The 54,226-nt window shown below is 35.2% G+C and overlaps 3 protein-coding genes across 8 annotated transcripts; 1 reads left to right on the forward strand and 2 right to left on the reverse strand.

Moving 5' to 3' along the window:
• Positions 1-16,471: 16,471 nt before the first annotated feature.
• Positions 16,472-19,184, forward strand: LOC110812760 (transthyretin-like protein). Of its 2 annotated transcripts, none has more exons than XM_088217723.1 (6): positions 16,472-16,732; positions 16,822-16,910; positions 17,368-17,425; positions 17,557-17,658; positions 18,093-18,252; positions 18,555-19,184. In XM_088217723.1, exons 1-6 carry the CDS (start codon positions 16,577-16,579, stop codon positions 19,010-19,012), a joined length of 1,023 nt encoding a protein of 340 aa, XP_088073849.1. In that variant the 5' UTR covers positions 16,472-16,576; the 3' UTR covers positions 19,013-19,184. The 2 variants fall into 2 exon arrangements, with proteins under 2 accessions (XP_088073849.1, XP_088073850.1); XM_088217724.1 differs by having other exon boundaries at positions 18,558-19,184.
• A 4,415-nt stretch (positions 19,185-23,599) lies between these two features.
• Positions 23,600-25,855, reverse strand: LOC110812803 (BAG family molecular chaperone regulator 1-like). 5 transcript variants are annotated; one of them, XM_088217726.1, is made up of 5 exons: positions 25,660-25,855; positions 24,961-25,153; positions 24,609-24,865; positions 24,346-24,492; positions 23,600-24,255 (listed from the first exon to the last, which is right to left on the reverse strand). In XM_088217726.1, the coding sequence occupies exons 2-5, from the start codon at positions 25,139-25,141 to the stop codon at positions 24,034-24,036; spliced, it is 807 nt and encodes a 268-aa protein (XP_088073852.1). In that variant the 5' UTR covers positions 25,142-25,153; positions 25,660-25,855; the 3' UTR covers positions 23,600-24,033. The 5 variants fall into 5 exon arrangements, with proteins under 5 accessions (XP_088073852.1, XP_021895348.1, XP_021895346.1 ...); XM_022039656.2 differs by having other exon boundaries at positions 24,961-25,179; positions 25,634-25,855; XM_022039654.2 differs by having other exon boundaries at positions 25,533-25,855.
• Positions 25,856-47,534: 21,679 nt separating this feature from the next.
• On the reverse strand, positions 47,535-49,270 carry LOC110812777 (MATE efflux family protein). Its single transcript, XM_022039621.2, has one exon. The coding sequence runs from the start codon at positions 49,159-49,161 to the stop codon at positions 47,614-47,616; it is 1,548 nt and encodes a 515-aa protein (XP_021895313.1). The 5' UTR covers positions 49,162-49,270; the 3' UTR covers positions 47,535-47,613.
• Positions 49,271-54,226: the final 4,956 nt, after the last annotated feature.

A 54,226-nucleotide genomic window follows, 5' to 3' on the forward strand; every position in this document is an offset into this window, starting at 1 on the left:
TTGATAATTGGCAAACATGTGAAACGTAACCATAATTAAATTAGTAACCCATCGGTAGGTTTTCGTTTTTTGATTTTTTCGGCCAATCAAGGCCCCCTAACATGTTTTTTTGCATGGACATATATAAAGCTGGCCAAAAACGGCTAGGCCGAGTCAAACTGCCATCACGGATGGTAGTGTCGTCGCCAGAGCACGGCGCTACCGCCGTGCCAGAATTCTAAAATTGGCCGGAAAAGATTTTTAACACCGATTTTGAGGTTTTGAGGTATTTTTAGGTAAGTGAAGCGTGTTTTAATTTTCGCATAAAAATTTAGAAAACTCGTAGACCACCAATAGGCGTAATAAAAAGTTCAGTGTTTCAGACACCGATTCGGGTAAGAATTCATTATCTTATTCTATGATATGGAATTGAAGTTTAATAATCAATAATATGGTATTTTGTGTAATTTAAAAAATTTTGAGAATAATTACAAGTTACTAATGAAGTCGGAACCGGTTAGTTATTTATTTGTTTGTTCTATTTAACTGATTGTTTGATTTTACAGCTTTAAATACATGATAATATACTAGAATAGTTAAATGATTCAATTGTGCTTCTTTAATACATATATTACTTATCTTGCGTGATTTACGGTTGATTTATGAAATTAAAAATTAATATGTAAATGAAAAATTACTTGGTTATGTGAATTAATGAATGGTTGTCTTACTGGATATCCTATGAGATGGTGGACGGACTGGGTACATAGGGAATCCTACTGTGAATGTTACATCATACTGGATGGCGAAGAATAATCAGTCGCCGGAGAAGGGAGCCGACCGCTGTTGTACCGAAATCACTTCCAACCGTCAAAAAAGGTAAAAATTCTCTTATCTACTCGGAATTCAATTCTGAGCACTTCTATGGCCATATCGGAGCAAAATGGATAGTGGTTGAGCCGAAAATTGCAGGTAAAATCTAGCATAGCCGTTGTTGGCAAAACCCGCAACCTCCTCTGATGAGCTCTTTTCCGTTTTCTATTTCGTACAATTTTTCTACAATTGTGTTCATCATTCTGTTTTCTACAAGTTGACCGAAAAAAAAAATCTAGCTGCGAAGGTGAGCTAGCGGAGTCGCCGCACCCGGAAAACTCTACCATCGGTAGGTTTTTGTTTTTTGATTTTTTCGGCCAACCGAGACCCACTAACGTGTTTTCACAGGGACATGTATAAAGTCGGCCAAAACTGACAAAAATCGACCAAAAACGGCCAGGCCGAGGCAAACCGCCGCTGTGGGCGGCGGTGCCATCGCCGGAACACGGCTGTGCCGCCATGTTGGAATCCCAAAATTTGCCAAAAAAGATTTTTAACACCAATTTTGGGGTTTTATGGTATTTTTAGGTACGTGAAATGTGTTTTAATTTCCGCATAAAAATTCAGGAAACCCAGAGACCACTAGTAGGTGCAATAGAAAGTTTGATGTTTCATACACCGATTCGGATAAGAATCCATCACCTTATTCTCTATTATGGAATTAAAGCTTAATAATCAATAATATGGTATTTTGTATAATTTAGAAAGCTTTGAGAATAATTACAAGTTACTAATAGAGTCGGAACTGGTTAGTTATTTATTTGTTTGTCATGTTTACCTGATTGTTTGATTTTACAGCTTTAAATACATGATAATATACTAGAATGGTTAAATGATTCAGTTGTACTTTCTTGATGCATATATTGCTTGTTTTGCGTGATTTACAGTTGATTTGCAAAATTAAAAATTAATATACAAACGAAAAATTATTTTGTTATGTGAATTAATGAATTGTTGTCTTACTGGATATCCTAGGAAATGGTCGACGGATCGGGTACATAGAAAATCCTACCATGAATGTTACCTCATACCTGACGGGGTATCGATAGATGGTATTTTTGGCGCTCATACTGGATGAGATATGGGGACGACCCGATTCACCCTCATACCGGACGGGGTATCGATGGATGGTATTTTTGGTACTCATACTAGACGGGGTATGGGGACGGCCAGTTAGTTGACAAGTTTAGATATTACTTCACGTGTAGTGGGACATCCCTATGGACCTCCAGGGATACCAATAAGCAAATAAAAAGGAAAAATTGTTAAATCTCGCAATGGTAGGTATGTAATAAATTGTTTTTCTTATGATAAATGAATTTACTTAAATTAAGAGCTCTATTGGTTATTTTTGTGATTTTTATCAGCTTTCAGTTTCTGTATCGGTGAGTAATATTCTTACTAGGGTAGTGTAGCTCATTTTTTTATTAATTATTTTAGATCAAGAGGACCAAGATCCAAATCACGATTAACCAAAGGGTTGTGAATAGTTTACCACCTAGGCTCCATTCAAAAGCTAGTGAAGGTCATCCTAAGATGCTCACTTATTTACTTTTCATTTATTTCTTTAATTTTCATTTATTCTTTTAGAATGGGCATTCTTGTATCCTTATTGGGCATTCTAAATTATTGTTAAGGAATGTAAACCCTAACTCTATTATTTCGTTTCTACATTTAATTTATGATTTTATTTCCTTTTAAGTCTCGGACCTCTACAGTTGGTATCAGAGACCTATTCTTCAGAACCATTCCTTACATAAAAACCTAAGGAAACACAAAAAAAAAATGAATTATCGCTCAACCATTCATTGTGAAATACAAGTACAGATAGATGAAGAGAGAAAGATCCCTACTAAACCGAACAGCCCAGGAGGGTTCGCTTCAAGATTATGTTGACCAACTATTTGAAATGCTAGAAAGACTCATCACTGCCCTGCAGGCCCCGGAGGAAAGGAGGGAGTTACCTGACCCTCCCCCGCTACCACAATTTGAGCCACTTCTGCAATGGGAAGATCCTAAGCCACCCCGGTATAACCCTGCTCCTCCATAGTAACATTCGGCATCACTATTGTATAGTCTGGTGCCCCCACTACATCACCTGGTGCCACTACAGTACAATATAATGCCTCCACTGTATCATCCAGTACCACCACAAGGCCACCAATCCCTCCCCAGTATAATCCAATCCCTCTTCCACAAGAACCAATTTTACCCATGATGGACCCAAGCTACATTGAGAGGTAGACTAAACTCATCTACTTTTGCAGGGGCATCCTCCTTTGAAGAGGTTGAGTACTAGTTAGCTGAGACAGAGAAGGTTTTCACGACTCTTGGGGTGGTTCCCGAATAGAGAGTTATACTTGTCACCTACATGCTAGTGAGAGAGGCAAGTTGCTGGTGGCAGCACAAGAAGGCCACCCTACACGTTCCAGTCACTTGGGAACAGTTTCTGATGGCCTTAAATTCAGAGTACCTCCTAGAGCATCTCAGACATCTGAAGGAAATGAAGTTTGCATACCTAATCCAGGGTGATATGATTGTATCTGAGTATGCCTGAAAGTTTCATGAGTTGGACCGGTATTCCCCTGAGAGCATGATGCATGAATGCAGAAAGGCAAGGAAGTTAGAGTCGGGCCTCTGCCCTGAGATTAGACAACAACTGTATGTGTTCAAGCTCAGTATTTACTAAGCCATTATGGCTAAGACATAACTAGTGGAGAGGAACCTTCACATTTTTTATCCAACAGTGGGGAACCTCAGGCCTCCAGTTTCACACCAAAGACCAGCATCCACTGCACCTATTCAGTAGAACAAGAGACCTAGGTTAGTGACTCAGGCTCCTCCTCAGATTCTGGTAACATGACGCGGTAGGACTTGCCAACACTGTGACAAAGATCATAAGGACCGACCCTACTATTACCTCAGCAATACTTAACATATATGTGGGAATGCCCATCACTACGCGAGAGAGTGCCCGAGGAATCATAATCAGGTCATACCTCCTATCTAGTCCAAAGCTTGCAACCTCACTTAGCAAGATGTAGAAGCCAACCCATACGTGATACAGGATACGTACACTATCTGCAATCATCTTGCACATATTTTGATTGATACTGGTTCCTCACATTCATATGTCTGACATGTTTTTACACCAAACTTGAATGTATTACCTGAAAGACTTGATTCTGTATTGTTTGTGTCTACTCCTAGGAGTAAAACACTATTATGGTAGGTTATATACAAAGCTTGTATCATAGATATAGCATATAGGAAATTGAGTGTGGACCTAATAGAGATTGACATGGGAGGCTTTGATATAATCCTAGGAATGAACTAGCTAGCGAAATATCACGCCATTGTAGATTATTTTCACAAAAAACTTATATTCAACCCTACTAATGAAGAGTCATTTACAAATTAATAAAATTTTTAAACATTGTTCTCTTATAGCAATTTTCTATTACAAAGTAATTTAACTTGACTGTTTTCTCTAACTAAGAAATCTAAGAAAGAAATTTATATTCGAGAGATTCTGGTAGTCTGAAACTTTCTGAATGTGTTTCCTGATGAACTACTCGGACTGTCAGTGAACATAGAAGTTAAATTCACTATAGATTTTTAGCCAGGTATCCAGCCTATCTCGGTTGTCCTTTACCGCATGAGCTGTGTTGAGATGAAAGAGTTAAGAAAACATATCAATGAATTGCAGGATAGTGGGTTCATCCAATATAGTGTCACCTTGGGGTGTTGAAGTCATATTTGCAAGGAAGGTTGATGAGACGTTAAGGTTATGTGTTGACTACAGGGGACTGAACAGGGTCACGATAAAAAACAAGTACCCCCTCCTAGGATTGATGACTTTTTTGATCAATTGCAGGATGCTTAGATCTTATCCAAAATAGACATGCGTTTTGGATACCATTAGGTAAAGATCAAGGCAGAGAACATTCTCAAAACAGCTTTCTGAACCAGGTACAGATACTATTAGTTCATGGTAATGCCATTTGAACTAACAGTGAGCTGAAAAAGGACATTATGATAGAGGCTCATAGATCAAAGTTTGTCATGCTTTTTGGAAGCACTAAAATGTATCAACGTATATGAACTCGATTTTAGTGGAACAAGATGAAAAAAGAGGTAGCCGACTTTATTTCTAAGTGTCTAGTATGTTAGCAGGTCAAGATAGAGCATCAACGCTTATGTGGCATACTTCATCCATTACTAATTTTGGAGTAGAAGTAGGAACACATCACAATGGATTTCGTGACAGGATTGCCTAGGGCACACTCGGGACATGATGTTATTTAGGTAATTGTCGATTAGCCATCAAGATGACCGACCCCTTAGACAAGATAGTAAAAATGTATATCCGGGAGATAGTCAGGTTACATTGAGTACCGGTGACAGTAGTATCCGACAGGGACCCCAGATTCACTTCTCGATTCTGGTCTAGTTTTTAGCAAGCTATGGGAACTAAAATATCTTTTAGTACCGTATTCCACCCTGAAACCGATGGACAATTAGAAAGGACAATCTGTACACTTGAGGATATGCTCCGAGCTTGTGTTCTTGACTTCGGAGGCTATTGGGATGATCATTTATTCTTAATAGAGTTTGCTTACAATAACAGCTACCAAACAAGTATCGGCATGACTCCATACAAGGCGTTATATGGCCGCCCATGTAGATCGTTGATTTGTTAGGAAGATGTGAGTGATAGGAAATTGTTCAGTCCAGAAATTATAGAGGAGATTACAGCCAAGATAGTTAAGATAAAAAAGAATATCCAAATGGCGCAGAGCAGACAAAAGAGTTATGCGGATACCCGGAGGAGGGATTTAGAATTTGAAAAAAGTGATCGAGTGTTCTTCAAGATCACTCCCTTTTAAGGAAATCAGTATGTTTAGTAATAGGAGGAAACTAAATTTTCAATTTATTGGGTCATTTGAAATCTTAGACAGAATTTATACCGTCACCTACAGACTGACACTACCTATAGAACTATCCAAAGTCCATAATGTATTTTATGTGTCTATGCTACGCAAGTATAACTCGTACCCCTTTCACATCTTGGTCTACGAGCCCTTTTTACTCCAGGAGGATCTGTCCTATGAGGAGGTACCGGTGGGCATTGTAGACCGAAAGAGCAGAGCAATCTGCAATCGGAAAATTTTTTTCATTAAGATCCAATGACAGAATCACACACAGAGAGAGGCCACATGGGAGCTAGAATCAAACTTCAGAACCCACTATCCACAACAATTTGATTAAGTGTGAGGGAGACAAATTTGCGGGGCTAAATTTTGTTTAATGGGGGGAGAGTTGTAACACCCGAACCCAGATTTTGGTATGGGATTAATTTTAACATTCTAAAAATGTACGAGAATCTATTTTTCAAATTAATAAATTTTAATTGAATGTGAAATTATGAAAAATAAATAAATTAGGGAAGAGATTGAAAATGATTTTGGGAAAAATTGGTGAAAATTTGGGTTCGGATGATGTTTTTGAAAGAAAAATTGAAACTGATGGTGAGAATGCAAATAAGAAAATTTTGGCCACGTAGGACTGCCTAGTCAGTAGCCTCGACAAATCAGAGCACGCCGCGTGGCAAGACACACTGACCCGGTGCCATGCAGGAGGCCACGTTGGCGATTCGCCTATCCCGCGATCAGACGACCCAGAAGCAATCCTGCATACGTGGACAGTCCAAATCCGTTCTCTCTTCAAGCGCGATCTGATGGTCGCCATCAAACATGATGAATGGTCCAGATTTGTTTTCTCTTTAGGTACGATCGGACGACCGAGATCAAACGCGATAAAGAGGCTCAGATTTGTTTTCTCCTTAGGCGCGATCGAACAGTCGAGATCAATCGCGATGAACGGTCCAGATTAACATGAGATGGGTATAAATATTTTTCATCACACTGAACCCGAACCCTAGCCGTCAGTCTCCCGTTAGAGAAGAAGAACCAGTCACTGGAGAAGGAAGCCGACCGCCGACCACCGTCGCACCGGAACCACCTCCGACCGCTAAAAAAGGAAAAAATTCTCCTACCCGCTTGAAATTTAATTTCGAGCACCCTTGTGACAATACCGGAGAAAAACTAATAACAGGTGAGCTAGAAACCACAGGTAAAACCTAACGAAGTCGTCACAAGCAAAACTTGCAACATCCTTCGATGAGCCCCTTCTCGTTTACAAATTAGACTATCGTAATAAAGTAAATAAGCAAAGATGTTTATATAAATTCTAACCAACCACAAAAAAAATATAATACATCATGCAACATAAATTTTTCAACATTCCTACATCTAAACTCGAGTCTTACACATCAATGAAACTTCTGTTTTCAAATACCTGCAAAAGAAAAGAAAATTAAAAAAAAAAAACAAAGATTACAAGTTAACAAGTTTTTATAAATGAACTTGAGTTTTAATATAAGTCATTACCTAGTGCTGGAAGCAAATTCTTTAGTAGATTCTTGCGACCTTCAGGAGGACAACTCAAGAAACCAAATGTTATGTTTGATTCTTTTAAAAGATAAATATAAGCTTGTGATTTTTTATCTTCAATGAGACTCAAACGACCACTCTTTTCGTATAGCTGAGTCGATGAAACATGTTTTGCTGATACCATAGTATTGAGTGCATCAGCAATCATTCCAATTTTTTTAACCAGATAATCATTCTCTGGGATAGTACCCAAATGTCTTGATTTGCTCGATCTTAAACAACTTAGAGTTTCACCTTCGGGTTATGAAAGAGGAGTTTGAGGCGTTGGATGATCATGGAAAGATTCCTTACTATCGACGTTGATATTAACACCGACATTTTCGAGACCCATATCCATCACATTCTCAACTCCCGTTGCATTTATATTAACATTCATATTCCTTTGTCTTTGAGAGGTACGTGATGTATCGTAACCAACTCTATTAGCTCTATCTCTTCTAAACATTTCCAACATATTGGCATAATTTCGAACTCATTTGTTCTTAAGTTCAGCTGCTTCTGGATGAGCCTATTATGAAATATTATATTAATATTTAAACTACATAAAGTATTGCAAATAACATATGATTCACTTTTTGATTTACCTCTATTAGTTGTTGTCAGACCTCCTCTTTAGCTTCAAAATTTTCAATTAACGAATTCCATGCAAAACCACTCAACCCATATTTGAATACATCATACAATTTCAAAAACTATCTTTTAAATTTTTTAATGTGATTGTGGACTCGTTCTTTTTTAATTAGCATGCTTGGGTAGGCACACCTCAACGTCGAAACGATACAATCAGTAGCTTATGTGGTGAGTGTTCCACCCTATCTGCGGCCCAAGCAATGTTAAGAGTAAAATGCTTCTACTAATGCATCATCCAAAACATAAGTCCAGTGGACAACGTTACCCATTCGATCTGCAGAATTGTTCCTACTACCCATATTATACAACACTACAATAAAAAACCTAGAAATATCAGTTTGGTGGACAAAGTTATCATTGTCAAGAAGTAGAACTTCATCGAAATATAAAGTGTGTACAATAGTAGAAAATCCAAAATATATTGTTACCATTAAAATGTTAATGTAATACAGTAATGTCATACAAAATACAACAGTTGTGAAGAACACAATTCTTAAGTAATACAAGTAATCTAATAAAACAATCAACCATTATAAGAAACCCACATATCAGCTGCTATCATATCCCTAATAGTTTATCCTCTTCTTGTTTCCTCATGGTTATCTCTAACACTAGATGGAATACATTCATCATGAGAAGTGTTTTTAAGTTCTTCATCAACCTCTCTTAGAAGTTTATTGTCTGGATCCTTTTTCCAGAAAAAGTTATGTAAAATACAACATGCAGATATAATGTGACTGATAGGCTTCAATCGATAATGCGGTTCATTAGTGCTTGAAATAATTGAAAAGCATTTTTTGAGAACTCGGATTGCACGTTTAATCACATTATGTAAAGAAGAATGACGAAGATTGAATAACTCACGAGCATTTTGTGGTGGATTCATGGAGTATTCACTCAAATGGTACCATTCTCCTCTATATGGAGTAATTAATCCATCATGCAACATAAAACCAGCATCTACTAGGTAGAACTTACTTGAAAACATTACATAAAGTTATAAATTTTTTTTTAAAACTTATACACTACATTTTGAAATTCAAACTTTTTAATCACCTTCCAGAATTATTAGAAGATCATCAAGTCTTGTTAATGCATGTTTCATTACTCTCGAATCTGATGCGGTCCCCTCCCACCCAGTAAGGACGTATGTAAAAGTAAAGTCAAATGTACAAGCTACAAAAACATTTTGTGTGGGGAAATCTTTTCTCCCACAGAATCTTGGAGCATCAACTTTAGACACTTTGACACGTATGTACATTCCGTCGATCGCATCAACACAATCCTAAAATTAATTGATTACTAATTAAATAAAATTATACTTATTTACAAAAAATTAATTAAGTAAAATGCATATTTACCTTAAAAAATGGAAAGAATATAGGATTATTGGCTATTTCTGATGGCACTCGCGATTCATCAGCCTGATTAAAGAATTTATCAGCCAGTTCTACTATACATTGTATGATATTACGAAAATGACAACTTATTGTCTATCCTGATCATAAAAAATGCCAAGACATGACTCGATTTCTCTGATTGTGTCCTAATAAATAAAGTGTCTTAACAACTTGTTCCTCCACAGTTACACGAATGGTAGGTTTAAGTCTATCTTTTATAACTAGCAAATGACATAACTTTGTAAATGATGGAGCTGTCATCCTAATAATGTATCGACAAAACTCACTTGATACCAAGCTTTCCACAAGCTTGTCTCGAACTTTCTCACCTTCAAGTCTTAATTCATGTCTAAGTCTAAGTTTTCTCTTTCTATGAATATAAATTCAAACAAGCATCACTAAAACCCCCGTTAACATTGTTATACATTCTATAAGATTCATCTGAAAATGGGGATAAAATATCAAATGGTTAACTAATGATGAGGTAACCTAGGAGTAAGCAGATCATTTAGATAGGAATGTGTGAAGAGACAAATAAACTAAAATAGGAGTTAAAAAGTCACCACAAGATGGCCTACCATGAAAACCTTGAATTGGAATTATGATCACCACTTCACAACCACCAAACTAATGAAAACCTTGATGAACCGAAAAACAGAGCAGAAAATAGATACCGGAAAGACTTGGTTTAGCTTCATATATATATATATATATATTAGTGAAAACTTTTATGCAGCTAAAAAATTACTTCAAAAATTGATATTTCTGAATGTTATCATAGTCTTCAACAACTAATATTTTAGAGTTTAACGCTCTCTTTCTCTGCCTCTCTCTCTATATGATGTACAAATATGAAAGTTTTAAAATTATTTTGCACTAAAAAAACACTTGTTTCTCTTTAACCTGGCAATATTATGAGTAAATGGATATTTCATAATGCTATCATAGCTTCAGCAACTATTAAATCATAATGCAAAAAATGTAGGGAAAAAAATACATATTTTATTTCAGATTTAACTTTTGCTAAATCAAAAATCATCCAAATAAACTGTATAAACTGTAAGCTTTATAAACCGTATAAATAAAAAACAAACTATATAAATCGAAAATTATTCAACTTTTACTACTCATCATCTGTTTCACATCAAACCCTTAGAAAATCATCCAAAAATAAACCAAAATCTAGTGTTCAGAGAAGAAATAACATACCTATATAAAGATGTGACACTTATTGCGACGAACATGGAAACTGAATTTAGAGATAGGTAAACGCGCGAAAAAGAGTATAGCAGCAACAATCTGTTAAAAAAACAAGTCAGATAAGTGAAATAGGAGAAAAGGAGAAAAAAAAAGGAGAAGAGAAGAAAAAAAAACGAGTCAAATTGTAGCCGATACAATCTGTTAAGAAGCTCCAGAGTGTAGTGTTGCAACTTCACAAACCTTATTTTGAGAAGAAGAAAAAGAATAAACCTAAAGTGTCGGGTAGAGGAAATTAAAAAGAGAAGGGTAATGCTATAAATAATAAAAAATATTGAGGGAATAAAGAAAAAAAAATTATCAAACCATCATAAAATTACCGAATCAGTGGTTTGAAAAAATTGAGAAAATTATGATTTTGAGAACCTTGACCTAACCACCACAAAACTATATCATGCGTCTGAAAATGCAAACAAACAGAAAAAAAAAATCATGAAAAAACAATATCATCATTATTGAACCATCATCTAAACAAGGCGTAAATGGCTCCTGTACAACCAAGTTCATCTTAGGTAATAGCAAAACATTGTTAATAAAAGCATTTACAACCTAACTATAATTTTTAGATTTAAATGAACAAGTAAATTAAGAACAAAAATAGAAAATATCTTCCAAAAACATGTCAAACTCATATAAAAAGTGTTTATTGACTAAGAACACTTTTATAAGAATTGTGAGTCACCTTCATCAATAGCGTTTTGGATACCCATTGTGAGTACCATCTCAAAGCCATATAACATGTAAAGGCTCAAAACTAGGAAAATGGAAGTATCGAATTTTATCGAATATAAGCGGAAACAATTTAGAATTTATGATTTATATTCCTTATATAGTAATTTAAGATACCCAATAGGGTTATGAAAATGTTCCTTTACAAAAGTTCAAAATAATAGAATAGATAATTAAAACAAAGCGAAATAGATCCTATCAATAGATAAACAATATCGACAAAAATGGTAATTTTGTACTGATAAGTTACCGGCTCCACTGGTGACCTATAATTAATTTTAAAATTTTTTAATTTTCACAAAATACGACATTATTGATTATTAAACTTCAATTTATCATAACGGAGAGAAGGGTGAGAAATTGTTACCCTGGATCGATTTCTAAAATATTGTACTTTTCACTATGCCTATTATCGATTCTTGGGTTTTCTAGATTTCTCATGCAAAAATAAAAAATACGCGTCACATATCCAAAAATACCCCAAAAAGACCAACATAAGTGTTTTAGAACTTTTCTGGCCAATTAGGGTTTCGGTACAGGGGCGCTGCCGTGCTCCAACGCTAGCTCTGCAGTCCACGGTGGCGGTTCTTCTCGGTCTAGCCGTTTAAGGCTGGTTTAGACTGATTTTGCATAAAAACCTGTAAAAACAAAGTTAAAGGGCCTCTATCGGTCAAAAAAAGAGAAAATCGAGACCCTACTAGAAGAAGGGTCTTCGGGTGCTGTGGCTTCGCCGTTCCTCCTTTGCAATTAGGATATTTCTTTGGCTAACCTCTTCCAGAAAGAAACGACGATCACAATAGTTAGAGAACCTAGGGAACAGGAAATAGGAAAGGGGTTATCGGAGAGATTTTTGGGTTGTGGCCACGGCGGCTCAGCTGACCTCCACTCACATTTTTTGGCTCATCTACTGCTCTTTTTGCTTCGATATGGGTGTGGGGAGGTTTATAATTTAATTTCGAGTGGAACATAAATTTTTTTACCTTTTTTGGCATCGACAATGGCTCCGATGCGGTGGCAGTGGCATCCTTCTGGCAGCTGATCTTCTCTTCGGCCACCCTCATCCTTCTTCTCTAGTCAAGGTTGTCGGTTAGGGTTTTGGAGTCGACTGAAGAGAGGTTTAAATACCTCTTTTCCCTTGATTCTGACCGTTCATTCACGTCGATGTGGAGTAAGGAGGACCGTCCGATTCAATACTTGTTTAGGCCGATATGTGTGTAAATCTGGGTCATCCATTGCGATCAAATTCAGCTGTCCGATAATGCCTGAAGAGGAAACATCTGGACCATTTGTCCGTGCGAGATACGATCTAGGCCGTTGGATTGCCCAGGAATGCATATCGCCCACGTGGCTCTCGAGTGAAACCAGTGTCAGCGTGTCCGTCACGCGGCACATTCGATTCGCTGCGCTACTAACATGGCCATCCCACATGGCAGTATTTTTGAAAATTATGTTTTTACCATAATTTTCATATTGTTTTTCAAATAGATCATCCCTTATTTCTATTTTAGCCTTGATTTTCGAAAATATTTTCAAATATATCCAAAATCTAATTTTCAACAAAATTTCATAAAAATTAAAATTAAAATATTTTTAATATATTTTTTCATTAATATTAAATTATCTCGGGCTAAATTTTTGGGCCCGAGTGTTACATAACAACACTAATATCTCACTGATTTCCACTTTCTAAGGGTTGGGCATCCATCCATTCATGTAGAAAGTAACCTTCTATCTCATATTCCCGAATGACGCCAATTTAAATTATAAAGTATTTTAAATTGTTGTATAGATGTTGACCACTCACAAATATTTAAAATGAAACTGATTCAAGTAGAAATTTTATTACCTTATTGTTGTGTTTGTTAATTTTAAGCATCAAAGTTATTACTTAGTCTCATAAGCAATTTTCCATAAATTTAAGGTTATAAGTTTTTAATGTTGTTGTATAATTCTCACTAAATTATATGGGTTCATAAGAAAAATCAATGCAAAGGTAGTCCCGGATTTGATTTTATCATATTTCAAAATACTGAATCAGTAAATCATTGACATTTTTCTATAAACTATAAAGTTGTGATTTTGATATTATATGTCAATATGTTTTTAATATATAAAATATAAAATCATGAAAAGCTTAGGCATACTCGGAATATAAATTAGAAGTTGCATATTCTCTCTATCTCTCTCTCGTAAGTGTACCTTCTCTACTTCTCAATATTTGCTCGTATCCTTTTAAGATTCTTGATTAATCAATCTTCTTCTGTAACACCCGGGCCCGAAAATTAGGCATGGGACAATTTAATAATAATAATAATAATAATAATGAATTAAAAAATTTCAATTTTAATTTTTTATGAATTTTTGGAGGAAAAATTTATTTTGGATGTATTTGAAAATATTTTCAAAAATCAGAGCCAAAGTAGAAATAGGGGGGGGGGGGGGAACCTATTTAAAAAGAAATCTGAAAAATTAGGGTAAAAATAAAATTAATGAAACTTGGGCCACGTGAACCGCCACGTAAGCAGCATAGCCGATCGACGTGCGCTGCGTGGCAGACACGTGGGCACGTGTCCATGCGGGAAGCCACGCGGACAATTCATATGCTAGTATATCCTACAACCTAAATCTTCTCCCACGCACACAGATGACCCAGATCCGTTTTCTCTTCAGATAAGATCAAATAACTAGATTTGATCCAGATCGTGTGACCCAGATTAATTTTTCAAATAAGAGCAATCAAACTATGGAGAGTTGGCCACGTGTCCTCGAATGGACGGTCCGGATTTAATGAAGATAAGTATTTAAATTTCTCTTCTACAGAAAACCCTAACCCTAGCCACTAGAGAGGAGATTGAAGAAGAAGAGCGGTCGAAAGCGAACCAGTCACAAGAGAAGAAGACCGGTCGCCGTCTCCATTGCATCGAAGCCACTGCTGACGCCAGAAAGGTACATTTTTTCCCCTATTCTCGTTGGGAATTCAATTCTAAACCTACCCACACCCATATAGGAACTAAAAGGTCGGGAGGTTAGCCAAAAACTATGAGCGAAGCTTAGCTGAGCCATCATGGTCGAGAGCCAAAAACCCCTCTGATGAGCTCTTTTCCATTTCCCGTTTTCTTCGGTTCTTTGACCTTTGTGTTCTTCATCTCTTTTTGATGTAAGTTAGCCGAAGAAAAGCCCTAACCGCAAGAGAGGAACAGCGGAGCCGCCGCACTGAAAAATTCTTCCGTTGATAAAGTCTTGATTTTTCTCTTTTTTAGCCGACAGAGGCTTCCTAACGCTATTTTTTGCAGGTTTCTATGCAAAATCGGCCAAAATCGACCAAAAATGGCTAGACCAAGAGGAAGTGCTGCTGTGGGCGGCGGAGTCGGCATTGAAGCATGGTAGTGCCGCTGTGCCGGAACCCTGAATCGGTCGAATAAATTTAAAAATGCTCATTTTAGCCTTTTTAGGTATTTTGGAATACGTAATTCGTGTTTTTGATTTCTGCAGAAAAAATTTAGGAAACTTGAGGATCGACAGGAGGTGCAGTAAAAAAAATAGTATTTCGAACACCGATCCGGGGTAAAAATCTCTCACCATTTTCTTTCGTTATGGTAAATTAAAGTTTAATACCTAGTAACGGTGTATTTTATAAAAAATTAAAAATTTCTAAATTAATTACAAGTCACCAGTTGAGTTGAAATCGGTCAGTGTATAATTGTCTTAGTTGTGTTGTTTATTTACTCCTATACTACTTAAATTGCTATTGTTTATTAATTTTAATCACTTTCTCGTTCATTGATTGTTTGACTGTTATTCTCACTTATTGACTGATTCGAAGTAAATACCCTAATCATATTTTTTTTTTTTATTTTCGTATTGCCTATTTGCATGCCTTACTATCGATATATAATTATGAAATGTTGGTATGTAATTGTTGACTAGTTGATGATCTAGACATGTGTATAAAAAGCTTATTGGGTACCTTAGGGAAAGGTGTATGGACCCGGTGCACAGGAAAAATCCTACCGCGGATATTACCTCAGTCGAATGGGGCTGAGAAGTCTCATACCAAAAGGAGTTGAAAGGTATAGTTCACTCTTATATCGAACGGGGTATTAAGGTGGTTGTATGTTTAACGCCTATTGCCGAACGGAGTATGGGGACGGCTAGTTCATTGATAAATTGGATATTGGGTCTACGCATAAGAAAAACTCCTATAGACCTCCAAAGGTACTGATAAGTAGGTAAGAATATAAGTTTACTGTTATTGTTTATTTAAATGTGTAATAAAGTATTATCCTAATTATTGTCTTCATTGGTCGGTTTGGAAAAATTAATAAAAGTGAGTATAAAAATGACGTTTTTTATGTTAAATGAATTCATTTAAAAAGGATAATGACTCAGTTGATTGTTTATGATTTTTACCAACATTTAATTTTCTATATCAGTATTGAGCGTGATATTTTTACTAAACTAGTGTAGCTCATCCCACTTATTTAGCAATTTCATATCAGGAAGACCAAGATCTAGATCCTGAACTACAAAAAAATTATGAATAAAAGCGGTCTCTCGCATCCTATCAAAGTTGCCTAGCAGAGGTTGACCGTATAAGATTTTTAGTTATTTTTTTTATTTATTATGTTATTAAAACTTTCTTAAAAAAACATTCTCGTAACTCTCTTGGGCATCCTGATTTATTGTATAAAAAATATAAATCTTAAACTCTTAATTGCTTATGTTATTACAATATATATTTATTTTTTTAAGTTTTTAGACTTTACATCTTCTACTTTTGTTTAGGTTTCTTGCAGCAGGCCAGACTAACCCATTTTCTTCAGTCTCTTGAAAACAATACATATGGTTTTTTTTTTTTTTTTTTTTTCCTTTAGACAAGTTAAAGGATGAACATGTTTTAAATTTTTTATCCGGATGCTTGCTGTGTTTTAAATTTTATGTTTAATTTCTCGTTTAGATTTTCCTGTTGTCTGAGCAGATTGGTTATGGATACTTAAAGTTGCTAAACACACATATATATCTTAACATAACTAAATAAAATATTAAAGATATTTTTAAAACATTTATTAGCAAATTACAGTAAAACCATTACGGGTTAAATCCTGGAGCAATAGACGGCTTAAAGCGGAGAGTGAGAGAGTGAGTGTTTGGAGGAAGCGAAAGGGAAAAGGAGATTGATCAATTAACGAGGAAATGGAATCAATGGCTAAAGTCAATTATTTGATCGGAGAAGATGAATTCTTGGCCTGCTGCGGCAGTACGGAGTTTGCCAAACAAATGGCAGCAGCCTCTCCTTTCCCATCCTTGGATCAGGCCATTGTCGCTGCTAGAGACCTCTGGTTCAACAAGGTTTTTTCATTTCTTTCTCTTTTCCTTCCCCTCACATTAAAAATGTTTAGTGAATTTTTTTTTGAGTATTTTAATCTTCTAATTTTCAGGTCGATGTTAATGAGTGGCTGCAAGCTTTCTCTGCGCATCCTCAAATCGGCGATTCACCTCCATCTTCACATCACTCCACCTCTGCTCAGTTTGCTTCCTCTCTCTCTCAGGATTTCTCTTTTCCTTCTTTTTCTTTTCTCAAGTGATTTGGTTATCTGGATACCCAAATTGGCCCCATAGTTCACGTCTCTCGGATAATCAATATGCGACGGAAGATTTTTTTCCCCTTTTGGATAAAGCGAACAAAATAAGAATGACTGCAAAGAAAAAAAATTAAATTTTCCGTGAATTACTGATTTTATGAGTGTTACAAATCATACCTGGACAGACCCAGAAAAAAAGTGCTTTCTAATTATTAGATCATAAGCTTGGTGTTTGAATTCTCTGAGCTTCATCCCCCATTAGTTACTTCATCAATATACACGTACACATATATATAGATATATGTTACTCCTGTTTTTCGTCCCCTAACCCAAATCTAGATTTCGTCATGATCTTTTTTTCCCTTAAGAACACAGTGATCTGTAGCTTCAGTTTTGTTGCAGGTGGAGCAAGGGGGAACAATCGACTGCTTTAGCAACTGCAACCAGTTCTAGTTTACAGGTTGGGATTCTGTTTAGTTTTCTGTCAAATCAAATATGGTATGATGCTACCAAAGAACCTGTCTTTGTTGACTAAATAAAGCTTTAAGCACTCTCCCTTGTAGAAATATGACTTTTGCTTGGCCTTCGCAGGAACTGGTTGAATGGAATTCTCGTTATAGACAAAAATTTGGATTTATATTTATTATATGCGCATCTGGAAGAAGCACCACTGAGATACTCTCTGAATTGAAGGTAAAACTTGACTTTACCTTTATAATCTCCCATTATCTAAAATGCATCAGACAAGGTTCATGAAGAAGAAGTTTAGTAATTTTTTCTTTTTCTATCAATTGCTGTATGAGAATGCAGGGGGTCGAACTCACATTTCAGTAAGAAGGGTAAAAGTATTAACCATCTATTTGGTTGGTTTGTGAAGACAAATTAATTATTTGAGACTAAAGATTGTTTACATCTAGATCAGTAATATGAGAAGATTGACGTTAGCTTATTTTTATCTATGAGTAACATAACTGGAAGACTACTATAGTGAGGCACCACTAGATGAGCCCAAAGTGCTCAAGTTGACTATTTTTAGGATTAGGGAAATGTTTCCATTTGGTTGTCTTTGCAGAGAATGTGATGGACATGTTGAGGGCAAAAAAAATGTTCTTCATTGTCTTTTGCAGAAACGGTACCCTAACAGGCCCATAGTAGAATTTGAAATTGCAGCACAGGAGCAGATGAAGATAACAGAATTACGTCTTGCAAACCTCTTTTCGACAAAAACAAATGCTAGCATGAGTAGTGACCAGTTTCCAGTAACGACTGCTGCGAAGAAAACAGAAGGTACTCTCGAGAAAACTTGGCCTTTTCCCTCATTGTAATGAAGCTGTTGGTACACTCTGCAATCTGTTAGAACAAAGAAATAAATAGCTTGAAAGTGGTGCAATGGTTCTTAATGTATATATTCTTAAAGCTCATTTTTGCAATCAATACTAAAAATTTTACTCATCATTGGATGTGTCTATTTTCCTTTTCCCTTCACAACTTCCATATCTTATTTCTCCTTTTGGTGGTTCAAGTTCCTGATTTCTTCCAATTCATTGCTACTCTTAATATGAGTTGTGTTTTTTTCTTTTCAACTTTAGAAGATCGTATGAGCATCATTGGAGGGCATTTAACTGCTGTATCCGAATCTTCAGATAGAAAAGCATCTCAAATTCCAGTTCGGACTCGTCCACCCATTACAACCCATGTCTTGGATGTTTCTCAGGGGTCTCCAGCAAGTGGTGTTGAGGTACGTCTGGAAGTGTGGAAAGGGACTGAATCCCACCCCTCGTTTAGTGCAACAGATATCGATGGTTGGTCATTTGTAGGGTGTTCAACTACAAATAAGGATGGAAGAAGCGGTCAGCTGATGAGTATGGTTGATGCTTTAAACCCTGGAACATATAGGATAAGTTTCAATACAGGTAAATATTGCCCAGGTGGGTTCTTTCCCTATGTTTCTATTGTGTTTGAAATCCAAGATTCTCAGAAATGGGAGCATTTTCACGTTCCTCTGCTGCTGTCTCCTTTCTCATTTACTACATATCGAGGAAGCTAGACACTTGTGGCAGTTTGGTCGATGTATAAGTGGTGATTAATGGATGAAGCCAAGGAAACTATTCTCTTGGAATGCTTGTAAAAAATTTTCTTTCATGTTCAATAAATGGTTTTCATGGTTTGTAAGGACCCCAAAAATTTCAAATAAAATAAATTATAAATTTAGTGCGGAAGCGAAAGAAATAGTTAGAATTTACATTTCTTACACAATAACTGAAAGTAGCAAATAGGATTTACGAGAATAAACATTCTAAAAAAATAATTAATAACTAAAAAAATAAATTGAAAATAAACAAACTGAACGTTTTATTTGCAATTCTTTTGTGGATCGAGATCTGGATTCTGATTCTTTTGATCTGAAATGGTTAATGAAATAGTGAGTCACACTAACTCAGTAAAAATATCACGCTACTCATCGACACAGAAATAAAAGTTGGTAGAAATCATAAAAACAACTAATGAATCTCTTAATTAAGCAAATTCATTTATCATAAATAAAATCAGTACTGTCTAATTATTGTAGCGAGATTTACAAAAATAATCTATAGAGTCAATAATATAACACATATCATAATTTCATATGCAGTCGATTGGAACAATAATATCCTCATTTATTAGCCTATTGGTATTCATAGGGATCCATCGGGATATCCCCATGACGCGTGAACCATTTCCTTTAACATTTTCAATTAACGGGTCGTCCCCAAATCCTGTTCGGTATGAGCACCAAATTACCAAACTTCGATACCCCATCTGCTATGAGGGTGAAACGAGTCGTCCCCATACCCCGTCTGATATGAGCATCAAATTACCAAATCTCAATACCCCGTCTGATATGAAGCAACGTTCACGGTAGGGTTCCCTATGTAATCGGTCTGTCCACTATCTTCCAACATATCCAATTAGGCTGCCATTTTATCAATCTACTTAATCAAACAATTTTTCATTTACCTTTAATTTTCAATTTTCCAATTCGACCGTAATCACATAAAGCAAGCAACAGATATATTCAAATTATAAAATCAATCAATCATGTATTATCATGCATTCAAACTGTAAAATCAATCAACAAGATCAAAAGTGAATAACTTCCGGTTCTGACTCCATTAGTAACCTGTAATTAATTATGGATATTTTTTAAATTACACAAAATACTATATTATTATTAGTTAGATTTCAATTCCATAACAGAGAATAACGTGAGAGATACTCAAATTGATGTCCGAAATGCTAAACTTTTGGTTACGCTTACTAGCAGTCCTCGGGTTCCCTGAATTTTCCTTCAGGGATTAAAACGTGCTTCAAATATCTAGAAATATCCCAAAAAATCCAAAATCAGTGTTAGAAACACTTTTTTGGCCAATTTTAAATTTTCGGCACGGCGGCTCCGTCGTGCTCTGGCGATGGCACCGCCGCCCGCGGTGGTGGTTTGACTCGGATTGGCTGTTTCGACCGATTTTGTATCAATCCCTGCGAGAAAATACGTTAAGGGACCTCAGTTAGCTGAAAAAAGTTAGAAAATCGAAACTTACCAGCGGCGGGGTTCTCCGGTGCGGCGGCTCCGCTGGCTCACCTTCGCGATTGGGTGTTTTGCTTCGGTCAACCTATAAAGAAGGAAATGGTGATTATAATGGTGAAAGAATTACGCAGAACAGGAATCAGGAAGGGCCTCATCAAAGGCATTTTTTGTATTTTTCTGTTGCGGCTCTGCTGGATTTTGCACGCGGTTTTCGGCTAATTCACCGATCTTTTTGCTCCGATTTGGCCATGAAGGTGTTTAAAATCGAATTTCGAACAAATGAGAAAATTGTTACCTCTTTTGACGGCCAGAAGTGGCTCTGGCGTGGCGGCAGCGGCGGTCGGCTTCCTTCCAGGTGACTGGGTCTTTTTTTTCGGCAGGAGGGGTCTGGCAGTTAGGATTAAGGTTTGGTGTGAAAAATGTTATTTATACCCATTTCCTTTTAATCTGGTCTGTCCATCGCGTTTAATCTGAACCGTCCGATTGCGTTTACATAGAAAGTGAATCTGAACCGTTCATCACGTTTAAATCTGACCGTTCGATCGCGTCTAGGGAGAGAACGGATCCGGACCGTCCATCCACGCAGAAACGAATCTGGACTGTCCGATCGCAGGCACACGAATCGCCTGCGTGACACTGCGTCAGCGTCCCTTGCCACGCAGTGCGTTTCGGTTCGTCGGGGCTGCTGACTGGACGTCCTACGTTGCATAATTTTTTTAAATTACGTTTTGACCTTCAGTTCTGAATTTTTTTTCAAAAATATTCCCAAAACTCAAATTTTCATTTATTTTTTTTAAATTATTTTTAATTTCATCATACATTTAATTTTTTTTATTTTTATATTAAATAAAAATTAAAAAATTAAAAAAGTATATTTATATACTAATTTTAATTACATTAAAATTAGTAAATCAAGGATATTACATGGTACTTGTTTCCTTCCATGGCTGAGGAAGGAACGAGAATGTCGAAGCGTTTTTCCCCTTTATCATAGTTTCCAACCCTATTTAAGCGAAGAAAATATTGTTGTGTTTTGAAGTAGGCCAATTTGATTGATGAATGTCACCCTTACATATCAAAGGGTGTGTTTTCATTTAATTTTGTCTGATTAAAAATTTCGATCTAGTTTGGTATGAGGATTTTAATCCTGGTTTGGTCCATGGTTCGAATCAAATAGCTTGAAATTTTTAGTTCTAAAATTTAAAATATGTATCCATTCAGTTGAAAATTTTAGAGGATATTATATAAATTATTTTTTAATTAATAAACTATTAATTATAAATTTGATGAATAATTTTGATTTTATGAATTTATTATTTATTTTAGTTTTTATTAGTTTTGTCTTTACTTAAAAAAATTTAAAAAAGAAAAAGAAAAATTGGTCTGTTCTATTCTTTTGATATATAAAATTTAGTTATATCTTCAGCATACTTAATTCTATACTCGTATAAATTATAATTATGACATATTTTATTTATATCTTTTTTTTTTTTACCTTCATTATATTCCCATTTTATATTTATTAAAATTAATAAAAAAAAAAATTAAATTAACAGCAATTAAGAGTTTAAAGTTATAAAAAAAAAGAACACCTGGAATTGCAGCAGCCAGTCTACCAGTACAACAGAAGGCAGTGTCAAAACAAAAACTTGGTGAATCAAATTCACAATTTTAAACTTGCAGGCAACAAGTGCAAAGGTTTCTTATAAATAGTTTGAATATAATACATTTTTTTCTCACTTCCTTTCAAATAGTTGTGTTGATCAAATTTCTACACACTAACCTTTTTTATCTATCTAATTCCATTGAAGACAACCATTTTTTTTTTAAATAAACATTTTGAAAAAATATATATATATATATAAATCAGTAATTACGAAAGTAAAAATCGACATACGATGATTATTACGATACTTATTTGAAGAAAATATTTATGTTTATTTATAAGGTATTTATAAATAATTTTAAAATGCTCACTATCTTATTTTTATGTTTAATAATATAAAAAAGTTGAATATTTATTATGTTTTTAAAAATAATTCTAAAGAGATATAAAAGAAAGGAAAAAAAAATGAATATTCCATTATTGTGATGCCTATTTAAAAAATATATTTAAGATTACTCATTTTATATTTATAAATAATTTAAATTACTCACGTTCTATATTAGTGTCTAACAATATAGAAAATTAAGAGTTTCGTATATTATTTAAAAAAAATAAAATAATTTTAGAAAAATATAAAAGAGGCAACATAAACCGTAATTCTTAATGTTCTTATATTCTTTAATCCAACTAATTTGATTTGATTTGATTTACTAATATTATATTTTCTTAAAATTCAATATAAAATAATGTCAAGTGCTTATTTTGTTTTTAAGTATATCCCACCCAATTCCAAAGGGCTTCAAATACCTAGGACCAGTTTGGACTTTTGGTGGTGCAAGCCAACTCTATCGGAATGTGACGTTACAAAATTACAGAAATCAGAATCACCCTACTCCATTAATTTCCCACCAATTTAGCTTTTCATAGATTTTTTCTGAGTACAAAATTTCGTATGAAAATAATTAGTAATTAACAATCCATAACTATACAGAAATCAGAATCAACCAACAAAACTACGTTGTTCCTTTCTATAACAAATATAAAACTAGGTATAGTTATAGATTTGGTCATTAACCTAAAGTTGGGTTTGATTGATTCTCATTTATATTCTAAATTTTAGTTATTTAATAAGTTAAAAGTAAATTATATAATTTATATTTTTGTTATAAAATTAAATTAAGTTCACTATAATCTTAAACTCTGTAATAAATAATGTTACGTTAAAGAAAATAAACTACATCAGTAAATCAAACCGGTAATACCATAAAGTTGTCGGTGCAAGAAGTTTCAGTGGTATAACCCTAATTTGTATCAATCCACCAAACCAATATAAACAATTAATAACAAAGCCATGAAGGACGAAAGTCAAACCTACTTTTCTATCATTCTGTTATCATTTGCTTTTTTCCCTCTTAATTTTTATATTAATCTTATCATATAATAATTAATTACTTATGCATGGATTATGAATATAATTAACAATCTCAATTAATTGGGAGATAATGTTCCCACGAAACACAGATTATTCATTTCACCACTGATGATCAGCCTCAATGGTCCCCCAATCGACACACACTGACAACAGAATGAATTCTAATAGCTGTACAACAAATTTCTCAACGACCCACAAATTTATTCATATCTTCTATAATAAATTTAGAATAAAATGACCCACCACCTGATTCTTCAGTTCTTTATGCATGATTATATTATATACAACTTGCTTTCTCCCACATGGACAAGAAAAATTGAAACCCACATCACAAGCATCAAATTTTATTTTTGAAGACCCTTTTCTACGATAAAATTAATCTAAAAATAAACAATCTTCTTCAATGTGACTAATCGAATTCTCGAAAGAAATTCCAGTTCAAATAGGAAGCAACCTACCTTTTTCTTACTCAAATGTTTCCCATCTTGTTGTTATCACAAACGAACCGGATTGCTTCAATGGCAAATTCCTCTGCTTCTCTTTTGCTTGCAGTTGGTTAACAGAATTCTCTTTCTCTTTCTCTTTCTCTTTCTTCTTCAGTGGGGAATGGTCTCCCTTGTTGGAGGTCACTGAATTGTTTAGCTTCAACTTGTCAAGATTCTCAATATACTTTTGAACCCTCTTTTCCTTCAAGAATCACAATATCAAGAACAACGCGGTCAATAATGTAGAAATTTCCAATATGTAACAACAATAAATATATAAATCCCTCTATACCTGTGTTCTCTTCTGCAATTTCAGATCTCCTTCAACAATAAGCTCATCAAGTTTGACTAATATAGTCATCAAAATTCCTGTCAAATTATCTACATCTACCTCAGAAACTTTCCGGCCTTTTGAAGCTGTTGCTTCCAAGGCTGTGACCTATACAATTGGAGCAACACGTACACATATATATCATATATATATATATATATATATCCTAATCGATATTACTAATCCCAGTACCTGTCGGTAGTTACAAAAGAAATTGAAGTTACCTGTTGAGCAAATTTATCTACTTCCGAGCTGATGTTAGTCAAGGATTTGGAGGTCTTTTCAATGTTCGCATTCTTGAGTTTCTCCAGGCAGCGTTTTTCTCTAATGGCAATGTCCTCAACCAACAACAATTTAGATCCATCTTTGACTCCTGCAACATCTAAATACGATTTGGAATCTCTCTCCTTTTTCTTATATATCAATTTCTGCTCCTCATGGTGTATCCCTGTATGTTCCGCAAGCATTTTCTTCAGTTCCCCTGCAACACAACTCAAAATCACATCAACAAAAACCTATATAAAATAATAAACCAAGTCAGATTCGTCAAACAAAGGGAAGATAGATAGGATTTACCGAAGCTGGCTTGAGAACTGATAGAAATGTGTCGAGACTGAGAGCCGTACTTGACTTTGACTTTAATGGTGGGAACTGGAAGACGAGAATCCGAACCCCTTTTCTGGACTAGCATGCCTCCAGGCCTAACCTCCAAATGCTCAGCATTCGAGTAGCCAACAGAACTCTTCTTCGCCTCCATTTCTGCGTTGATCTTATACGTACACGAGAAATCCAGAACTAGATTAGAAGAAATAGCCTCAGATCTCTCACTTCAGATTCGTCTTTTAATTGCATCGAAGATTAAAACGAAAGAAGTGGGAAAATTCTCCGACCGAGTTTAATTAATAAATAACTAGAAATTTAAGGCAGAGTTTTTGAAATGATTATCGACAACGAAGGAGAAATAAACGGAAGAGAAGAGAAAGAATCTATCGATATAAAGAAGAAGAAGAAGAAGACATATAAAATCATCTGGATTTTGGGATACGCGAAGAGAATTTTTCTCGACTGCTTTATATTATATATACTGCAAATATCAAAATTAAAAAACATATATTGAGAAGAAAAAGAAATAAATAATGAAATCTTACTTTGTTGCTTTCTGTAAGATTTGATGATAAACACACCATTACAGTGCTGTGCTATATAAAGAATATAATCATTGGCATCATGTAAGTATTGCTGTATTCACCTTTTCTTTTTCTTTTTCTCTTTTACCTGCAACTCTGCTGCTGCTGCTGCTGCTTCTGCCTGGATTTACTTGCTCTTTCTAACAAATTTATAGCTTGAATTTCTTTTTGAAATTGATTACAACATTTAAACAAATAATTATTAAGGAGTTCTTGAGTAATCATTTTCTTTCGGAAGATTCAATGAAAGGAAAATTTTACCAAGAAAAACGAAAGGAAAATAATGGAGAGATTGATGTTACTCTGTACTCGCGTTTTAAAAGTCAAACTTAAAATACATATTTACCAAAATAGTAAATGTACCCGTCTTAATCCTTGTCTTAACCTTAATTTTATATTTTTAGTAATTTTTATATACTTTAGTTAATTATTTTAAATTAAATTACTCCTCCATTATTTTAACTAATTTTTAATTTCGAATTATATTACTTATATTAAATTATTTTATAAATTAAACAATTAGTTTTCCATAATTTTGCCTTGTATTAAATTGATAATGCACTGCTAAGATTAACTTTTAATTTTGAAGTAAAGTTTTTAAATTATTTAAGAATAAATTGATTATCGACATTTTATCTGTTAAGTAAATTTAAAAACAAATTAAACTAACTAATATTTAAGAGGATGCAAAATTCTATAATATTATATTATTATTTATGTTAAATTAATTAATAATAATAATTTCTTAATTAAGGGTAATTATTAATTACCAAAAGAAAAGGAAGAAAGCAACAGAAACGCCAGCTTTGCACCAAAAAATCTTTGAGCCAGTTGGCACCTATCTGCTTCCCTCATGGTCGGTTGTCATTATATATATATATATATATATTTAGAAAAAAAAAAAAAAAAAGGTGATGCAAGTAGAGTAAATTTTTTTTATTTACAAAAAAGTAAAAATGAAGTCAGTAGTTTTTCTGAACTGACATTTCACTTTTCACCTGGACAAAATTTAGATTAATTATTTAATAAAATCATAATAAATCTGCAATTATTTTGGACAAGAAATGTTTTAAAGAATATTTGCCCACCAATAATGCTGTCATACAAAAAATAATTATTTTTATTTATTTTTAAATTAAAAATTTCAAGGATGATGAATTTGAATGCAATGTTATTTTTTGTATTATTTTATTTAAACAAAAACACAAAATATAAAATAGATTCTCTTTCCTTTTGTAAAAAGAAAAAAAAAACCGTAATAAAGTGAATAATCAAAAATAAAAATAATAAACAATGTCGTGACTGATCATAAATATTTAATAAGTAGAATAAAATCTAACAACATAATGCATGAATAGAATTTTATGTGACTGAAAAATGATAATCAATATAAGAATTTAAGGAGCATTTAGAACATTATTATAGAAAAAAATTTCACAAACAATCCCAAGAGATACTTTTTCACTTAAGAAGATGATTTCATCACAAGAAGTAAAAAAAAAATTATATTTTCTTTAGGATCTCGGAAATAACATTTTTAGTAATAAAAATACTAGTACATCAAAAGATGACATAATAAATGAACGTAAACATTAATCTATAGATGCTATCAGTGTATGTAAAGGCCTGAAACCTTAAGAAAAGAAATATATATTAAAATAGCGAAAGTAAATAATAAATAGGGTTTATATTTCTTACACAGTAGTAATTTAAGATGCCCAATAGGGATACGGAAATGTTCTTAAAAAGTATTAAAATAACAAAAATAGAAATAAAACTAAAATCCTATGGGGTTAACATTCACTAGTAATTTTAATGATGTTCGGGACGTAACCTTTACTCGCAACCCTTCTACTATTCAGGATCTGCATCTTGATCTGAAATGGTTAAATAGGGGGATGAGCTACACTGATCTAGTAAGAATATCATACTAATCACTGACATGAAAATCCGAAGGTTGGTAAAAAATTACAAAATAATTTATAGAGTCATTTGCTTTCTTAAATAATTCATTTAACATAAAACTATTTATTCTATACTTACTGTTACGAGTTCTCAAAATCGACCAATAAGAACAATAATTGTAACGACTTCAGAAATATCCAAAGAAAATGAAAGATAATTAAAATGCGGAAACGTAATAAATGTTCAGGGTTTATATTCCTTACACAAATGACTCAAAATACTAAACAGTGTTACAGAATTCACCATTTTGAAAGAAATACAAGAAGTAAAGAAATGAACAGAAAATAAAGAAATCCAGCATTTACTCGCAATCCTCTTTTGGATCAGGTTTTGGAATCTGGTCTTCTTAATCTGAAATAGTTAAATAAAGAATGAGCTACACTAACCCAATAAGGATATCACACTATATTACCGACACATTAGTAAATGTTGGTCTAAAATTAAAATAATTAATGGAGCACTTAATTTAAATCAATACATTTATTTAAAATAAAACCATTTACCATTTACTTACTAGAGTAGAATTTATAAAAACAATCTATACATATAACAATATTATACAGATCATGATTTCATGTACAATCAACAATCATAGAACACATTATAAATCTCTATCCATCATTAATAAATCCACAATAACTATCGCTCTTTTTACCAGTCTGCTGATATCCATGGGGGTTCATAGGGATGTCCCCGCTACATGTGAACCCTTTCATTTAACATTCTCAACTATGGACCGTCTCCATACCCCATCCGGTATGAGCACCAATTTACCAAATCTCAGTATCCCGTCCGATATGAGAGTGAAGCGGGTCGTCCCCATACCTCGTCCGGTATGAGCGCTAAATTATCAAGTCTTCATACCCCATCCGATATGAGACAACGTTCACGATGGGGTTCTCTATGTACCCGGTCTGTCCACCATATCTCAAGATATCCAGTAAGGCTGTCGTTTTATCTATTCATTTCATCACATAATTTTTTACCGTTTAACCTTCATTTTTTTCGATTTAGCAGTAAACCCATAGAATAAACCATACATGCATTCAAGACCATAAAATTAATTAATAAGATATCATCATGCATATAAACTGTAAAAACAATCAACAATCAATAGAGAATAATTTTCGGTTCCGGCTCCATTAGCAATCCGTAATTAATTATGCACATTTCCTAAATTTATACAAAATATCATATTATTATTTATTTAGATTTCAATTCTATGATAGGGTATAAGGTGAGGGATCCTTACTCGATTTGATGTCTGAAAAACTAAGCTATTCGACTGCGTCTACGGTCAATTATCGGGTTCTCTAAATTTTTCTTCAGAAATTAAAACGCATCAATAGTTCCTAAAAATGTCCCATATAAACCCAAAATCTGTCCCAGGGCCCACTTGGCTAATTTTGAAATTCTAACACGGCGGCCTCACGGTGCTCTGGCGACGGCGCCACCACCCGCGGTGGCGGTCCACATCGGATCGGCTGTTTTGGGGAGTTTTCATCTGAATTTGGCTGATTCTGCATCGATCCCTGTGAGAAAATACGTTAAAGAGCTTCGGTTGGCCGAAAAAATATAAAAAACTGAGACTCACCGATGGCGGGGCCCTCCGGTGCGGCGGCTCCTTCAGCTCACGTTGCGATTGGGTGTTTTACTCTAGTCAACCTGTAGAGAAGGACACGGTGATCACAACGGTAGAAAAATTACACAGAACGGGAATCGGGAAGGGCTTCATCGGAGGCATTTTGTGAAATTTTTCGCGATGGCGCCGCCGATATTTTTCGGCTAAGTGGTCGGTCTTTTTGCTCCAATTTGGTCATGAGTCTGCTTAAAATTGAATTTCGAGAAAAAAATTTTTTTTTACCTTTTTTTGCGGTCAGAAAAAACTCCGGTGCTACAGCGGGTGGCGGCGGTGTTCTTCCCGGCGGTCGAGTCTTCTTTTCCGGCAAGGGGTTCTGGCGACTAGGGTTAGGGTTTGGTGCGAATGGGGATTATTTATATTCCTCTTCTTTTGATCTGGGCCGTCCATCGCGTTTCATTTGGACAGTCCGATCGCGATTATATAGGGAGTGAATCTGTGTTGTTGATCGTGATCCAATCTAGACCGTCTATCGCTGTAACACCCAAGTATTTTAATTTTTATTCTCATTATTATTATTTTTATTTTCCTTTTTTTTTGTATTGTATTTGAATTTTTTAGATTTTTAATTAATTTAATTTGATTTAATTTAATTTAATTTAATGAAAATAAAAATAATAATAATGATAAAATTGGGTAAAAATAGTATTTGGATTTAATTGAAATTGATTTTGGAAAAAATGGGTGAAAATTTGGATTATGGGGGTGTTTTTGAAAAGAAAATCAGAAACCGAGGGTCAAAATGCAATTTAGAAAAGTTGTGTCACGTCAGCACCCACGTCAGCGGCCCGGTCAGCAGCCCCGGCCAACCAGGACACGCCGCGTGGCAAGGAAAGACTGACCAGGGGACGGGCCACGTGGGCGATCCGCGTGCGCGCGCACAGATGACCCAGATCAAACGTGCGCACAGACGGCCCAGATTCAATCAGACACGGACGGCCCAGATTGCATCGCGATGGACGGTCCAGATTTAATTCCAATTAAATCGCGATCGGACGATCCGGATTTAATCTTGATGGACGATTGAGACTAAAAGGCAAAGGGTATAAATAACACCACCCACACCTGACCACAAAACCCTAGCCGCCAGTGCCTCGCCGGAGAAGAAGAACCAGACGCTGGAGGAGCCGGCCGCCGCCACCTACCGCCGCACCGGGGAAGTTTCCGATCGCCGATCGAGGTAAATTTTCTCCCCTTGGCTCATTTTTCGATGTTGAGTCCACCTATGGCCAAACAGGAGCCAAACCACCGGCCAAACGGTCGAAAAACCCAACCGAAGTCCAGTGGCGCTGCCGCACCCCCGCCTCCGTTTTTGCCTCCGATGAGGCCCTTCCCGGCCTCCGTTCGATACAAATTTTATACTACTGTGATCACCATTCTTTTCTCTACAGGTTGATTGGAGCCAAACATCAAAACACAACTCAGGCCGAAGGAGCCGCTGCACCCGAGTGCACTGCCGCCGGTAAGTTTTAGTTTTTCGTGATTTTTGGGCCCACCGAGGGCCCTAGGGTTGTTTTATCGCAGGGACCGATGTAAGTGTGGCCGAATTCGGCCGAAAACGACCAACCCGAGGCGAGTCACCGGAATTTCGATATTGGCCGAAAGGGGCCCTAGGTCTGATTTGGGATTTTTTAGGACACATGCAAGTACCGGTAGTGCATTTCAGTTTTTCGAAAAAAATTTAGGAAAATTAGGGACAGCCTGTAGGCACACTGTAGAGTCGAATTCAGACCCCAAAACAAATAAGAACCCCTCACCCTATTTCCTATCACGGTATTAAAGCTAAATAAATAATTAAACTGTACTGTGTGACTTTATAGATGTATAATTGATTTAGGTTGCCAATGGGGCCCGAGTCTGATACAGTGTTGGTCTGTTATTGTTTGATCTAATTTTCAGTATTAAATGCAGCATGATGTTTGATGTAATTATGTTATGGTCTCGTATGCATGAACTATGATTTCTTTTATTATAGTTTGTATTATGGTGAACCCGGTACTGTATTATCTTGTTTGGTGTCGATGACTGGTTTACATGTTTGTGTATGATTGGATGAGTGAGACCAAGGAAAATGGCAAAAAAGTTATGTGAATTGATGAGTGGATAATGTGGATCGCTTGACTAGATATCTTGGGAGATGGTGGACGGACTGGATCCGTAGGGAACCCTACCGGGAACGTGGTCTCTCATACCGGACGGGATATGGAGACTTTATCTGTTTTGGCGCCCATACCGGACGGGGTATGGGGACGGCCCGTTTCACCCTCATACCGGACGGGGTATTGAGGTTCATGGTTTTAGCGCCCATACCGAATGGGGTATGGGGACAGCCCTAGAATCAGGTTGTAAATGTTAATGGTTCACGTGTAGCGGGATCCCCCTATGGATCCCCATAGATACTAGCAGCCTAGTAAAAGAAGAAATCTGTTTTCTGATGATTGAAATGTAAAGATATGATATGTGTTATGTTATAAAGTGTGTATGATTTCATGATATTATAAGGTTATTGTTTTCATAAATCTCACCGAGGTAAGTGGACAGTAAAGGTTTTTATGTTAATAAACGAGTTCGTTATAAATTATACTTCATTGGTCATTTTTGTTTTTTACTTACCTTTACTTCCGTGGTGGTGAAATAATGTGATGTCTTTACTGAGCTGGTGTAGCTCATCCCTTATTTAACTATTTTAGATCAGGAAGACGTTGTTCCCGAGCCCGTTCCGCAGGAAGACGGCGAAAGGGACGCCTAAAGACTTTATAGTTATATTTATAGTTTTTATTTCGAGTATCTCTTTTAGTTAGTTTGTTCCTTCATGTTTTGAGTACGTTTTGGTTATTGTGTAAGAGATGTTAATCAAAAATTTTATTACGCTTCCGCATTTGAGATTTTTAATACATATATTTCATTTAAATTTCCGGAGCCGTTACAATCGCGATCCACTTTGGGCCTTCTGATCACGTTCAAATCTGACCATCTGATCACGATCCACGCTAGACCGTCCAATCGCATTCAAATCTGACCATCCGATTGCGTTTGGGGAGGGAACACATCTAAGTCGTCTGTGCGCGCGGGAACAGATCTGGACCGTTCTATCGCAGGCACGCGGATCCCCCGCGTGGCCTCCCGCATGGCACCTCGTCAACGTCCACTGCCACGCAGCACATCCTGATTCGCCGAGCCTGTTGACCGGGTATCTTCTCTAAATTGCATTTTGACATATGTTTTCTAATTTTTCTTTCAAAAATACTCCCAAAACCCAAATTTTTACCCCTTTTCCCAAAATTGTTTTCAATTTAATCTTATATCAAATTTACTTATTTTTTACTCTAAATTAAAATTAAAAAATTTTAAAAACTAAGAATTTACATTTATAATTAAACACTAAATTACAAAAAAATTAATTTAGGGTGTTACAACTCTCCCCCCCTTAAAAGAAAGTTTGTTCTCTCAAATTTGTCTCTCCCACTCTCAATCAAACAGTTGGGGATATTGGACTGTAAAGTCTGATTCTAGCTCCCATGTAGCCTCCCTGGGTGTGTGATTCTGTCATATGACCTTTACAAAGGAAATTTTTTAGTTGCGGAGTAATCTGCTCTTTCGATCCACAATGTCGACGGTACTTCCTTGTAGGACAGATCCTCTTGGAGTGGAAGAGGCTAGTGGGCCAAGACATGAGAGGGGTCCGAGTTGTACTTGCGTAGTATGGACACATGAAACACATTATAGACATTTGAAAGTTCTGGAGGCAATGCTAGTCTGTAAGCGGCAGTATCAATTCTATTTAAGATTTCAAATGGTCCAATAAATCAGGGGTTCACTTTTCCCCTTTTGTCGAACCTACTAATTCCTTTGAAAGGAGGGACCTTAAGGAACACTCAGTCGCCTTTCTCAAATTCCAAATTCCTTCTCCGGGTGTCCGTATAACTCTTCTGTCTGCTCTGAGTCGTCTGGATGTTCTTTCTGATCTTAACTATTTTAGATGTAGTTTCCTTTACCATATCTGGGCCAAACAGCTTTCTATCACCCACTTCTTCTCAACAAATTAGTGATCTACATGGGTGCCCATATAACGTCTTGTACGGAACTATGTCAATACTCGCTTGGTAGCTGTTGTTGTAGACAAACTCTATCAGGAGTAGATGGTCATCTCAATGGCCTCCCAAGTCAAGGACACAAGCTCGGAGTAGATCCTCAAGTGTACGGATTATCCTTTCTGACTATCCATCGGTCTGAGGGTGGAATACAATACTAAGGGACAACTTTATTCCCATGGCTTGTTGAAAACTATACCAAAATCGAGAAGTGAACCTAGGGTCTCTGTCGGACACTACTGCCACTGGTATTCCATGTAATTTGACTATTTCTCATATATACATTTTTGCTAATTTGTCCAAGGGATCGGTCATCCTGATGGCCAAGAAGTGGGAAGATTTGGTGAGCCGGTCAACAATTACCCAGATGGCATCATGTCCTGAGCGTGCCTTATGTAATCCTGTCACGAAGTCTATGGTGATATGTTCCCACTTCCACTCCAGGATTGGTAATGACTGAAGTAGTCCACCTGGGCGTTGATGCTCTGTCTTGACCTGCTGACGTAACAAACACTTAAAAATAAAGTCATCTATATCTCTTTCTATCTCGTTTCACCAAATTCAAGGTCACATACTTTAGTATATCTTAGTGCTTTCAGGATGCATAGCGAACTTTGAGCTATGGGCCTCTGTCATAATATTCATCTTTAACTCAATGTCACCTAGAACACACACCCTGTCCTGGAATATGAGCAACCCATCAGCAAAGACTCGAAATTCTAAGTTAACTCCCTGTTCTACATCTTTCTTGAGGGCTGCTAGGATGGAATCAGCGGACTGAGCTTCCCTTATTCTCTGGATTAACTCAGGCTAAACAGTTAGGTGGCCGAAACATGTGACTCTCCTCAGGTCCTAAAGCCGTACCTATTGTACGGCCCCTACTTGCCTACATTCTGAAACCATTAAATGGGCTAATGTACCTAGACTTTTCCTGCTGAGTGCGTCGACTACCACATTGCCCTTACTCGGGTGATACAAGACGTTGCAATCATAGTCATTGAGAAATTCTATCCACCTTCTCTGACGCATGTTGGGATCCTTTTGAGTGGATATGTGTTTCATACTCTTGTGATCGGTATAGATATAAAAGGTCTCCCCATATAAATAATGGAGCTAAGTTTTTAAGGTGTGTATGATTGCAGCAAGCTTTAAGTCATGAGTGGGATAGTTTTTCTCATGACTCTTCAACTATCTAGACCCATAGGGTATGACCTCCCCATGCTGCATCAAAACACAACCTAGACCTAGGTAAGAGGTATCACTGTAAACTGTATATCCACTCGATCCGCTCGGCAAGGCCAATACAGGTGCAGTAGTCAGCTGCTTCTTTAGTTTTGAAAAACTTCTTTCACAATTCTTGTTCCACTCAAACTTGACATTCTTCTTCGTGAGCCAAGTCAGATGAGCAGCTAGACTAGAAAACCCTTCCACAAACCTGCGGTAATAACCTGTCATTCCTAGAAAACTACGGATCTCCTTAACTGATGTCAATTTTTTCCAACCAAGCACTGCTTCAACCTTTTTGGGGTACACTGACACTCCATCCTTTGATATGATGTGTTTTAAGAAGGTAGTTTGTTCAAGCCAAAACTCACACTTACTCAACTCTGCATATAGTTTCCTTTCTCTAAGAACCTACAAAACCTGAGTCAGATGGTGGGCGTGTTCCTCTCTGTTTTTTGAATAAACCAAGATATTATCGATGAACTCAATAACAAACTGATCCAAAAATTGTCTGAAAACCCTGTTCATCAAGTTCATGAAGATGGCTGGAGCATTGGTTACTCCAAATGGTATGACCAGGAACTCATAGTGTCTGTACCTAGTTCGAAAGACTGTCTTGGGGATGTCTTCTACCCTGATTTTTACCTAATAGTAACCTGAACGCAGGTCTATTTTGAAGAAGACCTGGGCACCCTGCAGTTGAATGAATAGGTCATCAATCTTGGGGAGGGGATACTTGTTCTTGATTGTGACTCTATTCAGACCTCTGTAATCAAAACATAACCTCAACGTCCTATCTCTCTTTCTAGCAAAGGTGACTCTAGCACCTCAAAGGGACACACTATGTCGGATAAACTCATTACCTTGCAATTCAGTCATCTCTTTCCTCAGTTGCTCCATCTCAACACGGCTCATGCGGTAAGGAGCAACCAAAATTGGTTGGGTGCCTGTTTGAAGGTCTATGGTGAATTCGACTTCTTTGTCCACTAGCAGTCTTAGTAGTTCATCTAAAAATACATCTGAAAAGTCTCGGACTACCGAAATGTCTTGAATACAAATCTCTTTCTTGGGTTTGCCTAGTTAGAGAAAACAGCAGGGTTAAAGTACTTAATAATAAAAAAATTTACCGTGAGGGAATGAATGCTAAACGATTTTATTAATTTGTAAATGGCTACTAATTAGGAGGATTGAATACAACCTTCTTGTTAAAATAATCTAAGGTAGCGTGATACGCTGCTAGCTAATTCATTCATAGAATTACATTAAAGTCCCCCATGTCTAATTCTATTAGGTCTACACTCAATTTTCTATCTGATATATCTATGACACAGGCTTTGTATACAATTTCTCCCAATAGTGTCATATTTCTAGTAGTAGACACAAACAACACAGAATCCAGTTTATTAGGTAATACATTAAATTTTGATGCAAAACAAATAAATGTGATGCACCAGTATCAATCAAAACATGAGCATGATAGTTACAGATAGTGTACATACCTTGCACTACGTCCGGGTTGACTTCTGCATCCTGTTGGGTGAGATTGTAAGCTCTGCCCTAGATAAGAGGTCTGGGCTTATTCTGGTTCCTTAGGCACTCCCTCGCATAATGTTGGACACTACCACATATGCGACAGGTGTTATTGAGGCGATAGCAGGGTTGGTCCCCACGATCTCTGCCACAATGCTGACAGATCTTACCGCGTCCTACCACTGGAGCCTGAGAGGGAGCTTGGATCATCGGCCTGGGCCTCTTGTTCTGTTGAACAGATGCAATAGGTGCTGGTCTGCAAGGTGGAGCTGAGGGTTTGAGGTTTCCTACTGCTTGAGAGAAGGTGCAGAAGCTCCTCTCCACTAGCTGTGCCTTGGCCAAAACAGCCGAATAAGTCCTGAGCTCCAACACAAATAACTACTGTCTGATCTCTGGTCGGAGACCCTACTCAAACCTTCTAGCCTTCCTGCCTTCATCCAACAATGTCTCAGGAGAATATCGGCATAACTCTAGAAACTTGCGAGCATATTCTGACATAGTCATGTTCCCATAGACCAACTATACAAACTCCATCTCCTTCAGATGTCGGAGATGCTCTGGAAGGTACTCTGCATGAAAAGTTGCCAGGAACTGTTCTCAAGTAACTGGAATAGGCAGGGTGGTCTGTTTGAGTTCTCATCAACGGTCTACTTCTCCCACTAGCATGTAGGTGGCAAGGGTGACTTTCTGCTCGGGAGTCACTCTTAGGGTCTTGAAGGCTTTCTCTGTCTCTGCTAACCAGTACTCAGCATCTTCAAAAGAGGATTTCCCTGCAAAAGTAGATGAGTTTAATCTTTTATACCTCTCTATGTAGCCTGGGCCCATCATGGAAAGAGTTGGGTCTCGTGGAAGAGGGACTAGGCCATGCTGAGGATGGATTGGGTGGCCTTGTGGTGGTATATGCTGATACAGTGGGGACACCGGATTGTACTGTGGTGGTGCTGGGTTATACTGTGGCTGAGGCACCGGATCATATTGTGGTGGTACCGGGTAGTACTGTGGAGGAGCCGAATCGTACCGGGGTGGCTCGGGATCCTCTCGTTGCAGGGGTGGCTCAACATGTGGTAGTGGGGGAGGGTCAGATAGCTCCCTCTTTTCCTCCCGGCCTTTCTGGGCAGCAATGAGTCTCTCCAGCATCTCAAATATTCGGTCAATATCTTCTCTAAGCGAATCATCCCAGGCTGCTCGATTTAGTGAGGGTCTTCCTCTCCTCATCTATCTGTACCTCCATTTCACAAGGAACGGTTGAGTGATAATCCATTGTTTTGGTGTTTCCTAGGGATTTTGTATAAGGAATGGGTCTGAGGAACGTGGCTCTGATACCAACTGTAACGACACCGGAAATATCCTAAAGAAATGAAAGATAATTAAAGTGCGAAAACGTAATAAATGTTTAGGGTTTATATTCTTTACACAAATAACTTAAAGTACCAAACATTGTTACAGAATTCACCATTTTGAAAAAAATACCAGAAATAAGGAAATGAACGAAAAATAAAGAAATCTAGCATCTACTCGCAATCCTCTTGCGGATCGGACTCTGAAACCTGGTCCTCTTGATTTAAAATGGTTAAAAGGGATGAGTTATACTAGTATAGTAAGTATATCACACTATATCACCGATATAGAAGTAAAGGTATAAAATCAAAACAACTAATTGAGCAATTAATTTAAACCAATATATTTATTAAAAATAAAATCATTTACCGTTCATTTACCGTAGTGGGATTCATAAAAATAATCTATACAGACAACAATATTATACAGATCATGATTTCATATACAATCAGCAATCATAATATACATATTAAATATATGTCCATCATCAATAAATCCACAATAATTATCGCTCTTTTTACCAATCTGCTGGTATCCATAGGGGTTAATAGACATGTCCCCGCTACACGTGAACCATTTCACTTAACATTCTCAATTACATACCATCCCCATACCCCGTCCGGTATGAGGATGAAGTGAGTCGTCCCACACCTTATTCGGTATGAGTGCCAAATTATCAAATTTTCATACCCCGTCCGGTATGAGACAATGTTCACAGTGGGGGTTCCTATATTCTCGGTCTGTCCACCATCTTGTAGGATATCCAGTAAGGCTGTCGTTTCATCTATTTATTTCATCACACAATTTTTTACCATTTAACCTTCATTTTTTTCGATTCAGCAGTAAACACATAGAATAAACTATACATGCATTCAAGACCATAAAATCAATTAATAAGATACCATTATGCATATAAACTGTAAAAACAATCAACAATCAACAGAGAATAATTTTCGGTTCCGGCTTCATTAGCAATCCGTAATTAATTATGCATATTTTCTAAATTCACACAAAATATCGTATTATTATTTATTTAGACTTCAATTCTATGATAGGGAATAGGGTGAGGAATCTTTACTTGATTCAATGTCTGAAAAGCTAAGCTGTTCGACTATGCCTATAGGCGATTCTTGGGTTTCCTGACTTTTTTTTTGGAAATTAAAACGTGCTAATAGTACCTACAAATGTCCCAAAAAAATTAAAATCAGTCACATGGCCCACTTGGCTAATTTCAGAATTCCAGCACGGCGGCTCCACCCTGCTCCGCGGCGACTGTCCACCTCAGGTAATTTTTTTCTGCTGAATTTGGCCGATTCTGCATCGATCCCTTAGAAAAAAATACGTTAAAGGGTCTTGGTTAGCCAGAAAAATACAAAAAATCGAAACTCACCGGCGGCGGGGCTCTCCGGTGCAGCGGCTCCTCCGGCTCATGTTTCGGTAGGGTGATTTGCTCCAGTCAACTTGTAGAAAAGGACACGGTGATCATAACGGTAGAAAAATTACACAAAATGAGAATCAGAAAGGGCCTCATCTGAGGCGTTTTGTGAAATTTTTCGTGGCGGCGCCGTCGGGCTTCATCGGTATTTTTCAACCAATTAACTGGTCTTTTTACTCCGATTTGTCCATGGATGTGCTTGAAATTGAATTTTGGGAAAAATGAGAAATTTTTACTTTTTTGGCAGTCGGAAAAAGCTCCGATGCGGTGGCGAGTGGCAGTAGTGTTCTTCCCGGCGGCCGGGTCTTCTTCTCCGGTGAGGGGTTCTGGTGGCTAGGGTTAGGGTTTGGTGCGAATGAGGGTCTTTTATATCCATCTGTTTTTGATCTGGGCCTTTGATCGCGTTTGATCTGGACCGTCCGATCGTGTTTGATCTGGACCGTCCGATTGTCATTAAATAGGGAGTGAATTTGGACCATTCATCGCGATCCACTCTGGGTCATCTGATCACATTTAAATCTGACTGTCCCATCACTTTTGGAGAGGGAACGCATCTAGGTCGTCCGTGTGCACGGGAACAGATCTGGACCGTTCGATCATGGGCACGCGGCTCGCCCGCGTGGCACCGTGTCAGCGTCCGCTGCCATATAGTGCGTCCTGATTCTCCGGGCTTGTTAACTGGGCGTCTGACGTGGTGAAACTTTTTTAAATTGTATTTTGACCCTATTTTTCATATTTTTCTTTCAAAAATACCCCCATAACAAAAAAATTCACATTTTTTCCCAAAATTATTTTCAATTTATTCCTCCATCAATTTTACTCTAAATTAAAATTAAAAAATTAAAAAAAAAAATTAAGAATTTACATTTATAATTAAACCCTAAATTATAAAAAAAATTAATTTAGGGTGTTACAATAATTTAAATAATATTATGATTTCATATATAAGTGAGTAAGAATAACAAACTTTCTTTTTTACCTGCTTACGGGTATCTTTGAGGATCCATAAGAATATCTCCCTACGCGTGTACTCAATATTCAAATTTGTTAATTAACCAGCCATCCCTATACCCCGTGCGGTAATGGGCGCCAAATATATCATCGTCTTGATACTCCATCCGGTATGAAGGTGAACTATATCTCCTAAACCCTTCCGGTATGAAACTTCCTAGTTCCATTTGACTGAGGTAACATTTACGATAGAATTTTTTCAAAGTACAAGGTCCGTCCACCTTTTCCTATGATACCTAATAAGCTTTCATACACAGATTCATATTATCAACTAATTTCCAATTATATATCAACATCACATATTTACCAATTAACAATATGTTATGCAAAGAATCGATACGTAAATCAAGACAACATAATTGAGACACTTATTCAAATGAATCAATAATTTAGGGCTATACTATTAGATAAACTAAATAACTAAGAATGCAACAGAAACTAGCAATTTAACACACACAACATAATAGTAAGTATTTTAGGCAGTATAAAAGAAAATAAATTGTAAACTAAGACGAATATGCACTGACCGATTCTGACTCAACTAGTGACCTGTAATTAGTTTTAGAATTTTCTAATTTTCACAAAATACATCATTATTGATTATTAATTTTCAATTTACCGTAACAGAAAAAATGGTGAGGGATTCTTACCCTGAATCGGTGTTTGAAATACCGTATTTTCTATTGTGCCTCCTGGCAGCCTCCAACATTTCTGAATTCTTTATATAGAAATTAAGACATCTGTCACATACCCAAAATGCCAAAATAGACGTTGAAAAATTTTTCAACAAATTTTAGGATTCTGGCATAACAATGTCGACGTGCTCCGGCACCGACTCAACCACCCACAACAGTGGTTCGCCTCGGCCTGGTCGGCTTTGGTCAGTTTTAGCATATAAAACTACAAAAAACAAAGTTAGGAGGCATTGGTTGGCTAGAAAAGGCAAAAAACTAAAATCCTACCAGCAGAAGGTGTAACGACCCGAATTCTCTAGAGAGAAAAAAACATCACCTCACATGTGAACCTGATAAATTTTTATGCAATATTATGTTGATCTCCATAAAACAACAATACATCCCTTGTACGGAATCATAATTCATGAGGCTCATGATAATCTTTTGAAATTTTATAATGATAATATATTCAGATCTACTTTACAATAAGCGTCCAGGATAGCTAAAGAGTATTTTGAAATCTTTCTTTCATCTTGAACTCCCTCCTGACCTGAATTAATCTGCACTGGGAGGGGGGTGTGAATTAAGGTGAGCTTCATGGACTCAGTAAGAATAAAGGTGTGTTCAAAGTAAAGATATGTAAATACACATTCATACAGGCTTGATAAAACCAATGCAAATTTCATATTCATAGAAACCTAATTTGCAAGACAACCTTACTCATCATCATTACCATAAGTATAACAAAAGAAACAATCAAAAACTACATCATTTTCATTACTCATTCCAACATATTTATATCTAGGTACCATACATATTATTCTCATTTATAAATATCATAATATCGTATTTGATTCATTTTCAAATAATTTTGTTTTGTTCACAAATACCATCAACCACACCGATACGTATCCAGATCATCTTATATTTCTATTACATATTATCATTTTTCTTACCGATTTCACAGAGGGCCCATAGGGATTTCCACTACACGTGGATGTATAAATATTTCTTTTACAGCTCATCAGTCATCCCTATACTCCATCCGGTAATGAGTGTCACAATTATAAACGATCTCAATACCCCGTCCAGTATGAGCATAATTAAATCAATTCTCAACCCCGTCTGGTATGGGACTTCCTAGCCCCGTACGACTAAGAATCATCTACAGTAGAGTTTACCTTATGTACCAAGTTTGTATACTCTCTCCCATGATACCCGATAAGCTTTTTATTCTTCAAAGATTGTTTCTATTTCATATCTCAATTTCAGAAACCCAAACATTCTTGATATTTTATTCTTTTTCTACCCAAATATTATATTTATATTTTTAAAGGAAAATTTACATTCAATAATGGTATCAATTTATATTCTCACTCATACAACCAACAACCAAACTCATCACTCTCACATACCTATTTACACAACTGAGATGCGCACTCATTCCACTCATAACGAGTATACATAACAACAAACTACTCACACAAAATCATTTGAGCAAGATGTCACATGCATACATATATGTCCAATATATATAATTTATATCGTATTAAACATACACCAACATACTACGTAAGCAACAAGCAACTGCAATCCATATCTACACACATTCTTTACCTAAATTTATTTTGTCACCATTATATTTAACCATAAACCTATTCTAATTATATACATATATATACTTTCTTACAATATACATATTTCATATAATTATAATTTAACATACATAAACCGTTTATACTCATACATACATACATTTATATTCTCACTTCAAATATGCATATAACCAGTTTCTACACCTACGTAACTACCTACATTATTTTACACCTGCACACATACAGATTCAATGCATAGGACTATTTATGCTCATACTAACATACATATATATCTATTTATATTTTCATATAGTTTCATATGTATCAACATATTATATACTCATATATATATATATAACTACATATGTAAACATGCTTTAAAATCTATCTACTTTTTATACATGAAATCTTATATGTTAAACAAACAGCAGCCTATGTATACTACATATTTACCAATTCATTCACGCACAACATGTATGTATCCATATTATTATAGATATGCCCTATACGACACCGACGCTCAATACACACTCACTCACATACATATGAAGCCTTACAAAACACCTTTCGGGACAACACTTAAATCATCTAACAAACTTTTAAATTAATCATTTTGAAATCAATAAATCATTTTATGAAAACATGAAATCCCCAAATGAAAACTAACTTAAGTCTTACCAGGATCTCCAATGAAGGAAGAAATAACAAAGCTTTTGCACGACTTTGGTTCCATATAGTCGTATCCCTTTTTAGTTTCATATTCTAAAATTTCCTAAAATTTTTGTACACATGATTAAGGATTTAATTTAAAGTAATAACCGAATGTAAGGTGGAATAAAATTTATCAAAATCGGTGTTTAATTCGGTATTTCTATCAGAAAGATTGCAGTTTCAGTCTCTCTCTTTGGTTCCCTAATTTTTAGCATTGCATGGATCTCTGAATGAATCTAGAACATCGCGTCGTGGTCTGCTTCACTGGAATCAAGTCCACCCAACACGTGCTTTGCTTCTTCTTCCTTAGCAACACGCGTTGTGCGCTCAGCACAACGGGTCAAACACCAAACGTCCCGCTCCGTGCTTCCAGCACCATGCATTGTGTGCCCAGCACCTCACATAGAAAACTGAGCACCCAGCACGGCATGTCACGCGTTGCGCATCGTGCCCCCAACATTGCACGCCACGAGTTCAGCACTGCACACCGTGCATTCAGCACCGTGCGTGATTTTACCTTTTCAACCGCGCGCACCACACACCTTACTTCATTCCTCCTTCTCCTTCTCTTTCCTCTTTTTTTTTTCCTGGTCTGGGCCTAGGCTCCCTTCTCTCACTTGGACCTGATTATTATAGAAGGTCTCCTGGTGTGGCGGCTCCACCGGTCCTTCTTTGTGACTGAAGTTCTTTTTCAGCTAACCTACACTAGAAAAGGACAGTGAATATGGTCGAAAAAAATCATATGAAATGAAAAATGAGAAGGGGGTCATCAGAGAAGATTTTGGGTTTTAGTCAAGGCAGCTCAACTAAGCTTTGTCCATGGTTTTCGACTCGCCGTTGACCTTTTTGCTTTGATATGAAAATAAGGAGACTCGGGATTGAATTTTGAGCTGGAAGCATTTTACCTTTTTTGGCGGTTGGTGATGGCTTCGGTGTGGCAGCAATGGTGTCCCTCTGACAATTAATCTTCCCTCCAGCTGCCTTTTTCTTCTTCTTCACCGGTCGGGTGTCAGCTAGGGTTTTAGTTGCTACGAATAGGAGTTTAAATACTCCTCTCCATTCGATCCAAACTGCTCGTTCGAGTCAACGTAGAGCAATGAGGACCGTTCGATGATTTTTTATTTTGGCCGAAGGCGTAAACGAATCTGGATCGTCTATCACGATCAAATTCGTCCGTCCGATTGCGTCTAAAAGGAGAATGCATTTGAGCTGTTCGTGCGCGTGGGATCTGATCTGGGCTGTCGAATCATCCAGGCATGCGAATTGCCCATGTGGCCTCCTGCGTAGAGCTGATATCAGTGTGCTCACCACGCAGCGTGTCCTGGTTCGCCGTGGCTGCTGACAGACCATCCCACGTGGCCAATCTTTTCTTTTTATGATTTTATCCTATTTTTTCAAATTTTCTTTCAAAAACACCCCACATATTCACATTTTTGCCCCTTTTCCTCAGAATTATTTTTAATTTTGTCCCTAATTCATTTTTTTCTCCAAAAATTTAGCAAAATCAAATGAAAATGAATTATAATTATATATATATATATATATATTCTATAAGTTGAAAAAAATTATCTCATGTAAAATTCCGAACCCCAGTGTTACAGTATAAATGAAAATGAAGAATTAATATTCAAAGTTGAGACCTTCAAAGAAGCTCTTCCTAAAAGACTTCATGAGAACAAATAGAAATATAATACCCTAAAAGACTTTAATGATAAATTCTACCATTTAAAAAAGTAATAATTACTTATTTTTTCTTAAAAATTTAGGAGACTACATTTTTTATGATTATAACATTATCAAATCAAAAAATAGCACAATCAATGAAGGTAAACAACTTATAGGTGTCATTGATCATTATAAAACAAAAGAACTAAAAATAAGAGTTGATACCTTTAGAGAAACTTTTCTTAAAGTACCACTGAAAGAAAAAATAAATATAACATATAAGAGGACTTTGAGGATGAAATTATTACGAGTAAATGGAACTGTCTTCACAAATTCCATAAGGTCATTATTGATGAAGAAAAATATAAGCTTCATAATAAATTTAAAGACAAAAAGCTTTTATTGTTAAACTTATAAGAAAAATTTTAAACTACAAGGTTCTGATTGCGAAAATAAAAATTTTCTTAGTATAAAGAGAGAAATGAGCATGATAAAAGATTAACAATGACCTCTATGAAAAAAAATTTGACTATATGTAGATCTCCTTAAAGTACTAAAGTTCATGGGTAGTTCATAACCACGATCTCCACGTATGAAAATGGAAATTAAATTTTTAACTAAAATCTATACACATCAAAATTGTAGTAGTTTGGTCTAAATTTCCTTTTTTTTTCATTTAATACTATGAGAAAGACTCCCTCAAGTAAGAGAGTAAATACACTATGTGGTTGAGAATGTTTAATATGGAAAAATCTTTTATTCGAAAGTGCGATTAGTTCAAATGAATTTCCAACTAGATAAATGTGATTAAGCTTAGTCAATCTATTACATAATGATGGGTAACATGAGGTTTGCCAGAATATTCATACCTAATATCTATTTGTAACATGGTATAATGAAAGAAGCTCATTACATGATAATTATTTTATGAAGTTCGTAATCTTATAAGATGAACAATTACCATTCTTCTGCTATGAATATATTACTAGCATTACCTATGGATTTAATATACATGCAGAGTTGCATTCATATTAGATAATGAGTCTAAATTGTCACACACATATAAGAAGAATATTCATCGAGTACTTACGAGAAAAATAAATAATATTTTTCACATGTGAATAATGGAGATATATAAATCGTAAATTGTTTAAATTAATTATGTAATTGTTAATTGGAATATTGTTGGATATTTTATTAATTTAGAGAAATAAAATAAAATGAAATGATTATTTCTTAAATAATCAACACTAGTTTAGAAAACTTATCAAAGAGTAAAATTGGAAAAGCATGAAAAGGAAAAGGTGAAGGAGGAAAAAAAAAAGAAAGTTTAGCAATTAACAAGAAATCATTTATGGAAAATTAGGTGCAATATCAAAGGACACTGAAGCAAAAGAAGGAAAAAAAAACAAATGACACTAGAAACATATAGTAAATGCTTTAAAACAAAGTAAAATATGAAAATCTTGATTGAAACTACCATGCTTAGAATTCAAGTTATATGAACGATATGTTACCACTTTTGTTATTTATTGAGAATACTATAATTTTAGAGAACCTTGGCCTTCAATTTAGGTCTTGATGCCAACATTTTATAAGTAGCTTAACAAATTTAGGATGCATGCATTTAGAGAATCACAGACCGTAGTCCCTGCTTGCAGTATAATATAAAATGAAGTATTTAACAAAAGGATTATATAGATGTTCACAAATTTATGTTATCGCAAAGAAAAAGTAGTACCTTTTATACCTCACCTACCACAACTTATAAAGGCTTTAAGTATCAACCACGTAAACAAGATAAATAAGAAAACATTACCATAAATGAATATTGAAGGATAAAGATAAACAAAATTGACAAAAGATAGGGGAAGTGGGGAAACTTAGATTAACAAGGCTTACTTATTGTACCAAAAGTTTTTGTAGTGTCATTATATTGTTTAAAAGCTCAAAACATTTGCCTCGTGATCACATAACTTGTGTGCAATAATTATTACGATAAAATTAACAATTCTCGATGGTTCTATTGAAAAGCATAAAAAATACATAAATAAATGCAAAAAATATATATATATTGAGAATTGCTAATTAACCAGAATATGGTATGTAGAAAAAGGCAAATAAAGTGTTTATTAAGACAAATAAATACAATGTCCCATTTGCAATTCCATGGGATGCATGTAGGGACTACAATTCAAAATGTGGTGTATAGGATATAACCTATAATAATAAAAATATAATATATGATAGCATTTGGTACATTTAAAAAACGAACATGATATCAAAAAATAATAATTGAATAAAGAAAATGAAGTGTTTGGTAGGTACAAATTTGGATAGAGCAACACAAAGTATAATTACTTTAATACCCTTGTTCTCATTAAGAATTTTGATTTAACTGAAATTGATTTAATTACAAAAAAAGTTGCTAATTAATTAATAATTAACAATATTTAAGTTTTGTCATTTAATAATTTGGGGAGAAAAGGTCAATTATGGAGTCGGCAGTCTGGTGGGAAATGACCAGTCGGTCGCGCCGACGTTAAACCCTCACGGGTCATACCTTATTGCCCCAAAAAGTAAGAACCAAATTGGAAACCTGTTTCCACCAACCCAGTTTTGGTTTATTTTCCTCTTTAGGAATATTTAAACCCAAAAAAAAAAAAAAACCAAAACTTAAATAATTAACTCCGTAATGAAATTACCAACTATTTCCTTAAGAAATTGTAATATAATTAATATATATATATATATATATATTTCTGTGTGTAAACTAATTAATATCATATCTATTAAGAAAGCTCTACGAGATCATTACAATTGATTCTGACTAAAATATTTTACTTCTATGTCTAATTTATTTTTTGATACGAATAAAATGGCGTCTAGTACGCTGAATGGCGGAGGCGAGGGAACCACCATATAAATATATATATATATATGTACACACACACACACACACACAAAAACGTGGGAATTAACCATTATATATTTGCAGTAGAAAGTAGAAATGTCTAGTACGAAAAAAGCAAGAAATCCAATCCCATGAATGTAACCCACATGGGGCACTTTTGATTTTGACAAGTTAAAAAGTGTATATAATATATATATATATATAGTTAAAAAATGGTTGGTTAGCATAGCCGTCACCAAGTGTACAAGAATTAAATTAAACTATCTAGAGAGTCGTGTGATCTGGTGTCAGCCCATGAAGTTTGAGAATTTTTAACATCGTCATCTTCCACTGTCTGATCTGCTACCTCATCCTCATTGTCGTCATCATGATGATGATGATCAGTAGGTATGGTTCGAGTCATGAGCTGTTTGGCTCTCTCTGTCTCAAACTCCCAATCGGTTCGAATCAAAACCACCAACATGGTCACAACACATGATCCTTGGGCGGCTAACAAACCAAACCACAACCCTCTAAAATCAAACCCACCATACAAACTTAGCCATATCGCAACTGGCATACCCACCACGTAAAAGCAAATCAAGTTGATGTTTGCTCCCATTTTAGGTCTTGCTATGCCTCTCAGCACCCCACATCCTGTCGTTTGTGGGCAATTTCCAAGTTCGCAAAGTCCGATTATGGGTAAAACCATTGACGTCAAAGCAATAATCTCTTTATCTTGGGTAAAAATGGTGACCCAGATCTTCCTCACCATTACTGTGAATAACAATGCTGAGAATCCAATAATAAAGCTTGAAGATACACCAACTATGGCTGCAAGTTTGGCTTTGTTTGGATTGTTGGCGCCTATTTCATTCCCTACTCTTGTTGATACACCAAAGCTTAGAGAAGATGGGAAAATGTATATCAAAGCTGTGGTTTGAATCAGAATTCCCATTGACGCAACTGTTGCTCGAGGATTTATCAAGAACCCACAAAGCAAAATCATGATTTCATACCACCACCATTCGAGACAAACCGAAATGCAGCTAGGAATAGCTAAATTCAAGAAAGATTTCCACCCTTTGAGGCATTCAACAGAGATCCCTCCCCATGTTTTCTTATACACACCAGAGATGATAATGTAAAGTATTAAAGATCCTACGAGATTGAAATTAGTCCAAACTGCTCCCAAAGCGACGCCTTTGATTCCCAGGTTTAGAACATAGACTAGAAAATAGGTAACGGGAATATGGAGAAGCAGAGCAAGAGATGCCGAGAAGGTCAAAGGAAGTGTAATGGACTGAGCTCTGAGATAAATGCGAAGAGGGTGTAAAATAGACTGTGCAATGAGGTCAGGGAGAGAGCAAAAAATATAGAGCTGAGCTTGACTTGTGATGTCTTCTTGTTGACCGGAGAAAAGGAGGATCCTTTTCATGTTGATCCATAGAAAGGAAATGGGGAGGGAAGTGAGGAGAAGCAGAAGAATAGTTTTTTGCATGGTGAGACCAAGAAGCTTGAACCTTTTTGCACCAAAAGCTTGACCGCAGATGGGTTCCATTCCCATGGCGAGACCGGAGAGAAGAGAGTAACCGGTGATGTTAGCAAATCCGATAGCGAGGGATCCGCCGGCGAGAGCGAGGTCGCCGAGACGGCCGAGAAAAAGCATGGAGATAATGGAGCGGGAGTAGAGAAGAAGACCTGTTAAGATCATAGGAAAAGCTATGTTGGATATAGATATGGCTTCCTTGATTGGAAGAAAGAGATGGGTTTTCTGATTTTGTGATGTTGGAGTTCTGGGGAGAAAGGGAGTAAACATGTCGGCTTGGAAGAAGAAGATGAGAAGCAGAGAGAGGAGAAGGACGTAGAGAGAGAAAGCGTTTTGGGTGAGGTTAATTAAGCCAAGGGATTTGGAAACTCACATATGAGATTTAAAGAGCGAGGGGAGTCTTTTTGTTTTTTTCTCCGGGTTACAGTGTTTTTGACCTTTCAAGATTTAATACGTGTATATATATATATATATATATGCATACATACTTGCGAGGCTTTTCTTTTCAAAGTTGATCGCACGTGTATGAAACCAACATTTAAAATGTTTCTTTAAAAGACATCATATAAGGAAAGTAAAATGTTTTAGCTGGATAATATATATATATATATATTTTTTTTTTATATATATAAAAAATTAATAATTTTATTATAAATATATATTTTGATTTTTGAATAATATGCATGTAGAGCTGACCAGATGTCGTGCAGTCATTTGTGGCTTAATTTGTTGAATATTCATTAACCTGCGCTGATTGTGCAAATTTTTAATTAAAAATTAATTAATTAATTAAATAGCACGTTTCTTCTTTCATTGTGCTTTTAAAACCATATTTAAAATGGGAATTCAGTTTTTTTATATTTCGTCATTCCCATTCCAAAACCAACAAGTTTCTTTTGTTGACTGGAATTATTAAAAAAAATAAAATAAAATTAGTTATCAAAATAACCTTCCACGATTCCAGGATTATAACCAGATTTAGAAGATCTAATTCATCCAACGGCTAAGACAGAGGAACATTGCTGCATCGGGTCGCACCAGATCCCTCCCCTCCTTCTTCATCTGTGAAAATTAAATTAATGGGCTCTGGGTTGGTATTGGGGCCGGCAGAGATAAAGCCCTAATTGGAGTTAGTACGATTGTGTCTCACCTTAATTGAAAGTATTAAGTCCAAAAAGTAGGAGATTATCTTAAAAATTAAATCAAAAGTCAATGATTAATTACGGAATTTTTAATGTAAATTCATACCACGAACACATTATTAGGTTTTAAATTTATCACGTAAGTTTATATGTATAAATTATTGTGCATCAAAAACTATCAAATTAATTAGACCCGGTTAAAAGTGATATGATATGGTTAAGAATATATTGGATCTTAACGTATCAAATTAAAGTGTGAGCTTTATTTTTATGTGCAGAGATCATATTTATAATTTCTAATTTTATAATGAGTCAAATTAGAAATAAAAAAAATTAACAGACATGTTTGTCCATAAATATAGGGTTGTGGTCCTCAAATTGTACGTTAGATTTTTTTATTCTAACATCTTGTCACCAGAAATAAAAAAAAAAAAAGACAAAGAACTTCAAATGACTGCGTATTAATTTAGAAGATCTATTGCACGACGTGCATATTTTTTTTGTTATGAATTCAGGTACGTTTCCGTTTTAAATTTAATTTTTTTTTATTTGACATGAGTATGATTGTTTTGATTAAAATTTATTTCATGAAATTCCTACACACATATTACACTGATCATAGTACAATATATTAAAATATACACGTTTAATTTGAACCCTAATAATGAGAGAAATACCAATCATGTAGTTATATTTTTGATCTTGATCTTTTTTTTTTTAATTTTTATAAAAGGTTATTATCGTTTTTATTTAATAAATTAATTATTTTAATTAATTTATTAAAAAATAAAATAATATTATTTTTAATATTTATTTATTATTTTTGTAAACGCCTCATATATATATATATATATAAGAATATCATCTTGGAAACTAATCAGAAAAAAATAAAAATTATATTATTTTCTTCAAAAATAAAGTTGTAAAATTATATTAGGAATTTTAATAATAGTAAAAGAAATTAATCACATGTCAAAATCCATAGCAAGGTCATAGATTTCAAACTCATTAAACATCAGTTGACAGTTGACATAATTTTCTCCAGCTTCCTCTATGATTTTTGTTAGATCACAGAAAGCATATTACACACGTCGGCTTTACCGATTCAAAATATTTTCAGAATCTTTTTTGATTTAATTGTTTTCTTCCCTGGGGATGAATTATAATTTATACCTTGTTTGGGAGATGGAGATGGAGAAGGTGACGCATCACCAACCAGCCAGAGTTGTAGGGCATGTCGGCCATGTTTGTCCTACCAACCTAGTCAAACTCATTTTTCTGTCAGTCATTCAAAATTTATAAGGAATTCCGGCTCCTATACTTTTATTTTTTTGGCAATTAAACAAACATGCCCCACGAAAAAGTACCCACATCTTTTTAAGATTTCATCAATGCATAATACATATATATATATAAATACAGTACCCAACAAAAACTAAAGCTATCATCTTTTTCAACATTCAACCCGACCCTTCTGCACTATTCCATAGCCGACCTCATCTCAGTCTTAATTATGGGGAATATGTCTGTGTATATATATATATATATATACACACACGTCATATGCAATCAAAATTAGAAACTCTGTATATTCAAGATAACTTTGAGTAAGAGCTAACGCGCCTACTAAAAAAGATAATACTGGTGGACATATTACACGTACCAGACCAAATGGGTCAAAATTGCCTTCGACTTGTGGTTTGCAGGTTATGACTTTACAGTGATTTGCTTTAGCAAAATGCTCCCATAATGTACGGATCTGGGTCCGATACTAAAGACAAGACAAGAGATGTTTGTCTCCTTAAAAGTGTAGGAGAGAAATCAAAATCTTTCATTTTGAAAATCTGCTGAAATCACATTGGTCAAAAACCATTAGTACTTTTACGTATATATATATATATATAATATTATGGAAAAGTAGATACACTGTTATTACCTCATATATATATATATATATAGATTGACAGAGAATTAAAGAAGAAAAACTACTGCATAAAATTTACACATAATAGAAGACAAATTTTAAATTGAAGGGTTAAAAATATTTTCTAATAACAATCATTATATATACATATATATAGACATATATTAATCATTAGTCACTAACAAAGCTCATTCACCATAAAAAAAGACAAAAGATACGTTACTTCTATATATATATATATATATATATATATATATATATACACACACGCACACCCAATAGTCGTTAGGCGGATGTGTGTTATTAGAATAGATGTTTAAAAGTGGACACAAAAAGTACATACTGGAGGCTTCAAAATAATATAATAACGTATGACTTCTTGAGACAGCTTATCCAAAGAAATGAGGCAGGAGAAGATTGGACCAAGCAAAAATTAAAATCAAAAGTAGTAATTAAAGATGCATATACCAATGATAGTTGTTGTCTATAAAAATTAACTTTATGCCCGATAACAAGCAATAATAGTCGAAGTAGAAACAACTCCAAAAATAAAGAAAAAGAATCAAACTCACTAGAATAAGAGCCTTAAAAGAGACAATTAAAGAATAAGAAGAAGAAAATAAGAAGAAGAAGAAAACAAGAAAAAGATTATTGTACATAAAAGGGGAAAAGAAAAAAAAGGAAAGGTCTCGAAAATGAAAGAATACTAAAAAATCCTAAAACAACAAGAATATAAGGGGAATTGTTTTCAATTTTTGATGATTGTTTAAGAAATTCTTACTTAATATGAAACTCTATAAATAGAGCTCTTCTCTTCAGAAGAAATGGTCGATAATTTTATAATAAAATTGTATGAATATATAAATTCAGCTATATCGAATGTTTTAAAATTGAAGGTAGAATCGTCTAGCCCAATTATATAGAGGAGAAAGTAAAGAGAAATCAAAGTATGTTGTTGAAGAATGCTCTCTCTCTCTCTCTCTCTCTCGAAAAGATGATTCCACTAGCACACATGAAGGAAATTGAAAATAAGTAATTGCCTAAGAGGAAAAGTTATTTATGAAACATACTTTTAATTGTTTTCTAGCTTGAAAAATCTTGTACTAAAAAATGTATCTATGTTTTCAGTAAAATTATAGTGTCCAACAAGAAATACTCTTGTCCAATCACTTTAACAATGCATGTTTCTCTTGCCGCATCATCTATCGTAGACTTTCAAGTCCCCTCTCCTTCCTTCCGCCACCATTATTGTTGTCGCTGGAAACATCCTATGGCTAGTTTCTATAAGAAAAAAATGCATTTTGAAATATAAAAATGTATATGAAACATGTACAATAACTTTTATTTTAAAGCTTATTACCTTAGAAAATTGGAATGATAAATAAATGTTTGTATTGATTAATATAGGAATAAATATATGAAGTAATAGGTAGGTGGATATCTATGCATTAGCCCCTTTTATAATGCCTACTCCTTTAAAAAGGGAATTGCGGTTCTCTCTCGTTTTTTTCATTCGCATCAAATTATGCTATGGTTATTTATATCTTTTTTTTATTACTTAATTGTTTTCACAATTTATATTATGGATAAGAAATGCAATAAAATAAATGGCTTAAGTTTATGTCATGCACTTTGTATTTTATATCAATTTATGATGCATAATTTATTTATTGCATGAGATTGTATATTTGAGCTATGAACAAAACTTAATAAGAGTAAAATATGATCAATTATGCTTCTTTATGTTGTATTTAATTTTGAAATCCATTATTGAGATAATCGATGGGTAACATACAGGAAATATGGATCTTTAATTCTATTAGTTATTTTGAAATCTATACACTAACTTGTGAACTAGATTTTTTTACACTTTATAACTTGGAACTTAATAGATTCTTCTTATATCCCTACGTTTTTTTTTTCTTTTTCGTACACACTATGTCATTTACTTAATTAGCTCAATGGTATAAGGAAGCAAAAACCTCAATTGCACTAAAAATCCAATAAAGATGGAAGAATATTGATTACATTTTTTACTCACAATAATATAATAAAAAGAGTGCCCATATACATTCCTTTAAAAGCTTCGAATGTACATATATATTATAAAAAAAACTTAGCCCATTCAAAAATTTAGTTAGAGGGATACTTTTATTGCATGAAATTGAAAATATATTAAACAAGAAATGAAATGAAATGAAAGGGATGAGTTGAGTATATTGTGCTCTAACGATGACCTAATTTCACCATAGCATCACTTTTGTGTCAA

The sequence above is a fragment of the Carica papaya genome, chromosome 4, assembly GCF_054855325.1.
Source record: "Carica papaya isolate Zhongbai chromosome 4, ASM5485532v1, whole genome shotgun sequence".
Classification (NCBI taxonomy): domain Eukaryota; kingdom Viridiplantae; phylum Streptophyta; class Magnoliopsida; order Brassicales; family Caricaceae; genus Carica; species Carica papaya.

What these genes read in the sequence shown, in the direction of transcription:
- LOC110812803 (XM_022039654.2), bottom strand. Translation starts at nt 25,571, where the DNA reads ATGGTGTGTTTATCATCAAATCTTACAGAAAGCAACAAA. An exon ending in CAGTTCTCAAGCCAGCTTCG is followed by an intron (nt 24,866 to 24,960) that starts GTAAATCCTATC and finishes GTTGTGTTGCAG; the next exon opens with GGGAACTGAAGAAAATGCTT. An exon ending in AATTGCAGAAGAGAACACAG is followed by an intron (nt 24,256 to 24,345) that starts GTATAGAGGGAT and finishes TGATTCTTGAAG; the next exon opens with GAAAAGAGGGTTCAAAAGTA.
- LOC110812777 (XM_022039621.2), bottom strand. Translation starts at nt 49,161, where the DNA reads ATGTTTACTCCCTTTCTCCCCAGAACTCCAACATCACAAAATCAGAAA.
- LOC110812760 (XM_088217723.1), top strand. Translation starts at nt 16,577, where the DNA reads ATGGAATCAATGGCTAAAGTCAATTATTTGATCGGAGAAGATGAATTC. An exon ending in GAGACCTCTGGTTCAACAAG is followed by an intron (nt 16,733 to 16,821) that starts GTTTTTTCATTT and finishes TCTAATTTTCAG; the next exon opens with GTCGATGTTAATGAGTGGCT. An exon ending in AGATACTCTCTGAATTGAAG is followed by an intron (nt 17,659 to 18,092) that starts GTAAAACTTGAC and finishes TGTCTTTTGCAG; the next exon opens with AAACGGTACCCTAACAGGCC.